The sequence below is a fragment of the Hyla sarda genome, chromosome 11 (genome assembly GCF_029499605.1).
Source record: "Hyla sarda isolate aHylSar1 chromosome 11, aHylSar1.hap1, whole genome shotgun sequence".
In the NCBI taxonomy this organism is placed as follows: domain Eukaryota; kingdom Metazoa; phylum Chordata; class Amphibia; order Anura; family Hylidae; genus Hyla; species Hyla sarda.
In genome coordinates this window covers 52,469,390-52,541,478 of record NC_079199.1, presented here as the reverse complement: position 1 = coordinate 52,541,478, position 72,089 = coordinate 52,469,390, and the positions used below count along the sequence as shown (strand labels likewise).

Sequence of the window (72,089 nt, the reverse complement as noted above, 5' to 3'; positions counted from 1 at the left end):
AATAAAAAATAGTGTAAATCTTTCATTTGAGTCTTATTTTTGTTCTCTCAAAGCAAATACGTTTTCAATTACACTGCGTGTTTGCCTATTTTCTATCCAGTGGCTATGCCAATTGCTTTGTAGGTTTCTTTGCTGTAGGATCGCCGGTACAGAAATGATCACTGTAATATGAGGGAACGCAATAGACTAGGGTCTGGTTAGGGAACCCAGAGGTGTCTGCTATAAAACAAATGTATTTACAAGCTGAATTTAATGCAAGAGAATTATAAGGCTCAATTATTTTAAGCTCTTTAGGTGTAAAGGATTATGCTAACATTTGACAAAACAAGCTGAATTTTCAAAGTTTTAAAGTTGGGGAAAACATGTCAATTTTATACCGGGAAATCTAAAAATGGGAGACACCTGATGGTCATTAAAGAAAAACACCACTGTCCATTGGTTTATTAGATTTCATACAGTAGTATGTAAGGTTAAAAAAAAAGTCTGCTTTCGCGAAAATCCAAGGCAAAACTACAATTCCCATAATGCCCTGAGAGCAAAATGCCTAAATATAGTCAATTAAGGACAAAGTTTGGGTAATTTCCCAAACATGTATTTACTTGGACCCGAAAGCGTAGTGTGCTGCATCACAGTCAATAGACATATATGTTTGGGATTACACCTATATTGGGACAGTCTTGGGGCCTACAGCTATATGGGGACACAGAGGGGGCCTACAGCTATATGGGGCAATATGGGGGCCTGCAACTAAATGGGGGCACAGAGGGGGCCTACTATAGTATGGGGACACGGTGGGGGGGGGGGGGGGCAGGGCCGGATCATCATTGGCGCTCATGGAGCGCCTGCTCCGGGCCCCCGTCACATTTGGAACATCCCTGTGTCCTGAAAAATCTTTTCAGGACACAAGGATGTTACCTCTCTGTGGCCCCGCGTTAACTTTAAAAACGCAGGGGCCGCTGGGAGGTAGCGCACACAGGGATGTCACTGATGTCCCTGCGTGCGCCCATAGAAGAGCAGAGCGGAGGACGTGCGCACATGGTAAGTATCCAGCACTAGCATGTCATCTTCAGTGTTCCGACCTCCGGTCCCAGGACCTACTGCTATGGCCCATAGGCCATAGCAGTATATCGTGACCCTGGAGCGGTGGTCGGAACACTGAAGTGGGGCAATAAACAGGCATACAGCCTCCAGCCATACACTCTATATGACTGAAGGCTGTATGTCTGTGGGGGAACTGTACTGCACCTAATGTGGGGGAACTGTACTGCACCCAATGTGGGGAAACTATACTGCACCTAATGTGGGGGAACTATACTGCACCTAATGTGGGGGGGGGACTGTACTGCACCTAATGTGGGGGAACTGTACTGCACCTAATGTGGGGGAACTGTACTGCACCTAATGTGGGGGAACTATACTGCACCTAATGTGGGGGAACTATACTGCACCTAATGTGGGGGGAACTGTACTGCACCTAATGTGGGGGAACTGTACTGCACCTAATGCGGGGGAACTATACTGCACCTAATGTGGGGGGAACTATACTGCATCTAATTTGGGGGGGAACTGTACTGCACCTAATGTGGGGGGAACTGTACTGTACCTAATGTGGGGGAACTGTACTACACCTAATGCGGGGGAACTATACTGCACTTGAGCCCCTGCTCACCAAAATGTCTTGGGATGACTGGAAGTTCCTAGTCTACATACACAGGTTATGAAAGCCTTAGCCTCTTTTCACATTTGTGTTAGCAGAAGCCGTGATGCTCTTGACGACCGTTCTTGATGGGGCGCAATGGCAGTGTGAAAGTAGCCTTAGTCTAAAATTGTAGAGTGCAGGTTTCTATGTGAACATTTACTCCCTGCTCAACCCAGGAGCGCCCCCAAAGGCACTAGCATAAACCCAAAAAACAAGAATAAGGACTGTTGATAAGTAAGCAAATGGCCTTGTTACAAAGCAAGAATATAAAATAATGTTAAAAATGTCACCTTCTCCGAGCTTTGCGGAGGAGTCACTGTAAAGTTGCTATAGCAACCAGAACTACCTGCGTTTTATTTAATGTTGCACATATCTTACAGTTTCAGGCAGGTAAATCAATCTTTTGGTGGCCTGTACTGCCATCGGCGAAGGGGTTAAATTACGTTTTGGCTGAATGAAGGATAATTTGTGACGTCCCATGTGGACAACTCTGTTCAGTCATTTTTCACAAGTCCAGTCAGCAGATATGTCACCGCCTGTCATATCCAGCACCACACTCGTATATTACTTGTAAGTGTCGGCCATGTCTGTCCGCAGCCGGGTCTCTTGCCATTGACAGATCAGGTCATTTCTAATGCACAATAATCTGTATTCTTTGAGGTACAAATCTGATCCATCAGATGGGACTCTGAGGAGCCATAAAGAAAAGCATTCCACTGTATACTAAGACCGAACATTTCATAGCAGGGATCTCTGTCAATCCTCCCACATTGTAAGGATGATGTCTATCATCCCAGGGGAATGTGTTCAAGATCTCTGCTTGCTGTCATTGAATAGAAACCTTTATGGTTTACATTCTGTATATCGAAATCCGTTTTGCTCTTGGGATGATCACACAGGTGTTATAGGACACCGCTCTGATAACTGCAAACCATACATGACCAATACAGATTTCAGTATATTGTAAGTAAACCCTAAAGGTTTGGATTGAATTTGCAGTAAGCAGAGATCATAAGGAACTGATACAAAAAGAATAACCATTATATTCTAAAACTGGAACTAAAATCCTGCATCAAGTAAATATAAAACTGTCAAAATGTTGACACATTGTCCAAACATGTCAAAAGTTTTAATCGCGGCAGGTCTCAGTCCTGAGACCCAATACATTCATGGTTTCTATTCCTGTAAAGTGTGAGGCAGCGCGCTTCACGTCCTGGCTGGCCACCAGATCCAACCCTTTCCTTCCATAGTCCAATGCAGTGGTGATGGGGATCGTAGGTTGCTTCAAAAAGAGGCCAATGGATCTACCGTGTCGGTACACTATCCCCTAGGAGACTTAATGACAGCGGTTATACAATCTTTGCGAGGTCCCCAAGGGGGATATTCAGTGGTGTCCATCACACTTAATTTATTTCCATGCACTAATATTATAATATGAAATATCTATAAGAACTGGTACATTTGTTTAGTTTGTGTAGTAACAGTAATTATATCCATCGTCCTTACAGTCTCTCTCTTTTGTTATATTTTTCACTTCTTTAGCATTTCTTAAGCATATTAAGTGGCCCACTATAGTTTATAACCTATCGGAGGTCTGGGCAATTTGTATACCTGTCTGATTATCAGGGACTGGATCTTTAGAAATATGCTCGGGGCCTTAAAGGACATCTGCAGCGTTACAAACACTTATCCCCTATCCTCAAGATAGGGGATAAGTGTTTGATCACGGGGGGTCCGAACGCTGGGGACACCGGCGATTTCCTGTAGGGGGCCGCGGCTCTCCCGTGCGGGGGGCGTGCCAGCCGCAGCATGACGTTGCGGCCGGCACGCCTCCTCCATACATCTCTATGGGAGAGGCAGGGAGGCAGTATTTGTGCCTCCCCATGCCCCAATAGAACTGTATTGGGACAGGGAGGAGATGGGGCGTCACCGTCGACCTCTAGGTCGATGCTACGTCACCATGAGCGCTAATGGCGGCGCCCTGTTAGGGAGATCGGGGGGTCCCAGCGGTCGGACCCCCCGCGATCAAACACTTATCCCCTATCCTGTGGATAGGGGATAAGTGTAATGCCGCTGCAGTTGTCCTTTAATGTGAAAATGGGCTAGGTCTTTAAGGAGTTAATAAAAAAAAAAAGTCCTCTGCAAATTTAAAGGTTTTGCAGGTTTTGATAAATCTTCCCCTTTACTGAATAAAGATCAAGTGGGATTCATAATACATAGTCAGGGAGGGGACAATACCAGACTTCCCATAAGACTAAATCATCTGGCTTATTCTTAAGTCTCGACGCAGAAATAGATCACATCGGGGTTACCCTGTTTTTCCACTTTCATTTGTCCTCTGCATTGAGCCATTGGCTTCTAAGATTAGGAACAATCCTGACATACAAGGGATTTGGTTAAAACCACAACATTTTAAACATCACCCTTTGTAGAGGATTCTTCTTCCTCTACGTAACCCATTAACAACTCTTCCTAATCTTCATGCAACTTTGGAAGAATATGGCTGTTTATCTGGTTATATAATTAATACCTGTAAAACAGAGTTCCAAATCCTTAAGATTTACAGATAGAGCTTCTGTGTTACAAAACTTCTATTTACACAAATGGCAATCCCAATCCGTCATTTATTTAGGAATCCAGTTTATCCCAACATCCTATTCACTATATAAACATAACTTTCTGAAGCTCTTCCTAACAATTAAATAGTTAATTAAAAATGGTCTTCATTCCTTTTATCTATTCTGGGACTGATAACAGCATTCAAAATGTCTGTTTTACCAAAATTCATAGACCTCCCAGAAATGCTACCAGTTTCTGTTCATGTTGGTGCAATAGGAAGACTTCAATCTCAATCTTAACAACTAAAAAAAAAAACATAGAGGACGGTGATGCCTGATATATTTTAAAAATATTTACAAACAAACCCACCTTCGCAGAATTCCCTCCTGGATTACATTTTTTGCATATACCAAATGGACCAAGACTGAGAAGCAGTAGATAGCCCCCATGAGTAGGACATCCACTCATTTATTCCTCCTCTTCTTCAGGAGGTCTTTTTAACCTCTTAGGACCCATGAGATTAACCAAAAATATATATGGGACTCCCCCAAAATGGTCTACTCACTAATTTTGACAAACCTCTTCTTATTTCGATACATTGTAATTCTTCCCTCCCATGGAGTTGTGAGGCCTCAGTAATTGCCCATTTATGACATGGTAGATTCCTTTAAATGTACTCTCTTATCTCCTCAAACCCTCATAGAGAAATGTGTCTTTCTGCAAAGTTATTCATTTTTTAATAATACATTCAACGCTACTTTAGGAAAACATTCACTGATTCCTTCTATCCACTTCCACTCCATTTAAGTAAAATGACCTCTAAAAGGTATTATCTTAAAGATATATGATATGTTAATCTCTCCAACAGACCCTTCTTTTGTCCAACATCCATACATGTCCAAATAGGAGACCATCCTATTCCACTAACCCTTTGACCCACTATTCGGTCTAGAACATTTACATTTTCATCCTACACAACATATAAACAACATATATAAGATCTTATTTCATTGGTTCCACAATCCAGAAGTTGTACATAATTTTTATCCTAGGCACCCTTACACATACACATTTATTGGGAGTGCCCATCATTCAGACATTAATGGTAGAGATGAGCAAACTTACAGTAAATTCGATTCGTCACAAACTTCTCGACTCGGCAGTTGATGACTTATCCTGCATAAATTAGTTCAGCTTTCAGGTGCTCCCGTGGACTGGAAAAGGTGGATACAGTCCTGGGAGACTCTTTCCTAGGACTGTATCCACCTTTTCCAGCCCACCGGAGCACCTGAAAGCTGAACTCATTTATGCAGGATAAGACATCAACTGCCGAGCCGAGAAGTTCGTGACGAATCGAATTTACTGTAAGTTCACTCATCTCTAATTATTGGCTTGAGGTTCAATTCACTCAATATTTAACATTTTACTATCTCTAGACCCCATGTTATACATGTTAAACATTCTCCCGTCCACTATGGATGGGGCTGGACTCCTAAATTTGTCAGATTTGGGATGACTGCCTAGAGTCGATGAGATTGATCTGATGCTGAAGGTGGATTCCAGAGGCGGTTCATGTGAATGGAAGAAATCTTTTCTCACTCTTTTCTCTATATTTTTTATTTCTTTAATTGTATCACTCTTTATCGAATGGACATCATGGTATATGACTTAATATACAATATATATAAAAATGGGGTTGTGATTATGACATAAACACCTCTTATTCTATGTATACCCCTGAAGGACCGGAAATAGCTGATTTCACAGACAGAAGTCACTTAATTCTATCAAATGTTCATATGTTTGTACTTGTTTGTTTGGCAATTTCATGTACTTCACCAGTTTGCCCTATATCTTCAGATTATTTTTTTTTTTCTATTTTCCATGCACTTCTGGACATTTATTACTCTTACTGGACTCCTCAAAATATTTCATTAAAGTGGGATGTTGGGGCTACTGTATATCTTATAACCTGAATTTTTATTGTTCAAAATATGTTCATTATTTTACTACTCATTGATAAAAGTTTGTTTAAAACAAGTTTTTCAGTTACATACAAAAAGAAAATCATGATGGAATTTCTTCAACTGAACACTAGATGGCTCTGTTGAGCTCTTAAACCTGCACACAGGAAATCCTAAATAATGGTAATTTTCAAGGCTTTGCAATTATAAGCTTAGGAAATGCTGGTCACTATATTCTAAGCATGCTTTGGGGGCAATAGAACTTTTCAGGATGTGTAATTATAGGGAAAAATGATTGTATTTAGCAATATCGCTGCATGTTTAAGAACATATACATGCTGTATTGCCATCTCCATCAATGCTTCCCGCTGAGTGCTATTGTATATATTTGTAACAGGGACCAGGCTGGTGGGAATATGTGTTTTATTCTAGCTTATGGCTGTAATAGATGTGCTGTGAGGCATGAGGCTGCATGCTGAGTGTATTCAACGGCGCACAGAATGCTATGCAAAATGACATATGCACACCTTGTAACGTGTAATGTGCCACATCATATGCGCCGTTGTTGTGGAAACATATGGAGTGGTGGAATGGATGTATATAAATTGTCAACAACTTTATATAATAACACTGCATCATCATGGTATATTTAAATCATCGGACTGTTCGTCAGTCAGTGATGTAGAAGAGCTGAGTTTGGCATTTGGCGTAATGTGCTGTGATACCATGTTGAGCTTTTTGCAAGTAAAACTACTGGAATTATTTCAGCTCAGAGTTAGGCGGCTTTAGAGTGTGCGTGAGGCTTTATTACATTGTACAACTTCTTCAACTTGGGGAGCTCTGCTATATCTGTAGTTAACCCAGCAAATACTATTACAGTTAGGAGATTATATATGATCTGTTATAAAATGTAGGCTACATAATACGTAAGAGATGTAACCCAAAATACACAACTGGTACAAAACAGAGAACTTTCAAAATCTTAAAAGGGCTTGTGCAAGAATACTTGGCTGCCACCTTTAAAAAAAAACAAAAAAAAACATAAAAAATAGTGACACTCTTGTCTACTGAGTATGTGTGGTATGGAGTCTCAGCCCCATTCACTTCAATGTAACTGAGCTGCAGTACCAGACACCGCCCCTGGATGGACATCCCTTTTCTGTACCGAAGCCTGCCGTGATCAGCTGATTACTCTGGTTCATGAATCTGTCTAAAATAGGGTGTCCTGAGCAAGAACTAGACCAGGAATTCTCAGACTTTTTCTACAAGGGCCTCACCAGTTAATCCATGTGATGTTGGGCCCTTACCAGCAAACTAATATACTATGCCATTTTTTCCCAACCAGCAGCCTTCGGCTGTCCGGGCATGCTGGGAGTTGTAGTTTTGCAACAGCCAGAGGAACCCGGTTAGAAAACACTGTACTGTGCAGTGTCAAATATGCAGTGTATGACCCATACTACCCAATTGAATACCATCATGCAGCCCACATATAACATCTTTGAAGCATGAAATAGTAGAGTGCAGCACAACATACCTCTCCAGCAGAACCATGATGCCACAGGACAAAACAAGTTACATTCCAATCAGTGCCAAATAACACAGTGCAGCACCAAATTTTTCCCAGCAGCAAAAAAAAATAGCACAGTCTGGCACAAAATTCCCCTCCCCAGCATAGTGCAGCACCACAAAATACCTCTCCAACAGCACCAAATAGCACAGGGCAGAACAAAATGTCCCCCTAACTGCACTAAATAGCACAGCAAATCACAAATCCGATCCCCCCAGCAATGCCAAATAGCATATAGTGCAACACCACAAAATACCTACCCAACAGCACCAAATAGCAAAGTGCAGAACAAAATGCCCCCCCCCCTAACAGCACCACATAGCACAGTACAGCACAAAATTCCTCCCCAGAAGTGCTAAACAGCACAGTGTAGAACAAAATACATCCATAACACCTCCAAATAGCACAGTGCAGCACAAAAGTCCTCCCCAGCAGTGCCAAATAGCACAGTCCAATAATCACTGATGGATCGCCAGAGGCAATCCAATAAAGGCCCTGAGGGTCCCAACCAAATAATGACTAATTACAGGACTTTAATTTGCGGGTCCAAAAACATAATAGTGGAAAAAGGAAAAAATCACACATTTAAAAGCACTATGTGCTCCTAACTAATAGCTGAATAAGAGCTTAATGGGCTCAACTAGCTCCACTATTTTCTTAATACGTAGGAGATACATTGTGTTTGGTATCCCAGAACTACTGATTGTTAGGGTACATAGCAGTTAAAACCATAACACTGCCCCCCTCAACGTTTCGCCACCAAGTAGAGAGTAATGACACAATCACAATCAAGCCCTCCGATAAGGGGGGCAACATTGTAATTATGGACAGAAGTGACTATAAGAACATGGTTCTTAGGTTGCTCAGTGATAGTGAGACCTACATGAAACTAGATGGGAATCCTACTGAACGATTCCTATCTGAACTCCATAATTTACTTCTAGAAGCAAAAGGTCAAGATTTGATTTCAGATGATGAGTTCCGTGTTTGTTATAATGAAAAACCTACTGTGGCAACTATGTATGCTCTACCTAAAATACACAAACTCTGTCGCCCTGTCCCTGGACGTCCAATAGTTTCAGGTAACAACAATCTTACAGAAGGAATTAGTGGGTACATTGATCAATTTTTGGCCCCATTTGTGGCAACTTTGCCATCATTCCTTCGTGATACTAAGGACACTGTCACCAGACTCCAGGAGATTTCTTTTTCACCTGGTACAATGATAGCCAGTTTAGATGTTGAATCACTTTATACTAATATTCAACACGATTTGGGAATAAAAGCTGTCAATCACTTTCTTTGCACCAGAGGCATGCATTACACTGCACATAATCAATTGATCTCTTCACTATTATCTTTTCTACTCACTCACAATTATTTTCTGTTTGATAGACAATTCTATTTTCAGAAGAAAGGCACAGCAATGGGCACGGTGTGTGCACCAAATTATGCAAATCTTTTTTTAGGGTGGTGGGAGGACACCATCGTTTTCTCTGAGCACTTGGCTGATTTCACTTCTCACATTTCTTTCTGGGGTCGCTACATTGACGATATTTTACTTTTTTGGGATGGCACTGAAGCACTTTTTCACGATTTTGTTACCCAACTTAACATGAACACTATTGGGATGAAGTTCACCTTTGAAATCCATCCCACTACTATCAACTTTTTAGATCTGACGATATCTCTGGAGTCTGATGGCAGTGTCAAAACTAAAGTTTATCGTAAACCTACCTCTACTAATAGCTTTTTGGAATGGTCCAGTTACCATCCAGTCCCTCTTAAGAGAGGGATTCCTACGGGCCAGTACTTGAGAGCCCGTAGGAACTGCTCGACTGAAGATTCCTTTTTACAAGAGAGTAATATACTCTATAATCGCTTCATTGAACGTGGTTACTCTAAGAAAACCCTACACAGGGCATTTGCTAGGGCCAGGGCGACAGATAGAAATGATCTTCTACAAACCCGACATCCTGATAACACTTCTCGTGTTATCAGATGCATAGGAAACTATGATTCTAACAACAAACAAGTAAAGAACATATTGCAGAAGTACTGGCCAATCCTACTAGCCGATCCAGAAATTAGGGAAGTGATCCCCCAGCATCCTTCTGTCACTTACAGAAGGGGCAAAAATTTACGTGAGCAACTAGTAAGGAGCCATTATTCGGAGGGGGCCCCAAGTAATTGGTTGACCTCTACTATTGTGGGGTCTTTCCCTTGTGGGAAATGTACTTTCTGCAAATTCTTACCTAAAAAGAAAACTTTCGTTAACCCAGTTGACAATCACCAATATGAGATTAGAGATTTTATCAATTGCCAAACCATGGGTATTGTATATATAGCGGAATGCGGATGTCCTAAATTCTATGTTGGTAAAACAGTTCAGCAGTTTCGGAGGAGAATATCAAAACATCTCAGCATGATTAAAAATAAAGGGGATACACCTTTATCTAGACACCTCTGGGAAGTCCACAATGGTGACGTGTCCCAATTACAATTTTGGGGCTTTATCAAGTGTAAGTTAGGTCCCAGAAGGGGTGATCTAGACAAGATCCTCTTGCGTATTGAGGCAAAGTGGATCTATAAATTACAAAGTTTGAGTCCGAAAGGATTAAATGAAGGTTTTACCTTTTCTGCCTTTTTGTAACCTGTTACGTTCTACCTAATTAATCAATTGTGAGTTATTATTTGAAGGTTATTATCACTTAAGTCGACCGGTACCAATCACCTCCATTAATATCACGAAGTCTATTAATATGACCATTCTCCCATTTTAGCCGTATCCAAACCCTATTCCCTATAGAGATCCTTTCTTCCTATTCTTTTTCTCCCCTTCTCCTTTCCCCTTCCCTGCGGTCAGAGAAGGGGTCTAGTTATCATCATGCTTAATATTTGTCCTCTGAATCTATCTATTGATTTGTACACACCTTAATTATCTCACTGTATACTTACCTAGGTGGTAACCCCTAATAAAATTAAACAACTAGCAACACTTAATAAGTAACCTAGCTATTGTAATTTACTTCCTCTACATATCCCCTGTTTTTGGCAATGGACCAAAGTGTCTTGTATTTATTGTTCTTCTCGGGTGATGGTAAAGTGTTCGCGCATCTTCTAGTGCGCAGGCACTACCCACACATATACAATGAGTAAGCGGCATAACAGCTAAGTTCTCGCGCAGTTGAGAACGCGCAGCTTAAACTCTGGCACATGCGCGGTAAGCTTCTCAAGTACTTACAGAGACGAAGTCCGCGCGCAGTTTGTTCTGCGCATTGTTTACACATGACGTCGGTGCCGGAAGTCCGGACGAACTCCTATCAGGAAGAGAGACGTGGCAGACATACAGTGGTGAGCTTCTTGAGCTATTTGGTTGGCCACCAACTTGTCACTCAATAGTTGATTTAGATCGATTGGAGGGTTTTGTCGCAATGGATGATGGGAGCCATTTTTGATTGGAAATAACGCTGGTGACATCATAACAGGAGATGTTAAAAGGTCCGGTCGGCGTTTTTGTTCGCCATTGCCCATTTGCCTCTTGACAAAGCCACTTGGTGGCGAAACGTTGAGGGGGGCAGTGTTATGGTTTTAACTGCTATGTACCCTAACAATCAGTAGTTCTGGGATACCAAACACAATGTATCTCCTACGAATTAAGAAAATAGTGGAGCTAGTTGAGCCCATTAAGCTCTTATTCAGCTATTAGTTAGGAGCACATAGTGCTTTTAAATGTGTGATTTTTTCCTTCTTTTTTCCACTATTATGTTTTTGGACCCGCAAATTAAAGTCCTGTAATTAGTCATTATTTGGTTGGGACCCTCAGGGCCTTTATTGGATTGCCTCTGGCGATCCATCAGTGATTATTGTATATTTTGCCCTCCAGCCATTAGTCTCGCTCTTTTTGTATTATAAATAGCACAGTCCAGCACAAAATACTCCCCAGCCTTGCCAAATAGCACAGTGCAGCACAAAATACTCCCTAGCAGTGCCAAGCAAACACCACATCACAAAAGTATTAAAAGAACGCCAAAGTATTAATGAGAATCCTTGTGTCCTGCACTTCCCTCTCAGGTTCTGCATCAGGCAGAACACTGTCTAAACTTATTAGTGCAATGCCACAAAATACATACCTAACAGCACCCAATAGCACAGTGCAGAACAAAATGCCCCCCCCCCCCTAACAGCACTGCATAGCACAGTACAGCACAAAATTCCTCACCAGAAGTGCCAAACAGCACAGTGTAGAACAAAAGAAATACATTTATTATGCAGTGTTCCTTTAATATAAAGGCTGCTAAAAATAGTGCTATATATCAAATTGTCCCCATCGTCATACAAAAAGTATAAACATCTCAAAGGCTAAAGAGCAAATACATCATATATAAATAAATGGAAATGTGTTCTAGACATTCAGCATCCATATATAAGGGAACCTGGGCCGCATGACGTGAACCGTCTGCCTTAAAATGGAATTGTGCTTAGGAAACATGAGGGACTGTCCCCTACGAGGGACCAGACGCAGCTCCCCACAAATCTATCATGTTAAACATTACTGACCTTAGGTCACCATATAGTGAGATCCATCTCTGGGAATTGCAATCTCTCTGCCACCAGAAGTGGAATGGATGGGATTATCAGGACCTGCATTCATAGAACTTTTTTTTCTTTCTCTCTAGTTTTATTTTCTCCCCTGAGTTGTGTAATATTTCATCTTCCATTTATCCTCAATCATTGTGTCATAAACGTCCAGGACACAACATCACGCCGAATACTCAGTGATGGTTTATATACAAGAGGCTCCGGACATCAATCTTTGGCTTTCGCACAGAGAAAATTTAAAGTGGATCTGTCATCAGACTGTGCTCCCCTATGCAAGGGCAGGATAATATGGGGACGGTTCTGCTCTCCTGCTACAGTGAAAAAGATTGCGCTATTTGTGTAATAGAATTGATTAGAGAATACATGGGACATAGGGGGTGAGTGCTTCATTATGGCATCAGTTCTTTTTTCACCTTTTAATAAACTTGTGAAATTTTACTCTAGTGCATATAAGAAAACCAGGGAATGAATGTCGGTCTTGATCAATTCCCCTCATAGTATAGATAGGCAACTAGGAGCTACAAAAAACGGTCTTTAGGAGGTGCTGCTCACATAAGTGAAAGAACGGAGAGACTAAGGCCAGCACAGGACAAACTTGTTTATTTTGTAAAAAAGCGGACAACGCATTGCGGCACATACAAAGGGCCTTCCTCAGGTCCAAAAGGTACAATGCAAACTTCTTGGATAGTATGCAGAGTTACTGGAGATGATCCTGTGTGCAGAGGTGCTGGCGTGGCTTTTGATAATCACAGAGAGACCATGCTCAGCACAGCAGGGGGAAAAAGGTATTCACCGTCTCGTTTTTGTTTTTTTTGCAACATCCATAAAGCGTAAAGGGATACTTCGCCCGAGATATCTTATCCCTTATCCAAAGGAACATGGAAGCTTGGAGCTTCCGTGTTCATGATGTCACGCTGTGGTCGCCCATCATCCGGCATAGAGCGGAGTTCACTCCGTGCAGTGGATTTCTGGGTGCCGCGCTGGAGATCACGGAGGGTCCCAGCAGCCGGACAGGGGGTCCCAGGGAGCAAATGTCTTGGGATCTTCCGTGGGGCTCAGCTTCAAAGAGCATAGTGTGTACACAGTCCTATAATGCAAACAGAAAATGAGGCAGCACCCACCGATTCCGTTGCAGAGCGTTTTAATTAGGGATCGACCGATTATTGTATTGGCTAATATTATCGGCCGATATTCATGATTTTGTAAGTTATCGGTATTGGCATCTAACCTGCCGATAATGCGGGCGCTTTAAATCAATGAACTGCAGCGGCTTTTGCGGGGCCAGAGACCACCACCGCCACCCGCTTCTCTCCCCCTGAGTGTCCTGGGGTCCTGAGTCCAACCACCGATGCTGCCCAATTGCCTCCCCCTGCCTATCCTCTGGCCAGAGACTGCCGCCGCCACTGCCCTATTGCCTCCCCCATCCCCGGTTGTATAATTACCTGTTTCCGGGGTCCGCGCTACTTCTGGCTCTGGCGGCGTCCTGAGCTGGCAGTGTGCGCCGGGCCACTGACGGTGACGTCGCATTGAGAACGCCACTCGTCATTGCGCAGCGCACAATGACAGATCAGGACGCCGCCTGAATATCGGTATAAGTTATCGGCTATCGGCCTGAAAGTTCACAGGTTATCGGTATCGGCCCTAAAAACTCAACATCAGTCGATCTCTAGTTTTAATATCTATAGTGCAGTGTCATATAAAAACAGGGGGACGATGATGCTGGGACTGCCAGCGTTATCGTTACAGTTACAGGTTACAGATTTTATACTACAGATGAAGAATCCTGCCTCTGGTGACATCTTTCTAGCCCCGGGGTTGTGTAAGAAGAAATCAATGCTCATATATGCAGATCGGTCCTATGTACAAATTACTAGTATAAAACACACACAGCTTCCAGCTCAGCCATGGATTTAGTTAGTATTGCTGTAGTATAGTCATTTTAGTAAGGTCGTTATTCATAACAAGTGTGCAAGGTGCAAATAATATACATGCTCCATTTTAGTTCTAAATATTAAGTAAAATAAAAAAAACTAACAAAAAACAGAAAAACAACTATTAGTAGTACTGATTATAATAATGATTAATTATCATGCACAATCAACAATTAAGTAAAATAGATATTTCTTAATCTCCTCTTCTGCATATGATAAGTATAATCTAGCAGCAGAGAGGAGATTCATTTCTCGCCATAAATGCCTGTTTAGTTAAATTGATGGAATAATTGATTGTTTATAACAAGGATAAGATCTGCAAGATACAGCGGGGTGTAATAATCCTCATACAATTAGCAGCTGCTGACGCCCACAGTTTCATTGTTTTTCCTTCAAACACTTGGACCAAGGTATCAAAAATCATTGGATGAGGAACATTCACTAAAATGTTGTTAGTAATTATGAGAACGTAGAAAACCAAAAATACCACTAACTCTACCCATGATCTCATGTTCTCCTGTTTATCCAAAGGGGGACAATGTTGTCTTTTTTTTTTTTTTTTTTTTTTTTTTTAATAAAGGCAATCACTTTTTGAAAAAAGTGTAACTTAAATGGGCACTGTCAGATACAAAAACTTTTTATTTGTTGTACATCTTGGCAAAACATTAACCTTTCTAATATACCGTACTTCATAAGAAAATTACATTTTCTTTTTATAGAAATCATGGCTTATAAAATCATGGCTTTGTCCAAGCTGAAGCACAGGCATGGACATGGAGTATTATCAGACAGAGGAGAGCACAGAGGAGTGCTATCAGACAGGAGAGAGCACAGAGGAGTCCTATCAGAAAGGAGAGAACACAGAGGAGTACTATCAGACAAGAGAGAACACAGAGAAGTACTATCAGATAGGAGAGAGCACAGAGGAGTCCAATCAGACAGGAGAGAGCACAAAGGAGTGCTATCAGACTGGAGGGAGCACAGAGGAGTGCTGTCAGACAGGAGAGAGCACAGAGGAGTCCTATCAGACAGGAGAGAGCACAGAGGAGTACTATCAGATAGGTGAGAGCACAGAGGAGTCCAATCAGACAGGAGAGAGCACAGAGGAGTGCTATCAGACAGGAGAGAGCACAGAGGAGTCCTATAAGACAGGAGAGAGCACAACGAAGTACTATCAGACAGGAGAGAGCACAGAGGAGTGCTATCAGACAGGAGAGAACACAGAAGAGTGCTATCAGACAGGAGAGAGCACAGAGGAGTACTATCAGACAGGAGAGAGCACAGAGGAGTGCTATCAGACAGGAGAGAGCACAAAGGAGTGCTATCGGACAGGAGAGAGCCCAGAGGAGTGCTATCGGACAGGAGAGAGCACAGAGGAGTGCTATCAGACAGGAGAGAGCACAGAGGAGTGCTATCAGACAGGAGAGAGCACAGTGGAGTGCAGTTTCAGATTGCAGGGGAAACCCCCGCGATCTCCCATACGGGCCCCCGGCTCTCCGGCCAGATAGCATGTGTCGACCCCCGCACGAAGCGGCGGCTGACACTCCCCCTTAATACAGCGCTATGGCAGAGCTGGAGATTGCCAAAAGCCGCACTCCGGCTCTCCCATAGAGTTGTATTGAAGGGGTGTGTCAGCCGCTGCTTTGTGCGGTGGTCGACTTGCCCCCTTCCTGCAGACTGCCAGGGCCCCGTAAGGGAGATTGCAGGGGGGGTGCCAGCGGTCGGACCCCCCGCAATCTGAAACTTACCCCCTATCCTTCGGATAAGTGATAGGTTTTCCAGTGTTGGAATATTCCTTTAAATAAACTCCAAGTAAGAGTGTATAGCAGAAAGAGGAAGCAGGGCAATGAAGACAACAGAAGCAGAAGGAAATCATGACAGACTAAAAACAGGTTTAATCATCGTAAAAACCTCTTTAAAGTAGCCATACATTTTAGTTATCTGAACAATTAGCAGAACAATTAGTCAGCTGACAATTCTCTGTTCCAATCCCCTCGTACACATGTACATGCAGCTTGGTCATTTTTTCCTAATTGTGAAAGGGAAGAAAGCTGATGGGGTACACCTCTGGCCGCTTGGCTCATCAAGAACAAACATAGAGAGTTTTGGACACCCATTTTGGTGCACCTAATTAGAAGTTAAAATGCATTCAATGTTTTCCCCATTGGTTTATTGGTTTATCTGGAAATGTGTGCTGCAGTTCATACTGTGAATTGCAGTGTACATTATTGGGGGGGAGGGGGGGGGGTGTGCATGAAGTTAAAAAACAACATGGATGCTTTCTCAAAGAAATGACGCCACTATAGTACATGGCACTGTCAGAATCAAAAACCTTTAATATGCTGTCCATCTTGGCAAAACATTAACCTTTCTAATACACTTCATTAGAAATCATGGCTTATGAAAAAGATCACTACGGGGTTCCCCTACCATCTAGAACATAATCCTGTCTGGCTAAAGCACAGGCAGGGACAAAGTCCAGAAAGTGAGTCCTGTCTATCAGACTCCAGTTTGAAAACAGAGGAGGGGGTTACAGAGCAGCCTGTGGTGACTGGATGAAGAGACACAGCACAACAGACTCAGGGAGGAAGTGAATGCATGGTGAGTGAGGGTAGGCGCAGTGCGTGGCTTAGACATGCTAAGCAGTGAATTTTTGAATGTGTAAGCAGCAGATCAGAGGGATTTGTGAGCCAAAAACAGTAGCTAGAGACATGAAAAAAAGCTGTGTACTACAAGGGGTGTTGTCTTGGTTAGGCTACGAAAGTACATGCCTAGCAAAAGCCCATGAGACATTTCTGAATGGAAGGCAACAATAGTGAAGGCATAAGAGGAGAAATATGCAGAGCGGCTTGCCTTGTTTATAGAGCTGCAATCTGGAAATGTTGAGTTTTTCGACAAATACCATTATTCACCTCTGCTGCACACGTTGGAGGGAGATGGATAGAATTCCAATAGACACTTCTGTAGGATCCTTCAGTAGGGAGGTGCGTTGTCTAGATGTAACTGTCAGAACCTGCTATACTGTGTCATGTATAGATACAGCGACATGAAAGAAATTTAACACATGAAAGGACGGGGGGGGGGGGGGGGGGGGGAATCTTGTCTATGCTCAATCAATGGAGCCCAGAGTAAAATAAACCTAAACATGGTCCAACCAGATGCCTCCACCTTCAATAGCTGACAATTAAAGGGGTTATCCAGGATTAGAAAATGTATTTCAAAAACAGCACCAGGTTGTTCTCAGGTTGTGTGGGGTATTGCAGCTAAATTCCATTAAAGTGAATGGAGTCAAGTTGTAACACAACACACAACCTGAGGACAGGAGTGGTGCCATTTTTTGAAGACATAAGCCCTGCTTTCCTTTTTCTAGATAACCCAGTTAACATTGCATTTCAAGCTGCAGCCATTCTTCTTTAGCCCTGTCTCTCTATTCCAGCGCCAGTGTGGGTGCAGTATAACAATATAGATGTGACAAAGAACATCACTCTGTGTGACAATATAGATGTGACAAAGCCAGGGCCTGTGTCTGGTATTGCAACCCAACCAGGGCCGGCCATAGGTGTTCAGGCGCCCTTTGCGAGCAAACCTTGTGGCGCCTCCCCCTTCCCCCCCTATTACCCCATAAACATACACAAAGAGGAAAAAATTTCTCTAACAAATATATTTTTTAAATTACAGACAATTTAAGTGCAAGTGCAAACAAGTACAATAATAAATAACTGGATTGACTGGTAATCATGTATATCAATGTATACATAAGTTATACATAAGTTTATGTATTGTAGAAACAAGAGCTATGTTGTCACAACACGATATCTAACTATTTTACAACACTAAGCATGCATAGACTCTCCCACATTTCTTCAACCAATGTTTTTGTTTGGCACCCTCTAGACAATTTGAAGCACACAATATGCCACCTTCATTCCCATCACCAAAACCCTTGGCCACCCGTTCAATAAAACACTTGCCTCCCCTTAATCAGTCCCCTGCCCCCCCTTCACCAGTCCCCTGTCCCCCTTAATCAGTCCCCTGCCCCCTTAATCAGTCCCCTGTCCCCCTTAATCAGTCCCCTGCCCCCTTAATCAGTCCCATGTCCCCCTTGATCAGTCCCCTGTCCCCCTTAAGCAGTCCCCTGCCCCCTTAATCAGTCCCATGCCCCCCTTAATCAGTCCCCTGTCCCCCTTAAGCAGTCCCCTGCCCCCTTAATCAGTCCCATGCCCCCCTTAATCAGTCCCCTGTCCCCCTTAAGCAATCCCCTGCCCCCTTAATCAGTCCCATGTCCCCCTTCACCAGTCCCCTGCCCCCCTTGATCAGATGCAGACCCTCTTAATCAGGCCCTCTTCACCAGTCCTCCTTAAGCAGTCCCATGTTCTTATTACTCAGTCTCCTGTCACTCATAATCAGACCATCTCCCCCCTTCACCCCTTAATCAGACCCTCCCCCTTTCACCAGTCCCCCTTAATCAGACTCAGACCCCCCTCCCCCCCCTTCACCAGTCCACTTCTCTGTCCCCATTAATCAGACCCTCTCTCTTTATTCCATAATTAGACCGACGGACCCTGCCCCCTTCACATATCCTAGTTAAGAAATAAATAAATTAAAAAAAGCACAAAATAAAGCAATTATTTAGAACAGCCAGGTACTTACTTTTGAAGGCTGCTGCGCTGCTCCCTGGAATCAGCTTGAAGAGCACCGGCCACCGCCTTCACACTGCACACTTGGATGCTGCCCATGCCCCCAAGCTCCTCCTCCACGCTCCGGACCTTGCTTCCTCCTTCAAAGCAGCTGCAGCCTGCAGCTCACTTCTCCCCATCTTCGGCCGGCCTGTTACACTGCGAGCTGTGTCGGCCGCCCGGCGCCCCTGTTGCTATTGTGCATTGTGCGGCCGCACAGCTCACACACCCCAAAGGCCGGCCCTGAACCCAACCCTATTGAATTTGAAAGGCAATGCAAGATGCAGCCCATAGTCGCTTGTTAATCTATTTCATATCCTCTACAAGAATGTCCCTTTTGTGCAGCCTTATCAAGCTCAGCCTAGGTTAACATCTTGTCTTCTGCCCCACATTGGGCTATACATTGGTAGTCTGTCAAAAAGGGATGGCAACCTATAGCCTGTTGTGTTGGCGACAGGCCCAATGACTTATATGGGCAGAACTTATATGGATAGTCATATTGGGGGAGATTCATCAAGACCAGTGCTGAGGAAAAGTTGACCAGTTGCTCAAAGCAACCAATTAGATTGCTTCTTTCATTTTTGAAAAGGCCTTTGAAAAATAAAAGAAGCGACCTGATTGGTTGCTATGGGCAACTCAGCAACTTTTCCTCTACACAGGTCTTGATGAATCTTCTCCATTGTGACTACTTCCTGTCATTTTCTGGACATATATTGTGTTTTTGCAGGACAGACCACCCCCTTAAAGTCCCGCACAAAAAGAATAATTTGGGGAAATAGACAGAACACATTTATGACTACATTCTGCCCATTTTATTTACTGACAGTTACTGAAAGCTAGGGATTGACCGACAGTTACTGTACCTGGCATTGAATAGAGTGCTGTTTTTTGACACCACAGGGGTGCAAATTTTAATGGGAATTATATATCCACTGTATTTTGTACTATTAAGTTTAAGTGAATGGCCGTAAAATTTAGTGCATAATTCTTTTTTTTATCTCCATTAACAGCCAACATATGGACCGAATTAAAATAGACATTTTTTTTGACTATAGCTTTTGCTGTAGCCCAAATAACACCAACAAATGTGTCAAAAAATGGCTGCAAAAATCAGTTTGAAACAGTGTCAAAAAACATTCGAAAAATGTATTAGTTTTTGAGCCCTAAAAACAGTCATTTTTGGAGTCTGTGAATGCACTCCCATTCTGCCGCAGTTTTGGATGAAAGGGTTAAAGTGGACCGATTAAGCGACATGAAATTAAATGGAAAATCATGGATTACATTTGGCCTCATTTTATGACTTGCAAATTAGTGAGGAAATTAAAAGGCTTGAAGAGAGTGCCCCCCACGCCTTCCAGACACAGGCAACTGAGCAGAGTATTGGAAGAAGCCGTCTCCTATCAATAGATGTCACTCACTCTTCTGCTGACCTTCACACTGCGACACGCTTATGTATGCTGAGCGAGGCATGAACTGCAATGGAAGACCAGACTCACTCACTCAGCAATGCCAAGGGCCCTTTATAAATGTTCATAGTCTGTGCGACAACTTACTGGAATTACACAACTAAAGCATTGGAGTATTTACATATGGGGCAAACCTATTAAGAGAAACACACATTACTTCTATAATGTCATGTGACCTTAAATAAGAAGAGTAGCAGAAAAAGAGTGACATTTTTATAGACATTCTGATTGTTCAGTACTTTAGTATGAAGTGGTGAATATAGAATTTCACAAGATTAGTCCAGAAGACTGACTATAAGAGCAGTTGTATCACGTTTTATGGCTGCATGCTATTTCGGGTTTCATTGCAAATTATATATATACTAGCTGAGTACCCGGCGTTGCACGGTTTTTCCTTCCTAATCCTTGTTGGGAAGGAAAATCAACAAAGGAGGAAACTTTTGACTTCATATTCCATCCTAATATATTGTTGTCATATGCCAACCCCATATCTCGACCTCATATCCCATCCTCCTATCCCATCCTCCTATCCCATCCTCCTATCTCGACCTCCTATCCCCACCTCCTATCCTGTCCTCCTATCTCGACCTCCTTTCTCATCCTCCTATCCCGACCTCCTATCCTGTCCTCCTTTCCCGTTCTCCTATTTCGACCTCCTATGCCATCCTACTATACCATCCTCCTATCCCATCCTACTATCTCGACCTCCTATCCCAACCTCCTAACCTGTCCTCCTATCTTGACCTCCTATCTCGACCTCCTATCTCCACCTCCTATCCCAACCTCCTATCCAGTACTCATATCCAGTCCTCATATCCAGTCCTCATATCTTGACCTCCTATCTCGACCTCCTATCCCATCCTCCTATCCTGACCTCCTATCCCGTCCTCCTTTCCCGTTCTCCTGTTTCTACCTCCTATCTCAACCTCCTATCCCAACCTCTTATCCTTACCACCTATCCCGACCTCCTATACCGTCCTGATATCCCGTCCTCCTATCTCGACCTCCTATCTCGACCTCCTATCTTGACCTCCTATCCCATCTTCCTTTCCCGTCCTCCTATCTCGACCTCCTATCTCGACCTCCTATACCATCCTCCTATCCCATCCTACTATCTCGACCTCCTATCCCGACCTCCTATCCCGACCTCCTAACCTGTCCTCCTATCCTGTTCTCCTATCTCGACCTCCTATCTCCACCTCCTATCCTAACCTCCTATCCCAACCTCCTATCCAGTACTCATATCCAGTCCTCATATCCAGTCCTCATATCTTGACCTCCTATCTCGACCTCCTATCCCATCCTCCTATCCTGACCTCCTATCCCGTCCTCCTTTCCCGTTCTCCTGTTTCTACCTCCTATCTCAACCTCCTATCCCGACCTCTTATCCTTACCACCTATCCCGACCTCCTATACGTCCTGATATCCCGTCCTCCTATCTCGACCTCCTATCCCGACCTCCTATCTTGACCTCCTATGCCATCTTCCTTTCCCGTCCTCCTATCTTGACCTCCTATCTCGACCTCCTATCCCGACCTCCTATCTTGACCTCCTATCCCATCTTCCTTTCCCGTCCTCCTATCTCGACCTCCTATCTCGACCTCCTATCCCGACCTCCTATCTCGACCTCCTATTCCGACCTCATATCCCGACCCGTAATATGTGTACCAGGTATTGAAATATCTCCAGCCATACAGAAGTTATGTGGGAACATACATTTCCCATTGATTTGTATGGGACTTTAAACAAAAACCCTGACCCTGGCAAATGGGGGTGGGTAAGGGTTAAATTACCTATCCTATGTTTGTTGTTGACATATAAGTAACATGTGTGCCAAGTTTCAGGTTAATATCTTTAGCCGTTTGGACATGATGCTGGAACATACACACATACATACATACACATACATACACACATACACACATACAGCTTCTAGGTTCAAAAATGACGGACTTCGATACAAACTTTCAACCCCTTTTTCACCCCCTTAAGGGTCAAATTTCGAAAAATCCTTTCTTATTCCTCGTCTACATCTTAAAAACAACACCTGTGAAAAAATTCAGCTTTCTATGTGCAAGGGTTTAGGCTGGGTGTTGATGAGTCAGTGAGTCAGGCTTTCTCTTTTTATATATATAGTTTTCTTTAACCATTTGATAACTAAATATTTCAGGATCCAGCACATATTACACTCCATTTCAAAAAATGCAGTACACTGTGCGATCTCTAGTTCAGTGCTTATAGGGAGAGCATGACTCATCAAACACACGATTCAACATCAAAGACACAGGCTCCGCCCCTGCAGAACCTGCTCCAGGCAGAACACAGTATCTGTTTTCCTAGACTGTTCCTTTAAGATGCTTGAATGTCAGATTAAAGGAATTTTACACCATATGTTATTTACCAGGTGGCTGGGGGAAATTTTGAAATTCTAAATTTTCCCCCAGTTGGGTTTCTGCTGCAGTGTAAACATTTTGGGTTGGTTAAAAAACTTAAGAGAATTGATAGATTTTTTTTTTATTACTATAGATATATTTGCTTTAAATTAGCAAAATAGTTTCATCAGTTAACATGTCATAAATGGATGTATGCACTTTCCTCTATAAAATATTAAATGCTGAAGAGCCTATTGTAATAATGTCCTTTGTTCCCATTTCCATCTGTTCCATTCTCCTCTCCTGCCACAGATAATAGAGTTTTACTTCTTGCAAGGAAGATACCAATAAAATTCGGCTCATGCATTTAATAAAGGCATAATATAATGTACTTATTTGTATAAGACAGGTAAGGAAAGGAGGGGTTGGTTGTAGAAGTCAGGACAACTAGAGAGTATAAGACATTTTTCAAACAAACCCCTTTTGCTCCTCCAGTAAAACATCTTCATTGAGACAGGTGAACATTGGGACATTGAGTATAATGGTGGACATTGTAAGAGCTTAATGTCATGACATAACCCTACTGGAGAATGGTCTGTGTGTGTTTGTGGAGGGGGGGGGGGGGGTTAGTTCATGTGCATAATACAGAGGATCTACACAGGATCAGATCAGGATGAGAAGGACTCTTAAAGGGGTACTCCGGTGGTAAACTTTTTTTTTTTTTAAATCAACTGGTGCCAGAAAGTTAAACAGATTTGTAAATCACTTCTATTAAAAAATCTTAATCCTTCCAGTACTTTTTAGGAGCTGTATACTAAGGAGAAATCAAAAAAAGAAATGCATTTTCTCTGATGTTATGACCACAGTGCTCTCTGCTGACCTCTGCTGTCCATTTCATGAACTGTCCAGAGCAGGAGAAAATCCCCATAGCAAACATATGCTGCTCTGGACAGTTCCTAAAATGGACAGCAGAGGTCAGCAGAGAGCACTGTGGTCATGACAGCAGAGGAAATGCATTTCTTTTTGGGATTTCTCTTTAGTATACAGCCCCTAAAAAGTTCTGGAAGGATTAAGATTTTTTTAATAGAAGTGATTTACAAATCTGTTTAACATTCTGGCACCAGTTGATTTAAAAAAAAAAAAAAAAAGTTTACCACCGGAGTACCCGTTTAAGAGTCCTTCTCATCCTGATCTGATCCTGTGTAGATCCTCTGTATTATGCACATGAACTAGAACCCCCCCCCCCCCTCCACAAACACACACAGACCATTCTCCAGTAGGGTAATGTCATGACATTAAGCTCTTACAATGTCCACCATTATACTCAATGTCCCAATGTTCACCTGTCTCAATGAAGATGTTTTACTGGAGGAGCAAAAGGGGTTTGTTTGAAAAATGTCTTATACTCTCTAGTTGCCCTGACTTCTACAACCAACCCCTCCTTTCCTTACCTGTCTTATACAAATAAGTATAAAGGGCCAGTACGCCCATAATTAGTAATGCACCTGAACAGCACATTATAAAGTTGTTGCACCTCCCACACTCCCCTGCCGGATCTTCAGTGCTCATTGCCTAAGAGGAAGTGTTCCCATAGCCTTTTTTGCCTACCCATGTTTCCAGACCCTCCTGCTACGTTTTTTGACACCGAACCTTTGCCGCCTGCCTTGAACTTCTGCTGCATTGACTACGCCTCTGTCTCATCCTCCTGTACCTCGCCTTGCCCAGTTACCTGTGTGGTCAAGCCGTGACGGGGGAAGGGACCTGGGTGTCGCCTGCTGCAGCAAATCCATCCTGCGGCAACTTAGACTCCGCTCCCCGATACAGTCCCAGTCATCAGCCACACAGGTAGTGGATCCACTACCAGCTCCGTGACAGCCCGCTATCAGGTGCGTGACATATTGTAGCTTACTGTGGATAAAGATATACCCAAGGTAGCTGATGTTACCTACAAACCCAATATGTCTACAATATATGAAGAGATAAAATTATATAAAAATATATAATTTAAACCAGTGCCTCAAAGGTATATGAGATGGGAGAATATAGGGTGAAAAAATTGTAGATAGAATGAGTAGTCCAATATGAATAATCAGAATAAATGTATAACAAAAATTTTTTAAATAATATATAATATGCCCTATGAGAACTAGTGTTGAGCGGCATAGGCCATATTCGAATTTGCGATATTTCGCGAATATATGGACGAATATTCGTCATATATTTGCTAAATTCGCATATTCGTAATATTCACGTTATATGCAAAAGTTAGCATAAACGAAAATTCGAATGTACGGAAATTAGCATATGCGAAAATTTGCATAAGCGAAAATTCAGATATGTGAAAATTAGTATATGCAAATTTTCCCATATGCGAAAATTCGTACGCCAGTCTCACACAGTAGTATTAGAGCCTTCTTTAGACCGCACAAGCTGGAAGCAGAGAGGGATGATCACTGTGATATGTACTGTGGAAAAAAAAACAAAAAAAACAATATTCGTAATTACGAATATATTGTGCTATGTTCGCGAATATTCGCGAATTCGCGAATATGCGATATTCGCAAATAAAATTCGCATTGCGAATATTCGCGAGCAACACTAATGAGAACTGTCGCAGGGCCCTTGTGGCAGACTCAAAAAATCAATAGCACAAATAAAAATAAAATAAAATGGAATGTGACCACCTCAATACTGTTTCCTTAATGGTAATATCAGAGTAAAGTGTCCACATGGCATTATAATAAAGTGTCCATATGCTGTAAACCACTTTTGATAGTATGAAATGGCCAAATAACACAGTCAATAGGAATAAGTTACCAGAATAGCACTGTGGTGCAGAGCACTGCTCACCCGATCCAAGGAGATGCATGCGATATAGAGCTCAGACCTCGGAGCGCGGCTCCAGCCTCTCGGCCGTCCTATTGTGCGAGGCGGATTGTCAGCAAGACAAGATGATGTGCGCCATACATAAAAGAGAGCTGTTGGACAACATCTCATGCTCTCCCATGAACACTCAGCTTAACTGAGCATGCATGTATTCTTAGTAAAGAAAGACACTGTTAGATTCCTCCAGTGGTGGCTCATCTCTCTGAGAACAAAAGGATCAAACAGGTGGATGCCAACATGCCTGGTCATTCTTTCCATTAGGAAAAGTTGGGAAGCCCCTATAAACAATTTCATTGTTCGCCAGGTCCTGACAAAATTGGTGGGCTTGGCTGGCATACCTAATATGCATGGCCAAGTTTGTGTGGATTTCAGTTTTCTATGCAGGTCCAGGCTACCCAAAGTATATTCCAAGTTGGATAAAATCCATGCCATCTTACATTACAACTGAAGTTAATGGAATATAGATTTCATATGGATTATATTGCCGAATCTGCATGGAGAAATCTCCACCTGTACAGGGCCTAATAAGTTAGAGGGGGAGGGGCTACTGCAGAGCAACGGGCCTATATATTGTTCTATCGTAGGGCCCCTCTGCTGTTTACTTTAATCCTTCTCTTATGTATAGAATATCTACAGCTGATACATAATTTCCAATAGGTGTTTGGGAAAAGGACGGGTCCATTATTTATGTGTATGACAGGATGCTCCATGTCAGAGCTTTTATGTAATAATTGATTTTCAGAATCTTGTTTTTCATTTATCATGTAAAGCAAACACTGTACACATGATGGATGTACAGCAGATACGCGTCGCCGTAAAGCCATTCATCTTCCCAATCAGAGTTCTTTCAAGGGTTCCTAATTTCCAGCGCTTTAAGGAGTTGCCGCAAAAGGTAATCAGGCGTGAAATATTATTTTTTTATTTTATTTGTCCGCGTCGATGCACACCTCTCCAGTCCGCTCTTCATTCATGCCTGCAGGCCTCATTGAATGGTCAAACTGTTCAGCTAAAAAGACAATTTTCACACTTTCTTCATCCAAAGCAAAGCTGAGACCTAATGCATAATTCATGACAAAATGGATCTTATGCAAATGTAAAAAAATAAATAAAAATTTGTTAACGTGTGACTTTAAAAATGGCCTCCATTACAACTTTATTTAAAGGTCCTTAATGCTTGTCAGATCCAATACACAAATAAAATGTTAAAACTGCCAAAAATACCTATATATTGCCATGGCCTTGAGAAGATTGCTGGAGGCTATGTCCTCGTCTCCGAGGGCGGCAGATGTGAAGAGTCCATTGGGAGTCAGTACTTGGAATTTCATCAGCCTCCATGGGTGACCTCGTCTTTTCATGCGCCCTGATGGACATGATAAATCATCTTTACAACAGACTCTAATTATCCTTCGTGTGGCCTGGTGCCTCTTAAAAAACACAATCCTTACACTTTCCTTTATTGGTTTTTAGAAGTCATCAATGGTTTGTCCTCCTTTGGGTCCCAAGGGCTCCTCCACGTGGATTTTACACTTAAATGAGTGTGAATTCACCAAGTCAAAACCTCTCTATTAAGTTATTCCAGACTTTACACAGCCTTAAATTTAATTCCCGGTCTATTCGGCACAAGTTAAAATTTGATTAGGTCAGAATTAAGCTGATTGACTAGCCGTTATTTTATCAATTAATAACATAATACCTTAATGATTGGTTGGGGTAACACATTTCATGGATTACAGACCAGATTTCCCCAGGGGGCATTAATACTGTTGTTTAATGCATTAATGTCATTCATGTCCCTTTAAATTTCTCCAAAATTTTTGAAATGGCAAAAAAATTAAATATAATAAATAATGATCTAAGCAGCTAATGATATCACACGTCCATAAGAACAATATATTGCATGCAGGATTAATGGTGTTAGCACCTGATTAAGTCCTTAACTAAGCAGATGGTTGTTTACATGATTTAAAGGGCCACAAAACCATGCACTAAAATTGATCTGCAAAGAAAATACGACTTTTGACATTCTAAATTGAATATGTCAGAATTACCGTGGCGGGTTAAGAGATGTGACATTGAAAACGTGAGCCCATTTACTTAAGGGCAAGCTGTTGCTTTGGATTGTCAGGTCTTTTTTATGATAGGACACATATCAGAATCATCATACAAACCAGTTGAGTTTTTTTTTTTGCTATTGGTCAGCATTGGCAAGGGAAATTGTACTTCCAGTTACAAATTAATAGAACACTATGAGCATTTTTGCAGTAGAGTCAAAATTAATTGTAGATGAATGGAAAGAGTAATTTTTTCCCTCTCAAGAAAAAGCGCCACTCTTGAACATAGGCTGTGTTTGGTATTACAGTTCACTAGAGTTGCAACCCCAGGTATGGACAAAAGAGGTGCAGGTTCTAATAAAACGTAGACCCTTTTATTTTAATCATGTATTGTATAACAATCCTTCATACACTGGATTCCTAGTTATGTACATTAGATATAACTACCATTGAACTACATAAGAACCCTCTACACGTATACTGTACATCTGTACTGTATATCTACCAGGCTCAAAATAAAAGACAACTGAAAGGATATAACTATTATAAATCAACAATATTCCATATGATTGCAAAAATGAGCACATTCCATCTTAAAAAGTCATACATTGTCCACATAACTGGGCTATATTCTGCGTAGTCAATAACACTAAACAATTCTAAACAGTGCTCAAATAACTCCATAGTGCTATTATATATGCATTTAATTGATATCACATTGATAGGGTGATATTATTTGGGTACCATATTATGTTAAGTGTTCTACAGTGCCGAAATAATGGTGCCATATAGTACCTAATAATATCACTATAACATAGTATGCCACCTAAACAATATTAATTATACCCTAAGTGGTATATAATGCCAATATATTAGCTATAAATAGTACCTAATAATATATTTGTATAACAGTACTCTGCCGTGAACAAATAGCACCATGCGGTGCCCAAATTATAGCTCCATATAGAAATGAAATAACATTACTTTATAACAACCTGTCATATATAGTAGATATATTGGATTGTGGCATTCCTTGGAGGAGAGAATGGTTTTGAATTTTGTATGCTTGTATACGTTGTGAACGTTAGAAGGAACAGCAGGCCAGATAGGGTCCTTTGTCTAGAAGCCCTAATGTGTGTTGTGCTTACAGCTGCACAACCTAATCCGGTGAGTTACCCTACCCTACCATTTTGTTTAACATTTTTTATTGGTCTGGGTGCGGAGACCCTCACTGATTTCTCTCCTCTGCAGGAGGTGGGTTCCATAGACTTTATATAGTATTTGTCTCCTGGAGTCAGCACTGCCTCATGGGAAGAGACACTTAGCTGAATACTTCTCCCTGCTCGGTCTAGAGATGGGTGGGGGTCTCAGCACCCTAACCCCAACAGATCAAAACGTTTCATATATCTCTATGACATGCCAAAAAATTTTTTCTTAAAATAACAGTAACATATAACTGTTCTATCGAAGGCCTTGACAACACCATACAATATTCAGACAACAGCGCTACCTAAAAACTTCCAAATTAAAGAATAGTATTCCTAAAAAAATATCCCCATATAACAAATAATGCCATAGGTTTCCCATATACTGTACAGTGAAACCCCTTTCAAAAGAACCTCTTGACTAGATTTTCCATCCCTGCCCACAGTATGTACTGTATACTTGCCATCTTCTTTGAGAGGACCACCCTTCTAGACCATCAATTACATTTTGGGTGGTCTTTGTGTTTATGATGATTATTATCAACGATTTAAATGATTTTGCGATGTTTAGAGACAGTCATTGTGTACGGTGTGAAAAATCGTTTGCTTTCTAGAACTAACTTAAGATGCTTTCCCCAGACACCCCCACTTTGGCTTATAGTATAAGTACATTGACTCACATGAACTCAATTATTTTCAGTGCAGCGTATTGGACACGACTCATGACTGCTCCTCTGCATTGTGTGAGCAGTAAGTTTATAAAGATGGAGCAGAACGGGTTCACCACTGGAGTCTTTTCAGGTCCTCCTGAGCCTTTAAAGAGCATCTGCTGGGACAGTGATTCCTTGAAGTAATGGCTGTCTGTTTATCAGTGATGGAGACTCCTGAGGCTCAGAGATAACATATTTATTGAGAGACTTGCATTAATGCGCAGGGATCACTTTCAGGCGAAACAAGAAATAAAACAGCTTTATCTGGTCTAATAGCTACGCTGGAAGTTAATGTTTCACTTTATTTTAGACACTTGGAGGAGATAACGCAGCTGAAGATGTCCCAACGTCTCAGCAGGATGGGAGCTTCTTCCCAGTAGGGAATTAACCAAGATGTTAATTCTCTCCTGGGTCAGACTCTAATGTCAATTCTTGTTTAAAGAGACAAGATAAAGGGATCACATATATTTTGTTAATTGTATTTGTAGAAGAAATTAATCTGTACTCAGAGCTGTGTGAAGCAAGCTGAACATCGATGATAACACAGGAGAAGGGCAACAAACAGTTTACACTGCCTCCACTTGGAGCGATAACATTGCTAGCACATCAGCATCCTAAGACAGTGATGAAGATGGTGGAGTACTTACAGGACCAAAGTAGTACAAGTTCATGGCAGGATAAAACAGGTATTGAAAGGCTTGTATAGGATGATAAAAACATGGCTGCCACCTTCCATAAACAGCACCACTCCTGTCCATGGTTGTGTGTGGTATTGCAATTCATCTATACTATACCTAACTTGATTATTGCTCAAAGTTCCTGTAATGTGGTGGCATCTCTCATGCTTGGGTTACCTTTGGATCATGTGCTGTGGTCCATGCTCCTCTTCACTCCTGTTGCCATTTTAGAGTGTACGCATGCTCCCTCTCTGCTTTTTAAAGGCACTCAAGCTGGTCCATTCTGGTTTGGTGACTGGGTATAAGTGTTATAAAGTTACCTGATCAATAAGATTTGTTGGAGTCTATGTTTAACCCCTTAGGGACCGGGGTTTTTTCCGTTTTTGCATTTTCGTTTTTTGCTCCTTGCCTTTAAAAAATCATAACTCTTTCAATTTTGCACCTAAAAATCCATATGATGGCTTATTTTTTGCGCCACCAATTCTACTCTGTAATGACGTCAGTCATTTTGCCAAAAATCTACGGTGAAACGGAAAAAAAAATCATTGTGCGACAAATTTGAAAAAAAAAACGCCATTTTGTAACTTTTGGGGGCTTCCATTTCTACGTAGTACATTTTTGGGTAAAAATGACACCTTATCTTTATTCTGTAGGTCCATACGATTAAAATGATACCCTACTTATATAGGTTTGATTTTGTCGGACTTCTGGAAAAAATCATAACTACATGCAGGAAAATTAATACGTTTAAAATTGTCATCTTCTGACCCCTATAACTTTTTTATTTTTCCGTGTATGGGGCGGTATGAGGGCTCATTTTTTGCATTGATAGGACTTATTGATCGCTTTTTATTCATTTTTAAATGATATAAAAAGTGACCAAAAATGCACTATTTTGGACTTTGGAAATTTTTTGCGCGCACGCCATTGACCGAGCGGTTTAATTAATGATATATTTTTATAATTTGGACATTTCCGCATGCGGTGATACCATATATGTATATTTTTATTTACACTGTGTTTTTTTTTTAATTGGAAAAGGGGGGTGATTCAAACTTTTAATAGGGGAGGAGTTAAATGATCTTTATTCACTTTTTTTTGTTCACTTTTTTTTTGCAGTGTTATAGGTCCCATAACACTGCACACACTGATCTTCTATGCTGATCACTGGTTTCTCATAAGAAACCAGTGATCAACGATTCTGCCGCATGACTGCTCAGGCCTGGATCTCAGGCACTGAGCAGTCATTCGGCGATCGGACAGCGAGGAGGCAGGTAGGGGCCCTCCCGCTGTCCTGTCAGCTGTTCGGGATGCCGCGATTAGCCACGGCTATCCCGAAAAGCCAGACTGAGCTAGCCGGCCACTTTCGGTTTCACTTTTAGCCGCGCGGCTCAGCTCTGAGCGCGCGGCTAAAGGGTTAATAGCGCGCGGCGCCGCGATCGGCGCTGCGCGCTATTAGAGGCGGGTCCTGGCTTCACTATGACGCCGGGCCCGCCGTGATATGACACGGGGTTACTGTGTAACCAAGCGTTATATCAGGAGAGCAGGACCAAGGGCGTACCTGTACGCCCTTGGTCCTTAAGGGGTTAAGCAAAAGTGTTCTGTTCATATGTTCTGTTACCGTGTATAAATACGTTCCTGCAGGCTGCCTTGTCTACAAGGTCTGACTATGAACCTGTGTTGCTCAACCTGACCTTTTTGCCTGTCTATAATCATGCAAGAACTCTACCTGTCTAGACCTCACCTTGTTCCCAGCCTATTCTCCTGTCTGACCTCTCAGTACCTTACATTGGTCTCTTGTTGGGCCGCAATCTATACCTTGGAGACTCCAAGAGGTAGTACTATATCTACATTCTGGAAAAAGTGAAAACCAGAGGACAGCTTAGACCATGGCCTAAATCCAGATTGTTTAGGTTGCCACTTACGTGGGTAGATCTTTGCTTCAGTATAACAACTGCAATACACATATCTTCTGTGGTTCATATGAACTGGACTTCGATTACTATAGAAGAATATGATAATGTGGTTCAGCTAATCCACAGGGGACTTGGGTATTAGAGATGAGTGAACTTTTGAAAAAGTCGATTCGGCCAATTCGTAGAATTTTCTGGAAAAAAAATGTTTCAGGTCGAATTTATTCTTGGCAAATCTGTATTAAAAAACGGCCTACAGAGAGCTTCATGTTCTAACAGGCATAGGCAATGTACTGTGTTAGTGAAATAATACTGTTATTCAGTATGACATGCAGCTTACAGGAATTACTATTAGAATCACTGCTGCAGAGCGTTAATGTGGCAGCAGGGAGACCATATGTTGTCACAATTGAAGAGGATAAAGAGATTTTTTCATGTCATTTTTATTTAATGTAATTAAAATGTATTTACATTTTTTTGATTACCCATTCTGGTGAGCATCGAGCTGGCGGTCCTCTGCCAGGCGAGATGCCACCTGTTCCAGCCCCTGCCTCTCAGCGCCCCCCCTGACTATGAAAGTGCGAATGTTTCATTTAATCAGTTATGGAAGGAGTACAAAAAACTAAAAACAGGGGGGGGGGGATAGCAATCTTGTACGGACTACGCGTTTCAAAAGGTATCAGGACCTGAGGAAGAAAGGGATACCTTTCGAAACGTGTAGTCCGTACAAGATTGCTATCCCCCCCTGTTTTTTGTTCTCTGTTACCTATATCATAGCTAATAAATATCTATTGGATTTTAATACTGCAGTCTGCAGTTCTATTTCACCAGTACCAGTGAAGCGCTCCAGCACTGTCGGCATTTTTGGGGAAGCCTCCTGCCAGAGACACCCCGCACTCCTTCCATTGTATTTTACCACTCTTCAGTGGTTCTGACATCCAGCTGCTCCTGGTCAATTAAAGTTGTCCTCCACCGCCCCTGCACACTACACGTGCAGAGAGACGTGTGACCCCTACCACCATCCAAGCTCGGCTAATCCTAAGGGCTGAGAGGCGCAGGGATCTCCCGACATCTGCCCCGCATCTGGATACCTCTGCCCGCATCCATTAACATCGGAGGACCAAAGCACCTCCTCCCGCAGCACCGCTACCTGCAGCACCGCTTTTACAGCTAACGGTACCAGCAGTAACCTGCTCCTGCAGAATATCCACGGCCAGCTGAGAAGATCCAGTAGCAGAGGAGACCTTCAGCGGTATCGGGATTCCCGCCGCACTCCCCCCAAAGCGCTGTCCAGAGTTTTGTCTGCTCGGTAGCACAACTTGACAAGGTGAGCAGGCATTTCATTTCCTAATACCTCTGCCTATCTAACGCTCTTTTTAGCAAAGGTAAAGGCACCATCAAGGCACCATCTCTGTGTTTTTTCTTTCCATATATATCCTGTATTTAATCAGTTATAGTTCATTGTTATCGCTCCAAGCTGTTTCATTGGATTCTTGTGATAATTCCACAGGTAATATGATGTCGACGACCATAGGGCCTCAGTCTTGAAAAGATTACATTGATTTTTTTAAATTTAAATTTAAGATTTATATTAGATTCCAAAGTTTAATGTCCCAGTGTATACTTTGAACTAATGGCACAGCCAGAAGCTGGCTGAAGCATGAGGAGACCATATAGTAGCTGAATTGCACAGCCTGGAGGTGGCTGAAGCATGAGGAGACCATATAGTGGCTGAATGGCACAGCCTGGAGTTTGTGGCAGCATGAGGAGACCTTATAGTGTCTGAATAGCACCCTGGAGGTGGCTGAAGCATGAGGAGACCATATAGTGGCTGAATGGCACAGCCTGGAGTTTGTGGCAGCATGAGGAGACCATATAGTGGCTGAATGGCACAGCTTTGAGGTGGCAGCAGCATCAGGAGTCCTGAAAGTTACCCAGTGATAGAGTGGTGTGGTGGGTGGCAATACCAGTACCCAGTGACGAAGGTGGGAGAAAAAAGGTCTGATGCGGAGGAATGTTTGTAACTGGGGAGCAACGCCTTAAATCTGTTTGGCACCATCCATATTTGTAAAGTGTTGGTGTGGCACCATGGTCAATCTACTCTGATGCATCAGGCATTGGTGGGTGGAAATCCTGGCTGATCCATGCCTGATTCACAAAGGTCAGTCTCTCCACATTTTTCGTGGACAGACAAGGTCTCCTTGGGATGACTATGGCCCCCACCGCACTAAACACCCGCTCTAATGGCACACTACTGGCCGGGCAGGACAGCTTTTCCAGGGAAAACTCTGCTAGTTGCGGCCACAAATCAAGTTTGGCTGAACAGAAGTCCAGCGGATCTTCAAGGTGTGGCATGGGCATGTCAAGGTATGCCCCCACCTGCTGGTTCAGGTCCTGCTCCAGGTCTACCTGCTGCTGATGAGTTGCTTCACTATGTGGGTGAAGAAAGGTACTCATCAGCGACTGTAGACTCAGGCTGCTGCTGATGGAGCTGGTACTATTCCTGCCACCCCACCCCTCCCCAGCAGCCATGGCAGTGGAAGGTGAGCATAGGGGTCCCCTCCGATTCAGACCTGCAAGAGGATGGACGATGGTGCCAATAGGCATCGGCCAACTGACTACATAGGATGCCTCTGGAATAGGTCAGTTTAACCTCCTTCTGAGTGGGTGTAAAAAAAGGCCCCTATTTTGTGGCGGTAGCAAGGGTCCATTAAGGTGGAGAGCCAGAAGTCATCCCGCTGCGGAATGGTGACAATTTGGCTGTCACTACGTAAGCAAGTGAGCATTCATCGTGCCATTTGTGCAAGTGACAAGGAGGGAATCCCTGCCTCCATCTCCACTGCATACTGCCACAGTGTGTCTGATTCCTCTGTCTTGCCTTCCTCAGAACTCTCTAGCTCCTCTGGATGCTCCTGCTCCTCCTCTCCTGTCAGATTACTAGAAAAACCGCCCATTTGGCGAAAAATAAACTGTGCTCCACTGTGCCCCTCCCCCTCCTCCAGTTCAGCCCCCACAGGGCTCATGTGGCCGTGAGATGTAGGCGCCATGTCTCCAGTGCCCTGACTAGCCATCGTTTCCAACACTTGTTGTAATAAATGAAGCAGTGGAATGATGTCGTTCATCCCGTAATCCCTGGCGACTTACTAATAATGTGGCTTCCTCAAAAGGCCTGAGCAACCAGCGGGTGTCACGTATGAGCTGCCACCGGTTAACATTGAAGTTACTCAGGGGAGTACCCCTATCCACTTGGATCATTAAGAAATCAGTGATGGCTTTTCTCTGTTCGTATAGTCGGTCTAACATACGGAGGGAGGAATTTCAACGTGTGGCAAAGTCACAAATCAGACTATGTTGTGGTATACCGTTCCAACGCTGCAGCTGTGGCAGAAGTGCATGCAGATTTTCATTCCCATTGATAGGATGTCTTGCAAATGGGGGAAATACTTCAGGAATTGCTGCACAACCAGATTAAACACGTGTGCCATGCAGGGCGCATGGCTCAGTCTTCACAGTCGCAGCACATGCAAGATGTTTTTCCCGTTGTCAGTCACCATGGTTCCCATTTCCAGTTTTCGTAGCGTAAGCCATGATCTGATTTCTTTATGAATGACTTTCAGCAGTTCCTCCCCTGTATGACTTCGTTCACCAAGGCAAACCATGTTAAGAACAGCGTGACACTGCCGTGCCCTCCACACATGGTATGCTGAAGGGACACTGAGACTTGTCTGGGCAGTGGAGGCTGAGGACATGGTGGAGGATGAGGAGGCGGAGTCGCACACTGTCACAGGACCAATGGCCTGAGAGCATGGAGGAGGAAGCGGCGTGACCTGTCCAAGTTGGTGTTGTGGCTGTGCAAGAACCACATTCACCCAGTAAGCCGTAAAGGACATGTATTTTCCCTGACCATAGTTACAGCTCCAGACGTCGGCGCTGCCGTGCACTTTCGTACACGTCGAAAGGCTCAAGGACTGGCCCACCTTCTCTTCCACAAAATTGTGCAGGGTTGGTACTGCCTTCTTCGCAAAGAAATGACAGCTTGGCACTCTCCACCTTGGCTCGGCACAAACCATCAGTTCTCTGAAAGGTGCAGAGTCCACCACTTGAAATAGGAGGGACTGCAGCACCAGCAACTTAGACAGGAACACATTCAGCTTCTGTGCCTTTGGATGAGTGAACACATACTATTGTCTCTTGGACATGTCTTCACCGATGGATTGTTGGCGGAATGACTGACTAAAAGTAGGAGGAGCAGGAGCATCTGGAGCGACAGAAGGAGGGTATGACACACAGCTCCCTTCAGCTTAGGTGGTGGAGCCTTGGCTGGCTGTAAGAGGGAGCGGCGTGCCACTGGGTGATGCAGCAGGCTGGACCACTACATCAGAGCCACGGTTATGCCAGGCTGCTTCATGGTGGCGCAGCATTGGGACCCTGGCCACAATCCACCTTCCGCCCACATATCTTGCATGTGGCTATGTTAACCTCCTCCGGATGCTTGCTGAAAAACTGCCAAACCGCCGAGTAGCTGATTTTCACAACAGTCCACACTAATTGACTCCAGGAACCCCTGTTTCACTACCTCCCGGGAAGGTAGGCTGCCGCGAAGCAGGTGGTCTCCCCCGAGCACGTTTGGCTCCAGAATTTCCACTTCTGCCACCATGCTGACTGCCAACCATGCTACCATCTTGCTGGTTCAGCTGCTGCATCACGGGCAACCTGCAACTCTCTTCTCCTGATGATGATGAAGCCCATTCTACACCCGGCTCCCAATTGCGATAGGCTTCATCATCATCAACAAGTGTCTGCACATCACTGATGTCCTCCTCAGGTTCCTCAACAGTGTCTGCTTCAGGACCCTGAATGCTGGCAACACCAACTCCCACGTCACTCTCCTCATCACTACTTGCCCGCCTAGTGGGGGAAGCAGCGGATGTCTCCTCCACTTCTTGGCTGGGCAGTAGCTGCTGAATGTCCCTTATTAGATCGTCCTCAGTGAATAGTGGAGCTGAACCCACAGCATAAGATACTTCTGTAGGGGAGGTAACAGCATAGGACAGAGGCAATGGGAGGACAGGGACTGCTCCCGGGCCATGCCAACTGAGGGGTGTTTCTGAGGAACCCACCAACTGTTGACTGGGGGTATCAGATGTCACTTGTGATGAAGTGGATGACCGTGTTAACCAATCAATGACGGCAGATGGGTTGCTGGTCGAGACACGACCGCTAGCTGATACTGGGAACTCAGGCCTCTCGCTGCGACTCCTGCTGCCACTCGCCCCTAGTCTGCTGTAACCTCTGCCTGATGAATTTAGGCCTCTGCCTCTCCTCTGTGCACATCCTGGCACTTCTCTGCCTGACATACTTAGTGCGTATATGAGGGGAGTACAATACGTTTCACTACACTGAAAACAGTATTTGTCTAGAACAGCAGCATGTGTGCACTTTTGGCTGTCCTTTCACAGTATCTAAGCCCTTGACAGATTAACGGCTACAAAATAGTAAACTACTTAGATGTAGGTATGTGGTATGCACTTATGAGGGCAGAAAAATGCTCTACAGTATGCTTAAAAAAGCAATGGGGTAAAACACCAGCCGGTGAGTACTTTTGCCTGGACTTAGGTAATGTTGTGGTAGTCCAGTTAGTACGTATAAGATGCCACCATTGAACTAGTTGGTATATGATCAATCCCAGTAGAATGGCCTGTAGATAGATTAACGAATGAGTTATGCCTGAACTTGGCACATGTAGGGTGCATGTATATATTATATACTTGACATAAACATACCTTTGTTAGTTTAAACAGATGCTATACGATGTGTGCATTTATCCGTGTGCGTCGTCATCAGAAAAAGCTAGAGGCAAAGACAAGGATATATGAATGCCACCACATATACACGGTATGGAGGGCACAGGGGAGAGAGACCCTACCTTAGACATAAGCGAGGGGATGTTCCATCCATGTAAGTTGTGGATAGGGGTCTCCTAAGTGCCAATGTTGCTTATCCTGTCACGGTATGTATAATCAAGGTATTAGATACTGAATATAGGGAAACAGTGCCCATAGAGACCAACTGGATAGTTGCCTACCTATGCCGAGTGATCTCCAGCATCCACCATCTGCATAAATGTGGACCGGGGAGATCTATTATAGAGAAAAATAACCAGTATTCAACGAGATGCATGCCTGCAGAGAGTCATGATATCAAACATCTTAAATAGTTGCTGCTGCTGTGTGCTAAACGCTAGGCTTATGTGCCTCTATTATATATATAAAATGAGAGGTCACTAATAAAAAATGTTGGAGTCATAACCCGTATCAGATACTACCAGGGGCGGACTGACACCACCCAGGGTCCCCGGACCAAATAAAGAAAGGGCCCCCAGCAAGACTCCACCCCTGGCCCCACCTCTGCCCGCCCCTTTTCCCGCCCAGTATGCATATGAATATTTGCCATAGAAAGGAATAGGGGGTGCAGTGCGCTTGAGGCTATGGGGTACTTTGAGGTATGGCAATGCCAATCACTTTAACTACACCGAGGGGGAGATTTATCAAAACTTGTGCAGAGGAAAAGTTGTCCAGTTGCCCATAGCAACCAGTCAAATTACTTCTCTCATTTTTCAGAGGCCATTTCAAAAATGAAAGAAATGATCTGATTGGTTGCTATGGGCAACTCAGCAACTTTTCCTCTGGACAGGTTTTGATGAATCTCCCCCCAAGTGCCTTAAAACACTGAACTCCTCCTTTTTGTGCCAACTTGGGATCTCTGTCTGTGATACCCAGTCCAACTTGGCTCCAGCCTCCCCTCACCTTTAAAGGGGTACTCCGGTGGAAAACTTTTTTTTTAAAATCAACTGGTGCCAGAAAGTTAAACAGATTTGTAAATTACTTCTATTAAAAATTCTTAATCCTTCCAGTACCTATTAGCTGCTGTATACTATAGAGGAAATTCTCTTCTATTTGGGATTTCTTTTCTGTCATGACCACAGTGCTCTCTGCTGACACATCTGTCCATTTTGGGAAATGTCAAGAGCAGCATATGTTTGCTATGGGGATTTTCTTCTGCTCTGAACAGTTCCTAAAATGGACAGAGGTGTCAGTAGAGAGCACTGTGGTCGTGACAGAAAATAAATCCCAAATAGAAAAGAAATTGTTCTGTAGTATACAGCTGCTAAGAAGTACTGAAAGGATTATAACATTTTAATAGAAATTATTTAAATATCTGTTTAACTTTCTGGTACCAGTTGATTTAAAAAAAAAAAAAAAAAACTAAAACAAACGTTTTTCACAGGAGTACCTGCCTTTCATCGCTCACTACATGATGGCACAGTCAGATATATAAGTCATCTCTGACTGTGCCATCATATAGTGAGCGGTGAAAGGCAGGTAGAAAATAGCAACTAGTCCATTCATAAGCCACACACTTTACCTTTTTTGCCTCCTGCTTGGCTGAGGCCTCTTAGATTTATTACAGAAATAGCACAGCAGCACAGAGTATTTCTGGAGGGAACTATAGTGAGGCAGACTGTCTGAAATACTCTGTGCTGCTGGGAAGCCTACTCCATCTTCTATCTGCCTTTGACCGCCCCCTACATGATGCCACAGTCAGATATATAAGTTATATTTCACATATATAACTAAGTCAGACTGTTCCATCATGTAGGGAGCAGTGAAAGGCAGGTAGAAGATACATACAACTGTACAATTCATAAGCCACCCACCTGGCCAGGCTAGCCTGTTTATGTTTCCATGCAGATGCCGACTGAGAAAGCTGGCAGAGAGATCAGAGCACTTCTTCGGCAGGGCTCTGTACACCGAGGACAGGCGGGGATCTGTATACCAAGGACAGGCGGGGATCTGTACACCGAGGACAGGCGGGGATTTGTACACCGAGGACAAGCAGGGCTCTGTACACTGAGGACAAGCAGGGATCTGTACACCGAGGACAAGCAGGGCTCTGTACACCGAGGACAGGCGGGGATCTGTATACCGAGGACAGGCGGGAATCTGTACACCGAGGACAAGCGGGGCTCTGTACACCGAGGACAGGCGGGGCTCTGTACACCGAGGACAGGCGGGGCTCTGTACACCAAGGACAGGCGGGGCTCTGTACACAGTGTACAGAGTTACGCTTATCCTCAGTGTACAGAGCCCTGCTTGTCCTCAGTGTACAGAGCCCCGCTTGTCCTCGGAGGACAAGCAGGGCCCTGTACACTGAGGACAAGCGGGGCCCTGTACACTGAGGACAAGCGTGGCTCCGTACACTGAGGACAAGCGGGGCCCTGTACACTGAGGACAAGCGGGGCCCTGTACACTGAGGACAAGCGGGGTCCTGTACACTGAGGACAAGAGGGGCCCTGTACACTGAGGACAAGAGGGGCTCTGTACACTGAGGACAAGCAGGGCTCTGTACACTGAGGACAGGCGGGGATCTGTACACCGAGGACAGACAGGGCTCTGTACACCGAGGACAGGTGGGGATCTGTATACCGAGGACAGGCAGGGATCTGTACACTGAGGACAAGCGGAGCTCTGTACACCCAGACCAGGCGGGGCCCTGTACACCAAGGACAGGCGGGGCTCTGTACACCGAGGACAGGCAGGGCTCTGTACACAGTGTACAGAGTTCTGCTTATCCTCAGTGTACAGAGCCCCGCTTGTCCTCGGAGGACAAGCAGGGCCCTGTACACTGAGGACAGGCGGGGCCCTGTACACTGAGGACAAGCGGGGCTCCGTACACTGAGGACAAGCGGGGCCCTGTACACTGAGGACAAGCGGGGCCCTGTACACTGAGGACAAGCGGGCCCTGTACACTGAGGACAATCGGGGCCCCGTACACTGAGGACAAGCGGGGCTCCGTACACAGATGACAAGCAGGGCCCTGTACATCGAGAACAGGCAGGGCCCTGTACACCGAGGACAGGCGGGGCCCTGTACACTGAGGACAAGCGGGCCCTGTACATTGAGGACAAGCGGGGCCCTGTACACTGAGGACAAGTGGGGCTCCGTACACTGAGGACAAGCGGGGCCCTGTACACTGAGGACAAGCGGGGCCCTATACACTGAGGACAAGTGGTGCCCTGTACACTGAGGACAAGCGGGCCCTGTACACTGAGGACAAGCGGGGCCCTGTACACTGGGGACAAGAGGGGCTCTGTACACTGAGGACAAGCGGGGCTCTGTACACTGAGGACAAGCGGGGCCCTGTACACTGAGGACAAGCAGGACTCTGTACACTGAGGACAAGCAGGGCTCTGTACACTGAGGACAAGCGGGGCCCTGTACACTGAGGACAAGTGGGGCCCTGTACACTGAGGACAAGCAGGACTCTGTACACTGAGGACAAGCAGGGCTCCGTACACTGAGGACAAGCGGGGCCCTGTACACTGAGGACAAGCGGGGCTCCGTACACTGAGGACAAGCGGGGCCCTGTACACTGAGGACAAGCGGGGCCCTGTACACTGAGGACAAGCGGGCCCTGTACACTGAGGACAATCGGGGCCCCGTACACTGAGGACAAGCGGGGCTCCGTACACAGAGGACAAGCAGGGCCCTGTACATCGAGAACAGGCAGGGCCCTGTACACCGAGGACAGGCGGGGCTCTGTACATCGAGGACAGGTGGGGCTCTGTACACCGAGGACAGGCGGGGCTCCGTACACTGAGGACAAGCGGGGCCCTGTACACTGAGGACAGGCGGGGCTCTGTACACTGAGGACAAGCGGGCCCTGTACATTGAGGACAAGCGGGGCCCTGTACACTGAGGACAAGTGGGGCTCCGTACACTGAGGACAAGCGGGGCCCTGTACACTGAGGACAAGCGGGGCCCTATACACTGAGGACAAGCGGTGCCCTGTACACTGAGGACAAGCGGGGCCCTGTACACTGAGGACAAGCGGGGCCCTGTACACTGGGGACAAGAGGGGCTCTGTACACTGAGGACAAGCGGGGCTCTGTACACTGAGGACAAGCGGGGCCCTGTACACTGAGGACAAGCAGGACTCTGTACACTGAGGACAAGCAGGGCTCTGTACACTGAGGACAAGCGGGGCCCTGTACACTGAGGACAAGTGGGGCCCTGTACACTGAGGACAAGCAGGACTCTGTACACTGAGGACAAGCAGGGCTCCGTACACTGAGGACAAGCGGGGCCCTGTACACTGAGGACAAGCGGGGATCCGTACACTGAGGACAAGCAGGGCTCTGTACACTGAGGACAAGCGGGGCCCTGTACACTGAGGACAAGCAGGGCTCCGTACACTGAGGAAAAGCGGGGTTCCGTACCCGAGGACAAGCAGGGCTCCGTACACTGAGGAAAAGCGGGGTTCCGTACCTGAGGACAAGTGGGCCCTGTACAAGAGAATGAGCGAGTAGGGCGGTGGGCGCACAGTGAGCTCCGACGTGGCCTCCGACATGACCTCACGCGCCGTAGCGACACGCCGGAGTTCAAAGCGTATCTCCCAGGCAGCCACTGCGGTTCTCTTACAGGGCTGCCGTGGCTGTTTGGGAGATGTCAAACAGCAGCCAGCAGCACCGTTCTCCGGGTCCAGGTGGGTGCCGGGCCCAGGTTCGGGTGTGTGCCGGGCAATTAGATAACATTTTTATTTTATGTGGCAGGTGGCGGACAGCGGGCCCTTTCCCCGTCCGGGCCTTCGGACGAGGGCCGAATGGACCGGCCTGTCAGTCCGCCCCTGGATACTACTATGTATTGATCATGAGAAATACCATTTATAGGTAATATATAGGTAATAGATCAAACACATATATTAAGCCAGGGACTTATCACCATGTATGTAAATTATATGCTGCAGGCTATAGTAGGGAAATTGTATAAATGAAATGAGAGGTCACTAGTTAAAAGTGTAGGTGTCATAGCACATATCTGATACTAATATGTACTGACTATGGGGGTTATCAATTATTGTTCCTATGACTGAACAGGGGAGCAGTGTATTTCCTTGAGGAGACTGCCACATTGGCATATGGTGTCTTACAAGTCATGCAAAGCTCCACAGGAGAAGAATATACAAAGCAGCTTGTTTACAGAAGGAAAAGTACTTTCTCTACAGTGCCACCTTCTAGAGGTAGCATCCCTTACAATCAATGATTGACCCTTGAAGAGCCTTAAAATATTATCCTAAAGACTCTAAATAGCTAAAGTCCGGTTTTGAGCATAATAAGGCCAGGTGGCTGAGGGGGGAATTGATGAGCTTTAGTAGTACCTTAGGGGGGCATTACATGTTGAGGAGCTTGATAAAGTCCAGCAGCAGTTGAGAGGTGCATGGCGAGGGGGAGGGCATAGCAAGGCCTGGATGCAGCTTTGAAGTGCGGACATGATGTGGTCCAGCAGTGGCAACACAAGGATTGGCACAGGAAAAGAAACCTCCTGCAAAAAATTCCACTAACAAACCATTTCTCCATAAAAAGGTAAGCAGTATCTGTGTGGTGTCAGCCACATATCTTTGTATAACCTTTGGGTTCCGCCATCAGAATGTGATGTTTATACATATATTAGATAAAGGCATGTCAATAGAAATTAAGGTGCAATATACAAATGTTACATACATATTTTATATATCCTAAATCTGCTTTTCACAGTTTTTGCCATCATTTCTTTTCTAGTAGTTGTTTCTTTACTGCAGGCTACGGCTCTTTTCCCTAGTCCTTTGGGAGAGTTACCCGACAATGCACTGTACATTTGGATTCATACCAATCTAGAACATTATCCATTCCAAGCAGTGATGTCATCCCTCTTGATAAATGTATGTGGTATCACAGAGTACTGCCGTATTGATGAGGTTGCATTAAAAGCTCTCTGGACTTAGAGAGGAATTAGGTTAGTAGAAAAATTGCATTATTTGACTTATTGAGACCTTTTTTTTGTAAAAATCTCTCTAATATATAAATGGATAGCTCGCAAAAGGTGATGAAAGGAGTCAGTAAATGTAGTGCAGGGTAATGGATCCCATAATTTGCACTATAAAGGAATTAGATTAGGACATCAATTATATATGGTCTCATATATAACGCAACACTGTCTGTTAAAATTGAAAGGGGGGTGCGGGGAGAGGGTGCAGTGGTAGCAGTCATACCTTGTCCTGACACAAACTCTGTATGATATTGTAACACTCACGGTAGTGGTTGTAGTGCTGCTAGATGTGGATCCTCCAAACTGTGTGGCAGATGACACGGGCCGTATCGGGGAGCGGAGTCTAATGTGCCGGCAGGATGGGCTTGCTGCAGTAGGCGACACCCAGGTCGCTACCCCCGATACGATTCGACCACACAGGTAACTGGGCAAGACGAGGTACAGAAGGATGAGGCATAGGCGTAGTCAGACTTAGCAGAAGGTCAGCTGCAAAAGTGCGTAGTCAAATAACGTAGCGGAAGGGTCAAATACACGGGCAAAGCAACAGACAATAGGAACACTTAATCTCAGGCTAGGGGCACTGAAGATCCGGCAGGGAAGTGTGGGAGGTGCAGGGACTTATAGAGTAGTGTCAGGTGTTACACATAATTATGGGCGTACTGGCCCTATAAATTTTAGAGCTCTGGCAGGGGCGCACCCTAGGAGACGGGGACACGCGTGCCGGAGCTGAGACACAGTGGAGGAGGTGACAGAGGACCGTGGTAAGTGACCGGCTGGGACCTGCATGCGGGCGCGTCCCGTGATGCGAATCCCAGCCCCACCGGCAGCAGGGGAGAGGGGAGCAATGCGCTCACGACCATCGCAAGTGGCCAGAGCGAATTGTGTAACAGGTATGCTTCTACAATCATGTTGCCTTTCATTTTTGTACCCAAAAATAGGGGATGGAGAGAATACAACTGTAGGATCAGACTTCAGAGGGTTTGTTTCTAGTCAGACCCAATGGTCTGTACTGGACCTGTAGATACAAAATAGTAATTGATTATTATCGTTTAATTCTTTAATGCCAAATCTAAATTACAGTGGGAAAAGAGCTTGTTTGTAGTGTCCCTTTGCCTTATCTGCCAGGAGATCTTCCAACACACCTCAAATGTATTCATAGGCCATAGTTACCTGGAATAAGCCAAAACAGTGTCATTATGGCCTTCATTTGGGTGGCCTTCATTTCCATTTTTCTGCTGGATGGAATAACGCAGACCTCTGTGTTATTCCATAAAGACAGAAAAGCGAAAGAGGGCAAAGTTGGAACTTGAATTGCGCCGGACCCCAATGTAAAGATATAACACCAGATTTTGGTCTAATTGCAAACTTAAAACGGTTTATTATTAGCACAAATCTATGCATTTCTGGCCCTGGTTGGGCCCTTCCTCAGGATAGGTACATGTAAAAATACATTGAAACATAATAGGTATATTTACACATCTATTCACATATGTCACGATGCCGGCTGGCAGGTAGTGGATCCTCTGTGCCAGAGAGGGATGGCGAGGACCGCGCTAGTGGACCGGTTCTAAGCCACTACTGGTTTTCACCAGAGCCCGCCGCAAGGCGGGATGGTCTTGCAGCGGCGGTAGTGACCAGGTCGTATCCACCAGCAACGGCTCACCTCTCTGACTGCTGAAGATAGGCGAGGTACAAGGGAGTAGGCAGAAGCAAAGTCGGACGTAGCAGAAGGTCGGGGGCAGGCGGCAAGGTTCGTAGTCAGGGGAGATAGCAGGAGTTCTGGTACACAGGCTTTAAACACACAAAACGCTTTCACTAGGCACAAGGGCAACAAGATCCGGCAAGGAAGTGCATGGGAGGAGGATAGATATAGTCAGGGACCAGGTGGAAGCCAATTAAGCTAATTGGGCCAGGCACCAATCATTGGTGCACTGGCCCTTTAAGTCTCAGGGAGCTGGCGCGCGCGCGCCCTAGAGAGCGGAGCCGCGCGCGCCAGCACATGACAGCAGGGGACGGGAACGGGTAAGTGACCTGGGATGCGATTCGCGAGCGGGCGCGTCCCGCTGTGCGAATCGCATCCCCAACGGCCATGACAGAGCAGCGCTCCCGGTCAGCGGGACTGACCGGGGAGCTGCAGGGAGAAAGACGCCGTGAGCGCTCCGGGGAGGAGCGGGGGCCCGGAGCGCTAGGCGTAACAGTACCCCCCCCTTAGGTCTCCCCTTCTCTTTATCCGGTAACTGCCTCCCCTGGGATGAGGACACCGGGAAAGGATGGAGGGATTCCTCAACGGCAGGCAGAACAGCAGGAGTAGGAATGGGGAGAGAGGGCAGAGGGCGAGACCTGGCACGGGGCAGTGTGACACCAGGACGAGGGCCATGAGGGGACACAGGGGCTTGCCTGATGGGACTGGGAGGGGGGGAGAGGCATTTCCTGTGGCAGGCAGAGTCCTTAATGACCTTAGGGGGACCGGATACAGGAGGAACCACAGGGTCACGGCAGGGAGTACTGGGAACCGGTTGAAGGCAGTCCTTGGAACAAGAGGGACCCCAACTCTTGATCTCCCCAGTGGACCAATCCAGGGTTGGGGAATGGTGTTGAAGCCAGGGTAGTCCAAGGAGAACTTCAGAAGTGCAATTAGGAAGGACAAAAAATACAATTTCCTCGTGATGAGGTCCGATGCACATTAGGAGGGGCTCCGTGCGGAAACGCACGGTGCAATCCAACCTGGCTCCGTTGACCGCGGAAATGTGGAGTGGCTTGACAAGACGGGTCACCGGAATGCGGAATTTATTCACTAAGGACTCCCGAATAAAATTCCCAGAAGCTCCAGAGTCCAGGCAGGCCACGGCTGAGAGGGAAGAGCTGGCTGAAGTAGAAATCCGAACAGGCACCGTGAGACGTGGAGAAGCCGACTTAGCATCAAGAGACGCCACACCCACGAGAGCTGGGTGCGAGCGTGCGTTTCCCAGACGTGGAGGACGGATTGGGCAATCCACCAAAAAATGTTCAGTACTGGCACAGTACAGACAAAGATTCTCTTCCTTACGGCGATTCCTCTCTTCCAGGGTCAGGCGAGACCGATCCACTTGCATGGCCTCCTCGGCGGGAGGCCTAGGCGCAGATTGCAGTGGAGACTGTGGGAGAGGTGTCCAGAGATCTAAGTCTTTTTCCTGGCGGAGCTCTTGATGCCTCTCAGAAAAACGCATGTCAATGCGAGTGGCTAGATGAATGAGTTCATGCAGGTTAGCAGGAGTCTCTCGTGCGGCCAGAACATCTTTAATGTTGCTGGATAGGCCTTTTTTAAAGGTCGCGCAGAGAGCCTCATTATTCCAGGATAGTTCAGAAGCAAGAGTACGGAATTGTATGGCGTACTCGCCAACGGAGGAATTACCCTGGACCAGGTTCAGCAGGGCAGTCTCAGCAGAAGAGGCTCGGGCAGGTTCCTCAAAGACACTTCGAATTTCCGAGAAGAAGGAGTGTACAGAGGCAGTGACGGGGTCATTGCGGTCCCAGAGCGGTGTGGCCCATGACAAAGCTTTTCCAGACAGAAGGCTGACTACGAAAGCCACCTTAGACCTTTCAGTAGGAAACTGGTCCGACATCATCTCCAAGTGCAGGGAACATTGCGAAAGAAAGCCACGGCAAAACTTAGAGTCCCCATTAAATTTGTCCGGCAAGGACAGGCGGAGGCTAGGAGTGGCCACTCGCTGCGGAAGGGGTGCAGGAGCTGGCGGAGGAGATGGTTGTTGCTGCTGTAGCTGTGACTGTACTTGCTGTAGTTGTGACTGGAGTTGCTGTGTCATGGTGGTCAAGTACGACAGCTGGTGATCTTGTTGGGCGATCTGACGAGCTTGCTGGGCGACCAGCGTAGGGAGGTCAGTGACAACTGGCAGAGGAACTTCAGCGGGATCCATGGCCGGATCTACTGTCACGATGCCGGCTGGCAGGTAGTGGATCCTCTGTGCCAGAGAGGGATGGCGAGGACCGCGCTAGTGGACCGGTTCTAAGCCACTACTGGTTTTCACCAGAGCCCGCCGCAAGGCGGGATGGTCTTGCAGCGGCGGTAGTGACCAGGTCGTATCCACCAGCAACGGCTCACCTCTCTGACTGCTGAAGATAGGCGAGGTACAAGGGAGTAGGCAGAAGCAAAGTCGGACGTAGCAGAAGGTCGGGGGCAGGCGGCAAGGTTCGTAGTCAGGGGAGATAGCAGGAGTTCCGGTACACAGGCTTTAAACACACAAAACGCTTTCACTAGGCACAAGGGCAACAAGATCCGGCAAGGAAGTGCATGGGAGGAGGATAGATATAGTCAGGGACCAGGTGGAAGCCAATTAAGCTAATTGGGCCAGGCACCAATCATTGGTGCACTGGCCCTTTAAGTCTCAGGGAGCTGGCGCGCGCGCGCCCTAGAGAGCGGAGCCGCGCGCGCCAGCACATGACAGCAGGGGACGGGAACGGGTAAGTGACCTGGGATGCGATTCGCGAGCGGGCGCGTCCCGCTGTGCGAATCGCATCCCCAACGGCCATGACAGAGCAGCGCTCCCGGTCAGCGGGACTGACCGGGGAGCTGCAGGGAGAAAGATGCCGTGAGCGCTCCGGGGAGGAGCGGGGGCCCGGAGCGCTAGGCGTAACAACATATATACACATTATTATTAGAGATGAGCAAATCGAAGCAGATGAACCCGAATTCGTTACGAATTTCATGAAATATAAAATTTGCAATGAATGCGAATATCGCCGTGATTCTATTGCACGAATCGCTTAATTAAACTCAATATTACAGCGTTTTAGGCTCCAGGACACCTAAAATGGTGGATCCACATGTCAGTACATGGGGCAGGAAATGCTGGGAAGGCAGGAAGGCAAGGCGGGAAGGGAGGTAGGCGGGATGACCCTGAATCACAGGGTGCACAAGATGCAGCCTATCAGCATTCAGTCACCCCTGTGAATTCACAGCCCTGTATAATCGGCAGCCATTTTGCGGCTGCTTATTTCATGCCATACACTGCAGAGTGATAGGACGGACTGCATGTCTCTGTGTGGTACACAGACACACTGAATTGATCATAGCGCAGCGTTCCGCTTTCAACTGCCAGTCACATCAGCGTTGTGGACAGAGAGAAGTGCAGTGCTTTGCTTGTTCTCACTGAGAAGGATTTTTACGCCAGCCATTAACCTCCCAGTCACGTTATTCAGCATTTTATCAGAGAGGGGCAGATAGCTTTTCGTTGCCTCATACATTTCAACCAGCTGCCTCAATTTCATCAACCTTAGCAGAGAAGGCAAGAATGATTTTTCAGCACAATTCTGTGTATTTTTTCCACAAGAAATCATCTGCTGCTTATACTAGTCTGTAGATGGTATAATAACCAGCAGTTCACTCCATTCTTAACCTCTTCAGGACGCAGGGTGTATTGATATGCCCTGCATTCCGAGTCCTTAAGGACGCAGGGCGTATCCATAGGCCCGTGGGAATTCCGGTCCCCACTGCAAGCCGGTTGGGGACCGGAGCCGGATGCCTGCTGAAATCGTTCAGCAGGCCTCACAGCATATCGCCCCAGGGGGGTCATTATGCCCCCAAATGTCGGTGATGGCCGCAGATCGCTGGACAATTCAGCCCAGCGATCTGCGGCGATTCCGGGTCAATCGGGTCTCCAGTGACCCGGAATTACTGCCTGATCGGGGCCGCCTCTGACGGCCCTGAACAGTCATAGCCAGCATTGGTGAGGTGGCACTGGTGCCACCTCACGATCACCCTGATTCGCCGGCCGGTTTACCGGCCGACCAATCAGGGCACCTGCTGCGGGTGTCACTCCCGCATCCCGCTCCGCCCCTCTTCCGGAGGACGTGAGCGGGTGCGAGAAGTTGACCCCGGCAGCTGGGGACCCCGATCCCCAGCGTCCCTGTTGGGATCGAGGCCCCAGAAGCGGCGGTGGCGAGGGACTGACCTGTGTGCGGCGGCGTGGCGCAGCAGTTGGAGGTGATTGACAGCATCCTGCTGTTGCTTAGCAACAGCTCCCAGCATGCAAAAAGGGCATGCTGGGATATGTAGTTATGCAACAGCAGGAGGCAGACCACCACAACTCCCAGCATTCCCTTATGGGCATGCTGGGACTTATAGTTTTGCAACAGCTGGAGGCACATTTTTTCTACGGAAAAGTGTACCTTCAGCTGTTGTATAACTACAACTCCCAGCTTGCACAAACAGCTAAAGTGCATGCTGGGAGTTGTAGTGGTGCATCTGCAGGTTGCATAACTACAACTCCCAGCATGCCCGTTAGCTGTCGGTGACTGCTGAGAGTTGTAGTTTTGCAACAGCTGAAGGCACACTGGTTGTGAAACTCAGAGTTTTTTTTTACCTAACTCAGTGTGTGCCTCCAGCTGTTGCAAACTACAACTCCCAGCATGCACCATACATGCTGGGAGTTGTAGTTTTGCAACAGCTGGAGGCATACTGGTTGTGAAACACTGAGTTAGTTTAGCAAAACTAAAACTCTCAGCATGTACAGTCTGTCAACGCATGCTGGGAGTTGTAGTTTTGCAACAGCTGGATGTTCCCCCCCCCCCACCCCAGTGTGAACGTACAGGGTACACTCACATGGGCGGAGGTTTACAGTAAGTATCCGGCTGCAAGTTTGAGCAGCTCAAACTGCCAGTGAGAAACTACTGTGAACCCCCGCCCGTGTGACTGTACCCTAAAAACACTACACTAACACAAAATAACGTAAAAAGTAAAAAACACTACATATACACATACCCCTACACAGCCCCCCTCCCCTCCCCAATAAAAATGAAAAACGTCTGGTACACCACAGTTTCCAAAATGGAGACTCCAGCTGTTGCAAAACAAGTACTCCTAGTATTACCAGACAGCCACTGACTGTCCAGGCATGCTGGGAGTTTTACAACAGCTGCAGGTACCCTGTTTGGGAATCACTGGCGTAGAATACCCCTATGTCCACCCCTATGCAAGTCCCTAATTTAGGCCTCAAATGGGCATGGCGCTCTCACTTTGGAGCCCTGTCGTATTTCAAGGCAACTGTTTAGGGCCACATATGGGGTATCGCCGTACTCAGGAGAAATTGTGTTACAAATTTTGGGGGTATTTTCTGCTCTTTTACCCTTTTTAAAAATGTAAAATTTTTGGGAAAACAAGCATTTTAGGTAAAAAACATTTTTTTTTTACATATACAAAAGGCGTGAAACACCTGTGGGGTATAAAGGTTCACTTAACCCCTTGTTACGTTCCCCGAAGGGTCTAGTTACCAAAATAGTATGCCATGTGTTTTTTTTTTTGCTGTTCTGGCACCATAGGGGCTTCCTAAATGCGGCAATCCCCCAGAGCAAAATTTGCTTCCAAAAAGCCAAATGTGACTACTCCTCTTCTGAGACCTGTAGTGCGCCAGCAGAGCACTTTTCACCTCCATATGGGGTGTTTTCTGAATTGGAAGAAATTGGGCTTCAAATTTTGGGGGGTATTTTATGCTATTACCCTTTTTAAAAATGTAAAATTTTTGGGAAAACAAGCATTTTAGATAACATTTTTTAACATTTTTTTTTTACATTTGCAAAAGTCATGAAACACCTGTGGGGTATTAAGGCTCACTTTATCCCATGTTACATTTCCCGAGGGGTCTAGTTTCCAAAATTTGTGTTTTTTTTTTTGACATGCCCCCCAAAAACCATTTCAGAAAAATGTTCTCTCCAAAATCCCCTTGTTGCTCCTTCCCTTCTGAGCCCTCTACTGCGTCCGCCGAACACTTTACATAGACATATGAGGTATGTGCTTACTCAAGAGAAATTGGGCTACATATACAATTAAAAATGTTTTCCTTTTACCACTTGCAAAAATTCAAAAATTGGGTCTACAAGAACATGCAAGTGTAAAAAATGAAGATTTTGAATTTTCTCCTTCACTTTGCTGCTATTCCTGTGAAACACCTAAAGGGTTAAAACACTGACTGAATGTCATTTTGAATACTTTGGGGGGTTTAGTTTTTATAATGGGGTCTTTTATGGGGTATTTCTAATATGAAGACCCTTCAAATCCACTTCAAAACTGAACTGGTCCCTGAAAAATATCGAGTTTGAAAATTTTGTGAAAAATTTGAAAATTGCTGCTGAACTTTGAAGCCCTCTGGTGTCTTCCAAAAGTAAAAACTCATACATTTTATGATGCAAACATAAAGTAGACACATTGTATATGTGAACAAAAAAAATGATTTTGAATATCCCTTTTCCTTACAAGCAGAAAGCTTCAAAGTTAGAAAAATGCAAAAATGTCATTTTTTTCATCAAATTTTGGGATTTGTTCACCAAGAAAGGATGCAAGTTATTATAAAATTTTACCACTATATTAAAGTAGAATATGTCACGAAAAAACTATCTCGGAATCAGAATGATAACTAAAAGCATTCCAGAGTTATTAATGTTTAAAGTGACAGTGGTCAGAATTGCAAAAAAACGGCCGAGTCCTTAGGTGAAAAAGGGCTAAGTCCTTAAGGGGTTAAAGGGGTACTCCGCTGGAATATTTTTTTTTTTAAATCAACTGGTGCCAGAAACAGATTAGTAAATGACTTCCATTAAAAAATCGTAATCCTTCCAGTACTTATTAGCTTCTGAATACTACAGAGGAAATTATTTTATTTTTGGAATACAGTGCTCTCTGCTGACATCATGACCATAGTGCTCTTTGCTGACATCTCTGTCCATTTTAGGAACTGTCCAGAGCAACATATGTTTGCTGTGGGGATTTTCTCCTACTCTGGACAGTTCTTAAAATGGACAGAGATGTCAGCAGAGAACTGAGTAAGTAATTTACAAATCTGTTTACCTTTCTGGCACCAGTTGATTAAATAAAAAAACGTTTTCCACTGGAGTACCCCTTTAATACGCTTTGACAGAGAGCAATTTTGGGTTTAATACACATTTTTTTTGTGGTGCTGCACTGTTGTGTACTGCTGCTGTTGTGCAAAAATATGTTTTTTCAGTGGACTGTAGTGCATTTTTCTGCCCTCATATGTGCATACCACATACCTACATCAAAGCAGTGTTCTATTTTGTAGCTGTAAATCTGTAACAAGTCTAGATACTGGGAAAGTCCAGGCAAAAGTAATCAGCGGCTGGTGTTTTACGAAAATACGTTTTCCAAGTGTACTGTAGCGTATTTTGTTGCCCTCATACGTGCATACCACCTACCCACATCTGAGTAGTGCACTTTTTTGTACCTGTTAATCTGTAACAAGCCTACATACAGTGAAAGGCCAGGGAAAAGTAATCACTGGCTGTTGTTTTATGAAAATACATTTTCCAAGTGTACTGTAGTGCATTTTTCATATGTGCATACCACATACTTATATCTAAGTAGTATACCATATTGTACCTGTTCATCTGTCAAGGGCCTGCATGCTGTGAAAGTCCAAGCAAAAGTACAAATCGGCTGGTGTTGTACTCAGATACTTTTTTAAGTGTACTGTAGAGCATTTTTCTGCCCTCATCAGTGCATACCACATACGTACATCTCAGTAGTGTACTATTTTGTACTTGTTAATCTGTCAAGGGCCTAGATACTGTGAAAGGACAGCCAATAGTACACACCTGCTGCTGTTCTAGACAAATATTGTTTTAAGTGTAGTGAAGCGTATTGTACTCCCCTCATATACGCAATACGTTTTTCAGGAAGAGTATTGCCAGGACGTGCACAGAAGAGTGGCAGAGGCCTAAATTCATCAGGTGCAGGCAGAGGTCGCAGCAGAGTAGGGGTGTGTGGCAGCCCGAGTTGCAGCGAGAGGTCTGAGCTCCCGGTGTCAGCTAGCAGTCGTGTCGCGACCAGCAACCCAGCAGCCATGATTGATCGGTTCACTCGGTCATCCACTTCATCTTAAGTGACATCCGACACCCCAGTCAACAGTTGGTGGGTTCCTCAGACTCAACCCTCAGTTGGCATGGCCCTCATGCTGCTGCTGCCACCTCCAGGCTCTGTCATTGTGCTGCTCTATGGTCTCCTCATGCTATTGCTACCACCTCCAGGCTCTGTTATTGTGCCGCAATATGGTCTCCTCATGCTGATGCTGCCACCTCCAGGCTCTCTCATTCTGTTGCTCTATGGTCTCCTCATGCTAATGCTACCACCTCCACGCTCTGTCATTGTGCCACCATATGGTCTCCTCATGCTTATGCTACCATCTCCAGGCTCTATAATTGTGCTGCTCTATGGTCTCCTCATGCTGATGCTGCCACCCCCAGCCTCTCTCTTTGTGCTGCTCTATGGTCTCCTCCTGCTGATGCTACTGACTCCACGCTCTGTCATTGTGCCACCATATGGTTTCCTCATGCTGATGCTACCACCTCCAGGCACTGTCATTGTGCCGCCACATGGTATCCTCATGCTGATGCTGCCACCTCCAGGCTCTCTAATTGTGCTGCTCCATGGTCTCCTCATGCTGATGCTGCCACCTCCAGGCTCTATAATTGTGCTGCTCTATGGTCTCCTCATGCTGATGCTACAACCTCCAGGCCTCTCATTGTGCTGCCATGGATACTGCAAAACATAATTAAGGTGCTGGTCCCCAGTTTCAGAAATTCCTTGCATTAGGGTCACTTTCAGGACTCCTGATGCCACCTCAAGGCTGTGCCATTCAGCCACTATATGGTATCCTCATGCTTTAGCCACCTCCAGGCTGTGCCATTCAGACACTATATGGGCTCCTTATGCTTTCCCCACCTCAAGGCTGTGTCATTCAGCCAATATATTGTTTTCTGATGCTGCTGGGACTGTCTTGGATATTACCTACAATTTTTTATGGTAGCACTAGCAAACATACATGCTCAATAATGATTTCAACATTGATCTTTTAATGTTAGGGGTTGTCAAGCCCTCTTATGTACGCATCCTGCTGCTTGATCCAGGCTGTGTGTTTCAGGAACTACTTGGCTTACTGATGCTGCTTGGCCGGTGCCTAATTTTTTTTGATGTTAGCACTAGCTAACATACATCTTCTATACAGATTTCAATATTCACCTTTTAATGTTAGGGGGTTATTAAGCCCTGTTGTGTACTTCTGCTGCTGCCTGATCCAAGCTGTGTGTTTCAGCAACTATATGGTTTAGTGATGCTGCTGGGCCTGTGCCTAAATTTTTTGGATGGTAGCACTAGCTAACATGCATCTTCGATAGAAATTTCAACATTCATCTTTTAATGTTAGGGGTTGTGAACCCCTCTTGCATACTCCTTCTGCTGCCTGCTCCTGTCTGTTTCATTCAGCAACTACATGGTTTAGTGATGCTGTTGGGCCTAGGACATTACCTATATATGTTTATGGTAGCACTAGGTACCATACATCTTCAATGGAAATTTCAAAATTCATCTTTTATTCTTAGAGATTGTGAAGCCCTATTGTCTCCTCATCTGCCGCCAACTCCAGGCTGTGCCATTCAGACACTATATGGTCTCCTCATGCTTCAGCCAACTCCAGGCTGTGCCATTCAGCCACTATATGGTCTCCTTCTACTGATGCCACCTCCAGGCTCTGTCATTGTGCTGCCATGTGACATGTGACTCCTTGTTAGGGTCCTTTGTACCCACATGCCGGGGCCCGGGACACTTAAACTTGGGAGTTAAAAGTTCAATTTCAAAATTCTTAATTTAAATTTCAAAATCTTAAATTTAAATTTCAAAATCATACATTTCAATGGTCTCCTCATGATTTTGCCAACTCCAGGCTGTGACATTCAGGCAATATATGGTTTACTGATACTGCTGCTGGGCCTGGTTCTGGGAATGAAAATTTTGTTATGGTAGTACTAGCTACCCAAAATCTTCGGTTTAAATTTCTGAATTCATCTTTTAATCTTAGGGATTGTGAAGACCTAGTGTCTACTCATGCTGCTGCCAACTCCAGGCTGTGCCATTCAGACACTATATGGTCTCCTTATGCTTCAACCACCTCCAGGCTGTGTAATTCAGACACTATATGGTCTCTTCATGCTTCAGCCACCTCCAGGCTGTGTCATTCAGCCACTATATGGTCTCCATATATTGGCTGTGTATTGTAGTAAACATGTGGTTATCCTTGAGTTACTCTCCCAGCATTATTGCCATGTTGATACCAGACCAGTAATAAAAGGAATATTGCCAAGTACTAGCAGAAACAGGGAACTGTGGATACTGACCACTGGCTGTTGGAATTAACTGACTATCCCAGGTGGCAGATTTACCATTTTGATGTTCCTCAGTTCCAGTATTCTTTTGGCCATTCATTCTTTGGTGTGGTTCTTCAGTTGCAGAATTAAGTTGTATCATGTTTTCCTGTTCCTTCGATGAGCTAATGTCACTGGAACACACAATACTCATATTGTCATCTAATGAAGGATCCTTTTCTTTAGAGAACGTATCTATCATTTTATTATTTTGAATGTCAGGTGGTATTCTGACAATTTCTGATTATAAAGTAATTTTGTAATCTGGGACAAAGGTAAAAATAAATATTTTTTTTAAGTGTACTGTAGCACTTTTTTCTGCCCTTATTAGTGCATACCACATACCGACATTTAAGTAGTGTACTATTTTGTACCTGTTAATCTGTCAAGGGTCTATATACTGTGAAAGGACAGCCAATAGTACACACCTGCTGCTGTTCTAGACAAATACTGTTTTAAGTGAAGTGAAGCGTATTGTACTCCCCTCACATACGCAATAAGTATGTCAGGCAGAGTAGTGAAATTTCAATTACAAAATCCATGATATAAATTTAAAAATCTTAAATTTAAAAATCATAGATTTCAATGGTCTTGTCATGCTGCTGCCAACTCCAGGCTGTGCCATTCAGACACTATATGGTTTACTGATGCTGCTGTGCCTGGGCATAAAACATTTTGTTATAGCAGCACTAGCTACCCAAAATCTTCAGTTTAAATTTCAAACCGTCTTTTTTTGTTAGGGATTGTGAAGCCCTTGGGTCTCCTCATGCTTCAGCCAACTCCAGGCTGTGTCATTCAGGCAGTATATGGTTTACTGATGCTGCTGGGCCTGGGAATAACATTTTTTTTATAGTAGCACTAGCTACCCAAAATCTTCAATTTAAATTTCAAACTTCCCCTTTTTCCTTAGGGATTGTGAAGCCCTGGGGTCTCCTCATGCTTCAGACAACTCTAGACTGTGCCATTCAGACACTATATGGTCTCCTCCTACTGATACCACCTTCAGGCTCTCTCATTGTGCTGCCCTGTGACATGTGACTCAATAGAATAGGTCCTTTGTACCCACACGCCGGGGCCCAGGGCACTAAAACTTGGGAGTTAAAAGTTCCATTTCAAAACCTCAATTTCAATTTCAAAATCTTAGATTTCTATTTAAAATTCTTATATTTCAATGGTCTCCTCAAGCTTACTTGGTTACTGATACTGCTGGGACTGGGTCTGGGAATAACATTTTTGTTATGGTAGCACTAGCTACCCAAAATCTTCGGTTTAAATTTCAGAATTTATCTTGTAATCTTAGGGATTGTGAAGGCCTAGTGTCTACTCATGCTGCTGCCAACTCCTGGACGTGCCATTCAGACACTATATGGTCTCCTCATGCTTCAGCCAATTCCAGAATCTTCGGTTTAAAATTCAAACTTCGTCTTTTTTTCTTAGGGATTGTGAAGCCCTGGTGTCTATTCATGCGGCTGGCAACTCCAGGCTGTGCCATTCAGGCAATACAGTGACCCCCCCCGACCTACGATGGCCCCAACATATGATTATTTCAACATCGCATGTTTAAGGCAGTAACAACATACGATGCTTTTGTATGTCGGAGCCATCGCATAAACGGCTATCCGGCAGCGCTGACTACTTCAGCCGCCGCCAGATAGCCATTTACGATGCCCCGTGTGCTCCGGTGATGGTCTCCTACCTGTCTTCAGGGCTCCGGAGCGTCCTCTACAGGATCCCATCCATCGCCGGCACTCTCCATCGTCGTCATCACGTCGCCACGCACGCCGCCCCGTCATCCAATAGGAGCGGCGTGCGTAGTGACGTGATGACGGCGACGTGAGAGCGATGTACCCGGGCAGCAGAGACGTTCCGGAGCGGCGGAGATACCACGGGGACATGGCGACAGCGATGGACCAGCGGCAGCGGTGACCAGCGGTGGACCAGGGCAGCGGTGACGGGTCCGGAGCGGCGGGGATAGGTGAGTACAACTTCCTATACTTTACATTGCACGGATCCCTCAACATTCGATGGTTTCAACAAACCATGGTTCATTTGCAACGGATTACCATCGTATGTTGGGGGACCACTGTATAGGGTTTAGCTGCTGGGTTTAGCTGCTGGGTCTGGGAATAAAAACTTTTGTAATGGTAGTACTAGCTACCAGAAATCTTCACTTTAAATTTTTTTCTTAGGGATTGTGAAGCCCTGGGGTCTCCTCATGCTTCAGCTAACTCCAGGTTGTGCTATTCAGACACTATATGGTCTCCTCCTACTAATGCCACCTCCAGGCTCTGTCACTGTGCTGCCATGCGACATGTGATTCCTTGTTAGATTACGTCCTTTGTACACACACGGCGGGGCCCGGGACACTAAAACTTGGTAGTTAAAAGTTCCACTTCAAAATCCTCAATTTCAATTTCAAAATCTTAGAATTCTATTTAAAATTATTATATTTCAATGGTCTCCTCATGCTTTTGCCAACTCCAGGCTGTGTCATGCAGGCAATATATGATTTGTTGTTGCTGCTAGGACTGGGTCTGGGAATAAAAATGTTGTTATGGTAGCATTAGCTACCCAAAATTTTCGGTTTAAATTTCAGAATTTATCTTATATTCTTTGGGATTGTGAAGGCCTAGTGTCTAGTCATACTGCTGCCAATTCCTGGCTGTGTCATTCAGACACTATTTGGTCTCCTCATGCTGCTAACACCTCCACACTGTGTTATTCAGCCACTATATGGTCTCCTCATGCTGCGAACACCTCCACGCTGTGTAATTCAGCCACTATATGGTCTCCTCATGCTGCCAACACCTCCATGCTGTGTCATTTAGCCACTATATGGTCTCCTCATGCTTCAGCCTCATCCAAGCTGTGTCATACAGCCACTATATGGTCTCCTCATGCTGCCGCCACCTACAAGCTGTGTCATTAAGGCACTATATGGTCTCCTCATGCTGCGAACACCTCCACACTGTGTCATTCAGCCACTATATGGTCTCCTCATGCTGCCAACACCTCCACGCTGTGTCATTCAGCCACTATATGGTCTCCTCATGCTGCCAACACCTCAACGCTGTGTCATTCAGCAACTACATGGTCTCCTCATGCTGCCAACACCTCCACGCTGTGTAATTCAGCCACTATATGGTCTCCTCATGCTTCAGCCTCATCCAAGCTGTGTCATCCAACCACTATATGGTCTCCTCATGCTGCCGCCATCTACACGCTGTGTCGTTCAGGCACTATATGGTCTCCTCATGCTGCAAACACCTCCACACTGTGTCATTCAGCCACTATATGGTCTCCTCATGCTGCCAACACCTCCACTCTCTGTCATTCAGCCACTATATGGTCTCCTCATGCTGCCAACACCTCCACGCTGTGTCATTCAGCCACTATAAGGTCTCCTCATGCTGCCAACACCTCCGCGCTGTGTCATTCAGCCACTATATGGTCTCCTCATGCTGCCAACACCTCCACACTGTGTTATTCAGCCACTATATGGTCTCCTCATGCTGCCAACACCTCCATGCTGTGTCATTCAGCCACTATATGGTCTCCTCATGCTTCAGCCTCATCCAAGCTGTGTCATCCAGCCACTATATGGTCTCCTCATGCTGCCGCCACCTACACTCTGTGTCATTCAGCCACTATATGGTCTCCTCATGCTGCCAACACCTCCACACTGTGTCATTCAGCCACTATATGCTCTCCTCATGCTGCCAACACCTCCATGCTGTGTCATTTAGCCACTATATGGTCTCCTCATGCTTCAGCCTCATCCAAGCTGTGTCATACAGCCACTATATGGTCTCCTCATGCTGCCGCCACCTACAAGCTGTGTCATTAAGGCACTATATGGTCTCCTCATGCTGCGAACACCTCCACACTGTGTCATTCAGCCACTATATGGTCTCCTCATGCTGCCAACACCTCCACGCTGTGTCATTCAGCCACTATATGGTCTCCTCATGCTGCCAACACCTCAACGCTGTGTCATTCAGCAACTACATGGTCTCCTCATGCTGCCAACACCTCCACGCTGTGTAATTCAGCCACTATATGGTCTCCTCATGCTTCAGCCTCATCCAAGCTGTGTCATCCAACCACTATATGGTCTCCTCATGCTGCCGCCACCTACACGCTGTGTCGTTCAGGCACTATATGGTCTCCTCATGCTGCAAACACCTCCACACTGTGTCATTCAGCCACTATATGGTCTCCTCATGCTGCCAACACCTCCACGCTCTGTCATTCAGCCACTATATGGTCTCCTCATGCTGCCAACACCTCCACGCTGTGTCATTCAGCCACTATAAGGTCTCCTCATGCTGCCAACACCTCCGCGCTGTGTCATTCAGCCACTATATGGTCTCCTCATGCTGCCAACACCTCCACACTGTGTTATTCAGCCACTATATGGTCTCCTCATGCTGCCAACACCTCCATGCTGTGTCATTCAGCCACTATATGGTCTCCTCATGCTTCAGCCTCATCCAAGCTGTGTCATCCAGCCACTATATGGTCTCCTCATGCTGCCGCCACCTACACTCTGTGTCATTCAGCCACTATATGGTCTCCTCATGCTGCCAACACCTCCACACTGTGTCATTCAGCCACTATATGCTCTCCTCATGCTGCCAACACCTCCACGCTGTGTCATTCAGCCACTATAAGGTCTCCTCATGCTGCCAACACCTCCACGCTGTGTCATTCAGCCACTATATGGTCTCCTCATGCTGCCAACACCTCCACACTGTGTTATTCAGCCACTATATGGTCTCCTCATGCTGCCAACACCTCCATGCTGTGTCATTCAGCCACTATATGGTCTCCTCATGCTGCGAACATTTCCACGCTGTGTCATTCAGCCACTATATGGTCTCCTCATGCTGCAAATATTTCCACGCTGTGTCATTCAGCCACTATATGGTCGCCTCATGCTTCAGCCTCATCCAAGCTGTGTCATCCAGCCACTATATGGTCTCCTCATGCTGCCGCCACTTACACGCTGTATCATTCAGGCACTATAGGGTCTCCTCATGCTGCCAACACCTCCACGCTGTGTCATTCAGCCACTATATGGTCTCCTCATCCTGCCAACACCTCCATGCTGTGTCATTCAGCCACTATATGGTCTCCTCATGCTGCCAACACCTCCACGCGGTGTCATTTAGCCACTATATGGTCTCCTCATGCTGCCAAAACCTCCACTCTGTGTCATTCAGCCACTATATGGTCTCCTCATGCTACCAACACCTCCACGATGTGTCATTTAGCCACTATATGGTCTCCTCATGCTGCCAACACCTCCAAGCTGTGTCATTCTGGCACTATATGGTCTCCTCATGCTACCAAAACCTCCACACTGTGTCATTCTGCCACTATATGGTCTCCTCATGCTGCCAACACCTCCAGGCTGTGTCATTCAGCCACTATATGTCTCCTCATGCTGCCAAAACCTCCACTCTGTGTCATTTAGCCACTATATGGTCTCCTCATGCTACCAACACCTCCACGATGAGTCATTTAGCCACTATATGGTCTCCTCATGCTTCAGCCTCATCCAAGCTGTGTCATTCAGACACTATATGGTCTCCTCCTGCTGCCAACACCTCCATGCTGTGTCATTCTGCCACTATATGGTCTCCTCATGCGGCCAACACCTCCACGCTGTGTCATTCTGCCACTAAATGGTCTCCTCATGCTGCCAACACCTCCACGCTGTGTCATTCAGCCACTATATAGTCTCCTCATGCTACCAACACTTCCACAATGTGTCATTTAGCCACTATATGGTCTCCTCATGCTGCCGCCACCTACACGCTGTGTCATCCAGCCACTATATGGTCTCCTCATGCTGCCAACACCTCCACACTGTGTCATTCAGCCACTATATGGTCTCCTCATGCTGCCAACACCTCTACGCTGTGTCATTCAGCCACTATAAGGTCTCCTCATGCTGCCAACACCTCCACGCTGTGTCATTCAGCCACTATATGGTCTCCTCATGCTGCCAACACCTCCACACTGTGTTATTCAGCCACTATATGGTCTCCTCATGCTGCCAACACCTCCATGCTGTGTCATTCAGCCACTATATGGTCTCCTCATGCTGCGAACATTTCCACGCTGTGTCATTCAGCCACTATATGGTCTCCTCATGCTGCAAATATTTCCACGCTGTGTCATTCAGCCACTATATGGTCGCCTCATGCTTCAGCCTCATCCAAGCTGTGTCATCCAGCCACTATATGGTCTCCTCATGCTGCCGCCACTTACACGCTGTAATGACACAGCATGGAGGTGTTGGCAGGATGAGGAGACCATATAGTGGCTGAATGACACAGCGTGGAGGTGTTGGCAGCATGAGGAGACCCTATAGTGCCTGAATGATAATTCAGGCACTATAGGGTCTCCTCATGCTGCCAACACCTCCACGCTGTGTCATTCAGCCACTATATGGTCTCCTCATCCTGCCAACACCTCCATGCTGTGTCATTCAGCCACTATATGGTCTCCTCATGCTGCGAACATTTCCACGCTGTGTCATTCAGCCACTATATGGTCTCCTCATGCTGCAAATATTTCCACGCTGTGTCATTCAGCCACTATATGGTCGCCTCATGCTTCAGCCTCATCCAAGCTGTGTCATCCAGCCACTATATGGTCTCCTCATGCTGCCGCCACTTACACGCTGTGTCATTCAGCCACTATATGGTCTCCTCATGCTGCCGCCACCTACACGCTGTGTCCTCCAGCCACTATATGGTCTCCTCATGCTGCCAACACCTCCACACTGTGTCATTCAGCCACTATATGGTCTCCTCATGCTGCCAACACCTCTACGCTGTGTCATTCAGCCACTATAAGGTCTCCTCATGCTGCCAACACCTCCACGCTGTGTCATTCAGCCACTATATGGTCTCCTCATGCTGCCAACACCTCCACACTGTGTTATTCAGCCACTATATGGTCTCCTCATGCTGCCAACACCTCCATGCTGTGTCATTCAGCCACTATATGGTCTCCTCATGCTGCGAACATTTCCACGCTGTGTCATTCAGCCACTATATGGTCTCCTCATGCTGCAAATATTTCCACGCTGTGTCATTCAGCCACTATATGGTCGCCTCATGCTTCAGCCTCATCCAAGCTGTGTCATCCAGCCACTATATGGTCTCCTCATGCTGCCGCCACTTACACGCTGTATCATTCAGCCACTATATGGTCTCCTTATGCTACCAACACCTCCACGATGAGTCATTTAGCCACTATATGGTCTCCTCATGCTGCCAACACCTCCAAGCTGTGTCATTCTGACACTATATGGTCTCCTCATGCTGCCAACACCTCCATGCTGTGTCATTCTGCCACTATATGGTCTCCTCATGCTGCCAACACCTCCACGCTGTGCCATTCTGCCACTAAATGGTCTCCTCATGCTGCCAACACCTCCACGCTGTGTCATTCAGCCACTATATGGTCTCCTCATGCTACCAACACTTCCACAATGTGTCATTTAGCCACTATATGGTCTCCTCATGCTTCAGCCTCATCCAAGCTGTGTCATTCAGCCACTATATGGTCTCCTCATGCTGCCAACACCTCCACGCTGTTTCATTCTGCCACTATGAGGTCTCCTCATGCTGCCAACACCTCCAAGCTGTGTCATTCAGCCACTATATGGTCTCCTCATGCTGCCAACACCTCTACGCTGTGTCATTCAACCACTATATGGTCTCCTCATGCTGCCAACACCTCCACATTGTGTCATTCAGACACTATATGGTCTCCTCATACTGATGCCACCTATAGGCTCTGTCATTGTGCCGCTCAGCTGCAGTAATTCTAAAAGTGATGCCGGTAATCTGCATGTTATTCTGAACAACAGTATTATTTCACTACCCCAGAACACTCCATGTGTGTGTTAGAACACAGCAAAGTGTTCTCCACCCCTATCAAGGCTCTCTGTAGGACAGAAATAACTGTTTTTAATATAGATTCCCCACGAATAAATTCATGTCGAAAAAATTTTTGGGAAAAATTCGGCGACTCTGGTATGGGCTTATCTACCTTGGCAAAAAACATCAGATCCTAGAACCCGGCAAAATATCAAATTGTGCCCGAGAGGTGGAACACTCTTGTCCAAACCAACAGTGCTATGGGTGCCTGAGAGGCTACCTTCCAGTAAACATGACTTTACAGTGGTGTTCCAACCTCTTATATAGGACTTGCATATTTAATGTCACATATGGGCAGGGAAAGAGTGCTGCCCTGATCTCACCCACTCCCTCTGACCCTGCCTACTTGCCTATCCGCCCTAAACAGCGGATCGACAACCACGGTCCCTTCCTTAATAAGTGATGGAAGTCACTGTCAACAAAATAAACTACAAAACAGACACAGGTCGGGATAAAGTCAGGAAGCACACAAACTAACAGAAAGAATACTAAACAAACACACACAATTAGTCCACTAGCCGAGTCTATACCAGGAGTTGTCAAAGGTGCCAAATCGCAAATACCAGAGAAGAGTCAGGAAGTGAAGCCAGAAAGTCAAAAATACCAGGAGAATGGAGTACAGGGTAAATACGCTAGCTACAGGACGAAACCTCTTTTGCAGGTGAGGTATGAGAGCACACTGCAGGCTTATATAAGCAACCAGACAGGTGCTCTCATCAAGGTGAGCTGACCAGTCAGACGACTAGACGTAGCCCAGCTACCAAAACAAACAAAATAAACATCAGAACAGGTTAACTCTACAAGTTCTGACATTTAAAGGTCCAGATGACCACTAGGTCACTACATTTCTCAAGGAATTTCCCCTTACCATCTGCAGTTGTGGATGTACAAATGTGCTCACTGTCATCACTTGCAGTCCACATTGTTGTAAGGCAGAACTATTCACAACACAGTCTTAGGCCAGTTTCAGACCAGTGTCGGATGCATTTTTGAATCCATATTATGAATAAAAGTCCTTACCCGACCACAGATCTAGATGTTCAAACTTACAGCCTTATGTATCATTATACCACCTTCTCCTTCTGAATGGCAACCAAGACCCTGGTTACTGTGGTCATCAAGTGAGGCAGAAGATGACGACACTACTGATACAATGGGCTGTCAGTAATTACCTGGCATATAATGAAGACGCCTGACCTCTATAAAGAGAAGTAATGTTAGCTTAACACACTAGGAAAGCAGTAATGAACATTTCTTAAAGGTATACACATATGTTCTTATAGGGGGCAAGTATAGGTTACTTAAGCTACACTCTCTATACACATCTGCCTGCTCCTGCTGGTAACTTGACCCGTCTATATCCTATAAATGCTCTCTTTAGGATTTCTAATCATATATGAACTGAAAGTTCTTGTTCTGTTCTGATAGAGGCGGATTTGACACAATGACTCATCCGCACATTGAACATTTAACAATATGTGAAATAGTGTATTGTTTTCATAAAACCACAAAAGTAGCAAAGTATTAGAGATAATAGAAAATATTGGACTGATAACGCTACGTATTATGCAGCACCATATTGTGCGATGTGCCCCATGAATAGTGATTGTACAGTAGGATTTCGGTGAACATTGCACTGCATGGCAGCGACTGATAGAAAGCACAATAATAGCTGTGTGCTCAGTAATGTGGATTGTAGCTCAGTGCCTGGTGATTGGAAACAAGCCTGTGTTAAGTCATGTTTACTGGCAACCATCCATGGCAGAAGCGTAAAAAACACAACACAATGCCAACCCTCCATACATAATTACACTGTTCTAACATCCCTAAAAATTAAAGAGAATAGCTGCAATTAAATCCCAATTAATGCTTCAGGGAAAAAAACATTTAGAAAGAAGGAATTGGTAAAAATAATTGAATCTAACAATGGAATGAAATATTTCAATGACTAATCTATAAATACTACTTTTACAAGCGTATATAAGCCAAGATTGTACCCTGAAGCATAAGAATAAGACTGAGAGACCTGGTACTAAGTACTCTGCACACAGACTTGGCATGTTGCGCCAATTTATTCACAATGAAGAAGTTAAGCCGTGTGCACCATGGATTTAACGCTTGACATAATATGGAATATGACCATTAGGAAGAACTCAGTTCTAACACCTTACAGGGCACTTCCTTTAGAATACTAATTGGTTCCAACAGGAAAACATGGCTGGTTACCTCCTAATATAGCACCACACCTGTCCATAGTTCATGTCTAGTACTGCAGCAAATTGTTATTCCCTCGCAGGGCTACAATACTGCCCAGGGTTTAAATACAACACAACGGGGGACATTTACTAATCTAGTCTATTCTGGGCATGCTTATAGACCAGCGTATGTGGTAGTCTCTTGTCTATTGTGCTCCTAATTTATCAAAGGTCTCACAGCCCTTGATAAATTCTGTGCTCAGACTTCAGGTTCTACAGCTTAAACTGCATTTAGACCTGCTGCAACATGGTCTGACATTTCAGCGTATTTTGGGCAGATGCGACTTGTCGCACAAAAGTCGCACTTGATAAATTCAGCACCAATGCATTTTCCAATGCATTTCCGTCTAAAATAGACTTGCATGCATCATGTTCTAAAAATCCTCTACAGCAAAAGTCGCAGAAAAGTCGCACATATTTAGACTGCAACTTTCTGTGCGACAAATTTAGACAGGAAAAACCAGTCTAAATCCTTTGATAAATCTCCCCCAACCTCTTTAAATTTAAGCTAGGCTTACATGATAAAAAAAATCAAGTAAATGTTGCTGTGCAATACTAAAGGGTTTCCCCCCAAGAACATATCACTTGTCCACAAGATAGGTGATGTGTCTGATCAGCAGAAGGACAATTTCTGGGACTCCCACTGATCAACAGACCAAGGGTAATTTCCTGTGTCCCCATGTTTGAATGAAGTGGTTGTTTAACACGTATACTGCTGCTTCATTTAGTTATATGAGCCTTCTGAAATAGCGATTACGGTGCTTGGCTATGTTCAATAGGCCTGTATAGTTGAAGGGAACAAAGGCGCACATGTTTAGCTGGCACTCTGGGTGGAGATTCAGCAGTGTGGATGGGCCCTTAGCCTGGCTCCGGTTAGATCGGTGTGAACATCTCTTTGCCCTGTACTTGTTAAGAGTTCTAGTTATGAGAAATGGAAAGTCGTCCAGCTCACCACCGCCGCCTCAGTACACGGACTCGTGCGGACACCACGAGGACGGAAAAATGGAAAATAGAAGAATGTCCAGCACAAAAGCACGATGCAAGATGATGATTTATTGTGAATTCACACAGCAAATAGCAACACGGATCATGGAGTAGGGTGACGCGTTTCAGCAACCTTAGTCGCCTTAGTCATACCCTATGACTAAGGCGACTAAGGTTGCTGAAACGCGTCACCCTACTCCATGATCCGTGTTGCTATTTGCTGTGTGAATTCACAATAAATCATCATCTTGCATCGTGCTTTTGTGCTGGACATTCTTCTATTTTCCTGTTAAGAGTTCTAGTCAGTCAACAAAATTTTCATTTCCTAGTATCTGCTATTGCTAGGCATACATACACCTAGTATAGTAGAAAACTGAGAAAAACTTCAGCTCACCTCTGCTGTGCTTGCCCGGATCCTTACACAGCCAAGTGATAGACATTGCAAACAGTAAAGAAGAAATTTTGATCCAGCACTGCTAAAATGTCCACATTTATTGAAATCCTTTAAAAGAGTATACAGGGTGGGCTATTTATATGGATATACCTTAATAAAATGGGAATGGTTGGTGTTATTAACTTCCTGTTTGTGGCACATTAGTATATGTGAGGGTGGAAACTTTTCAAGATGGGTGGTGACCATGGCGGCCATTTTGAAGTCGGCCATTTTGAATCCAACTTTTGTTTTTTCAATAGGAAGAGGGGCATGTGACACATCAAACTTATTGGGAATTTCACAAGAAAAACAACGATGTGCTTGGTTTTAATGTAACTTTATTCTTTCATGAATTATTTACAAGTTTCTGACCACTTATAAAATGTGGTCAATGTGCTGCCCTTTGTGTTGGATTGTCAATGCAACCCTCTTCTCCCACTCTTCACACACTGATAGCAACACCGCAGGAGACATGCTAGCACAGGCTTCCAGTATCCATAGTTTCAGGTGCTGCACGTCTCGTATTTTCACAGCATAGACAATTGCCTTCAGATGACCCCAAAGACAAAAGTCTAAGGGGGTCAGATCGGGAGACCTTGGGGGCCATTTAACTGGCCCACGATGACCAATCCACTTTCTAGGAAACAGTTAATCTAGGAATGCTCGGTCCTGACACCCATAATGTGGTGGTGCACCATCTTGCTGGAAAAACTCAAGGAACGTGCCAGCTTCAGTGCATAAAGAGGGAAACACATCATCATGTAGCAATTTTGCATATCCAGTTGAATGGCCCCCAAGGTCTCCCGATCTGACCCTCTTAGACTATTATCTTTGTGGTCATCTGAAGGCAATTGTCTATGCTGTGAAGATACAAGATGTGCAGCACCTGAAACTACAGATACTGGAAGCCTGTGCTAGCATTTCTCCTGCGGTGTATATAGTAGTATATAGCAGTGTATACGGATACTGGAAGCCTGTGCTAGCATTTCTCCTGCGGTGTATATAGTAGTATATAGCAGTGTATACGGATACTGGAAGCCTGTGCTAGCATTTCTCCTGCGGTGTATATAGTAGTGTATACGGATACTGGAAGCCTGTGCTAGCATTTCTCCTGCGGTGTTGCTATCAGTGTGTGAAGAGTGGGAGGAGAGGGTTGCATTGACAATCCAACACAATGGGCAGCACATTGAACACATTTTATAAGTGATCAGAAACTTGTAAATAACTTATGAAAGAATAAAGTTACATTAAAACCAAGCACATCATTGTTTTTCTTGTGAAATTCCCAATAAGTTTGATGTGTCACATGACCCTCTTCCTATTGAAAAAACAAAAGTTGGCCGCCATGGTCACCACCCATCTTAAAAAGTTTCCCCTTTCACATGTACTAATGTGCCACAAACAGGAAGTTAATATCACCAACCATTTCCATTTTATTAAGGTGTATCCATATAAATGGCCCACCCTGTAGAATAAACACAACACACCACCATGCTAACACACCACTCAGCTGAAATTACATGTGGCCTACATACACCTACGCCACATGCCTTTTGCCTAGGTCTACAATCACATCATAATTCCTGTTCATGTTTCTGTCCACACTGTGAGGATATGGTCCACAATATTCCGGTCCCGAGAGGGAGAATTTAGTTTTCGTAAGAGAGGTGAATGCTAAACAATTGTATCTAATTTTGGGCACCTGTATATAAGAAGGACATGGCTGAACTGGAGAGTGTACAGAGGAGGGTGACAAAGACTATTAATGATATGGGAGGATTACAGGACCAAGACAGGTTATCAAGCTTGGGATTATTTGATCACAATGTACAAATATATGAATGGACAGTACAGAGATCTTTCTAGTGATCTTTTTACCATAGATCGGTAACATGACAAGGGGGCATCCTCTACGTCTATAGGAAAGAAGGTTTCACCTTTATCACAGGCAAAGATTCTTTACTGTAAGAGCAGTGAGACTATGGAACTCTCTGCCACATGATGTTGCAATGTCTGACTCAATAAACAAGTTCAAGGGGGCCTGGATGTTTTTCTGGAAAAATATTATATTACAAGCTATGGATACTAGATTTATGGGGGTAGAACACTGATTTAAAGGGGTACTCCGGTGGTCAACATGTTTTTCCGTTTGTGACTTACCCTATTTGTTTTGTTTCATTTCTATTCTTGTTGCTTAGCCTACTTTATTTCCGTTCTTTGTTGTCTCTTTATCCCCCACTTTGTTTTCCTATCTTTGCTTCTATTTCCTGTTTCTTGCTGTGCTGAAAACTACAGATCCCAGCATGCCACATGCCTTGCTGGTTTGGGGTGGCTCCTTTTTTTGGTTTGTTTGTTCCGCCCTTTACCCACCCTACTATTTTTCCGGGTCAGCCCCCTTATACACAGCACAGTAAGATAATCAGCCTTGGTTGGGATACACACACACACAAAAGGGACTACAACTCCCAGCATGTGTCATTCAGGAGTCTTCAGTCTGTGATATAACACCAGCATGCTGCCTCTGTAGTCTTCTGGGGGTTGTAGTTCACCACACCTCTGTAGGGCATACACCAGTGTTTCCCAACCAGGGTGCCTCCAGGTGTTGAAAAACTACAACTCTCAGCATGCCCTGACAGCCTTTGGGCATGCTAGGAGTTGTAGTTTTGCAACAGCTGGAGGCACACTGGTTGGGAAACACTGGTGTAACATGATGTGTATGCTGAATAGGCTAGAACAGTGTTTCCCAACCAGTGTGCCTCCAGCTGTTGCAAATCTACAACTCCCAGCATGCCCAAAGTCTCTCAGGGCATGCTGGGAGTTGTAGTTTTGCAACAGCTGGAGGCACACTGGTTTGTAAAAACTAGCATACACACACACAACAGGGACTACAACTCCCAGCATGTGTCATTCAGGAGTCCCCCCCTCCCCCTTCACATATAGAGATCATTCCCAGAATGAGATTTATTCCCCTGCAGTCCATACATCCCCGGCCCGTGCACCTTCCCATCCTCCCCTTCAGATAACACTTATCTTCTCTGAGAGGTCCTTCTCCTGTGCAGACCTGTGTCCTTAGAATACAGAGCAGGGGGAGGGGAGGTGAGGAGCTGTGTACTCAGCTGGATGAGATGAGGGGGCGTGGCTTATTCCTCTCTTGCAGACAGAGAAGAAAAAAGCTGTGACATCTTGTCCACAACAGACTCAGAACTGTGGACAACAGTAAAAGAAAACCCTCTGAACTACAGAACTTCCTGCCCAACAAACATGTAAGAAAAACACAATCATGCTGCCAAAACATATAACACATGTATATTGCAAAAAAACTGAACTTACAAAGAAGGTGCCATATAGTCAAAAAAATTAACCACCGGAGTACCCCTTTAAGGATTTAGCTATAATTATATATACATATATATATATATATATATATATATATATATATATATATATAATAAATCTGCAGCACTACTTATCCAATATAACAGCGGGTGCCAGCGCCTCAGACCCGATCAAAGTCCATGTAATATAGATGTAGAAAAAGCGCAGCACTCCTCAGGTACGTGAAAAAAATAGTGGTTTATTGGCTCACATAGCAGCAACGTTTCTGTCCTACCATAGGACAGCTAAAATGACCTCCATTTCTGTAGGGTTTTTCTCTCACAATGGATCTGATGACTTTCTGGTTTTCTCTCTGACCCTGCTGTTTCCAGGTAACAGAGAACACACTTTCCCACATACCTCCTTGCTAACATGCACAGTGGAGACCGACTGCCATTACCTTCAGTTGGACAGTTTTCAAAGCAATGCAGGCACATGGGGGATTAGTAAGTTTATGGAGGAGATTCATCAAGACCTGTGCTGAGAAAAATTGACCAGTTGCCCATAGCAACCAGATTGCTTCTTTTATAAAAAAAAAAAATAATGATAAAGGAGCAATCTGATTGGTTGCTATGGGCAACTGGTCGACTTTTCCTGTGCACAAGTTTTGATTAATCTCTTTACTTATCTGTAAAGCAGTACATTTTCAGAAATGCTTGTACACTTAACCCCTTAAGGACCAGGCCATTTTACACCTTAGGACCAGAGCGTTTTTTGAACATCTGACCACTGTCACTTTAA

At 45.0% G+C, this 72,089-nt stretch overlaps 1 long non-coding RNA gene across 4 annotated transcripts; it reads right to left on the bottom strand.

The window, feature by feature from the left end:
- Positions 1-26,498: 26,498 nt before the first annotated feature.
- Positions 26,499-71,762, bottom strand: LOC130295163 (uncharacterized). Of its 4 annotated transcripts, XR_008848715.1 has the most exons (6): positions 71,709-71,762; positions 38,364-38,418; positions 38,205-38,280; positions 38,062-38,128; positions 26,944-27,082; positions 26,499-26,804 (listed from the first exon to the last, which is right to left on the bottom strand). It is a non-coding gene; the product is annotated as an uncharacterized LOC130295163 (long non-coding RNA). The 4 variants fall into 4 exon arrangements; XR_008848713.1 differs by lacking the exons at positions 26,499-26,804; positions 26,944-27,082 and adding an exon at positions 37,889-37,976; XR_008848716.1 differs by lacking the exons at positions 26,499-26,804; positions 26,944-27,082; positions 71,709-71,762 and adding exons at positions 37,889-37,976; positions 44,407-44,927.
- Positions 71,763-72,089: the final 327 nt, after the last annotated feature.